Raw genomic sequence first — 72,089 nt, forward strand, 5'->3', positions numbered from 1 at the left:
TTGGCCAAGCACTCTGCCAAACAGGAACTCACCAAAAAGCGAAAAGTGAGATTTGACATCACCAACTATTCTCAACTGAGCATCAGCGAAGTACTCTCTCACTATCTCAACCAAGTACTCACTAGCCGCGATCTTGAAATTGACATGGTGAAACAAATGCATCAGAAATATGAGGTATGAACTCCTGCTTTATAAGTTATGCATACCCCCTCAGCCCCCAAGTCTACTGTGTATAATAGAATTGAATATGTTGTAGACTTATAGCCATGAATATAATGAACATCCTTGGTAGAATCCCTCAGGGGCCGGCTTCACCGTCAGGGTTAAACCGGATCTTCAACTTACTAATTATTAACAGTGCAGCTATAGTCCCCAAGGGCCGGTTTAATCAGCATGAATGTGAAGGAAATATGCCCTAGAGGCAATAATAAAGTTATTATTTATTTCCTTATATCATGATAAATGTTTATTATTCATGCTAGAATTGTATTAACCGGAAACTTAGTACATGTGTGAATACATAGACAAAACAGAGTGTCCCTAGTATGCCTCTACTTGACTAGCTTGTTTATCAAAGATGGTTATGTTTCCTGGCCATAGACATGTGTTGTCATTTGATTAACGGGATCACATCATTAGGAGAATGATGTGCTGGACAAGACCCATTCGTTAGCTTAGCATTATGATCGTTACAGTTTCATTGCTATTGCTTTCTTCACGACTTATACATGTTCCTCTGACTATGAGATTATGCAACTCCCAAATACCGGAGGAACACTTAGTGTGCTATCAAACATCACAACGTAACTGGGTGATTATAAAGATGCTCTACAGGTGTCTCCGATGGTGTTTGTTGGGTTGGCATAGATCGAGATTAGGATTTGTCACTCCGTGTTACGGAGAGGTATCTCTGGGCCCTCTCGGTAATGCACATCACTATAAGCCTTGCAAGCAACATGACTAATGAGTTAGTTGTGGGATGATGCATTACGGAACGAGTAAAGAAACTTTCCGGTAACGAGATTGAACTGGGTATGATGATACCGACGATCGAATCTCGGGCAAGTAACATACCGATGACAAAGGGAACAACGTATGTTGTTATGCGGTTTGACCGATAAAGATCTTCGTAGAATATGTAGGAAACAATATGAGCATCCAGGTTCCGCTATTGGTTATTGACCGGAGATGATTCTCGGTCATGTCTACATGGTTCTCGAACCCGTAGGGTCCGCACGCTTAACGTTCGGTGACGATCGGTATTACGAGTTTATGTGTTTTGATGTACCGAAGGTTGTTCGGAGTCCCGGATGTGATCACGGACATGACGAGGAGTCTCGAAATGGTCGAGACATAAAGATTGATATATTGGATGACTATATTCGGACACCGGAAGTGTTCCGGGAGGTTTCGGATAAAACCAGAGTGTCGGAGGGTTACCGGAACCCCCCACCCCCCCCCCCCCGGGAAGTTATTGGGCCCTTAGTGGGCTTTAGGGGAGAGAGAGGGCAGCAGCCAGGAGGTGGCGCGCCCCCTCCCCCAAGGGAGTCCGAATTGGACTAGGGGAAGGGGGCGCGGCCCCTCTTTCCCTCTCCCTCCCCCTCTCCTTCCTTCCCCCTCCTAGTAGGACTAGGAAAGGAGGAATCCTACTCCTACTAGGAGGAGGATTCCTCCCCTCCTTGGCGCGCCTATAGGGCCGGCCGGCCTCCCCCTTGCTCCTTTATATACGGGGGCAAGGGGGCACCCTAGAACACACAAGTTGACAGTTGTCTTAACCGTGTGCGGTGCCCCCCTCCACAGGTTTCCACCTCGGTCATATCATTGTAGTGCTTAGGCGAAGCCCTGCGTTGGTAACTTCATCATCACCGTCATCACGCCATCGTGCTGACGAAGCTCTCCCTCGACACTTAGCTAGATCTAGAGTTCGTGGGACATCACCGAGATGAACGTGTGCAGATCGCGGAGGTGTCGTACTTTCGGTACTAGGATCGGTCGGATCGTGAAGACGTACGACTTCATCAACCGCGTTGTCTTAACGCTTCCGCTTTCGGTCTACGAGGGTACGTGGACAACACTCTCCCCTCCCGTTGCTATGCATCACCTAGATGGATCTTGCGTGTGCGTAGGAAATTTTTGAAATTACTGCGTTCCCCAACAGTGGAGTCAAAGCCAGGTCTATGCGTAGATGTTATATGCACGAGTAGAACACAAAGAGTTGTGGGCGATAATAGTCATACTGCTTACCAGCAACGTCTTACTTTGATTCCGTGGTATTGTTGGATGAAGCGGCCCAGACCGACATTACATGATCGCGTTCATGAGACTGGTTCTACCGACGTGCTTCGCACACAGGTGGATGGCGGGTGTCTGTTTCTCCAACTTTAGTTGAATCGAGTTTGACTACGCCCGGTCCTTGTTGAAGGTTAAAACAGCACACTTGACGAAAAATCGTTTTGGTTTTGATGCGTAGGTAAGAGTGGTTCTTGCTAGAAGCCTGTAGCATCCACGTAAAACTTGCAACAACAAAGTAGAGGACGTCTAACTTGTTTTTGCAGGGCATGTTGTGATGTGATATGGTCAAGACGTGACGAGATATAAATTGTTGTATGAGATGATCATGTTTTGTAACCGTTATCGGCAACTGGCAGGAGCCTTATGGTTGTCGCTTTATTGTATGAAATGCAATCGCCATGTAATTGTTTTACTTTATCACTAAGCAGTAGTGATAGTCGTTGAAGCAATAGTTGGCGAGACGACAATGATGCTACGATGGAGATCAAGGTGTCAAGCCAGTGACGATGGTGATCATGACGGTGCTTTGGAGATGGAGATCAAAGGCACAAGATGATGATGGCCATATCATATCACTTATTTTGATTGCATGTGATGTTTATCCTTTATGCATCTTATTTTGCTTAGTACGGCGGTAGCATTATAAGATGATCCCTCACTAAATTTCAAGGTATAAGTGTTCTCCCTGAGTATACACCGTTGCTACAGTTCGTCGTGCCGAGACACCACGTGATGATCGGGTGTGATAAGCTCTATGTTCACATACAACGGGTGCAAGCTAGTTTTGCACACGCAGAATACTCGGGTTAAACTTGACGAGCCTAGGATATGCGGATATGGCCTCAGAACACTGAGACCGAAAGGTCGAGCGTGAATCATATAGTGTGATGTTGATCATATTGAAAACTACTCCATCTCACGTGATGATCGGACATGTCTTAGTTGATATGGATCACGTGATCTAGAGGGATGTCTATCTAAGTGGGAGTTCTTAAGTAATATGATTAATTGAACTTTAATTTATCATGAACTTAGTCCTGGTAGTATTAGCATATCTATGTTGTAGATCAATAGCTCGCGATGTAGCTCCCCGTTTATTTTTATATGTTCCTAGAGAAATATAAGTTGAAAGATGATAGTAGCAATGATGCGGAATTGGTCCGTGATCTGAGGATTTTCCTCATTGCTGCACAGAAGAATTATGTCCTTGATGCACCGCTAGGTGACAGACCTATTGCAGGAGCAGATGCAGACGTTATGAACATTTTGACAAAAGCTCGGTATGATGACTACTTGATAGTTTAGTGCACCATGCTTTACGTCTTAGAACCGGGACTTCAAAAATGTTTTGAACGCCACGGAGCATATAAGATGTTCCAAGAGTTGAAATTGGTATTTTATACTCATGCCCGTATCAAGAGGTATGAGACCTCTGACAGTACTTTGCCTACAAGATGGAGGAGAATAGCTCAAGCGGTGAGCATGTACTCATATTGTCTGGGTAATACAATTGCTTGAATCAAGTGGGAGTTAATCTTCCAGATAAGATAGTAATTGACAAAGTTCTCTAGTCACTATCTCCAAGTTACTAGAACTTCGTGATGAACTATAATATGCAAGGGATGACGAAAGTAATTCCCGAGCTCTTCGCGATGCTGAAATCGACAAAGGTAGAAATCAAGAAAGAGCATCAAGTGTTGATGGTTAACAAGACCACTAGTTTCAATAAAAGGGCAAAGGGATAGAAGGGGAACTTCAAGAAGAACGGCAAGCAAGTTGCTGCTCAAGTGAAGAAGCCCAAGTCTAGACCTAAGCCTGAGACTGAGTGCTTCTACTGCAAAGGAAATGGTCGCTGGAAGTGGAACTACCCTAGATACTTGGTGGATAAGAAGGATGGCAAAGTGAACAAAGCTATATTTGATATACATGTTATTGATGTGTACTTTACTAGTATTTATAGCAACCCCTCGGTATTTGATATTGGTTCAGTTGCTAAGAGTAGTAACTCGAAACGGGAGTTGTAGAATGAACAGAGACTAGTTAAGGGTGAAGTGACGATGTGTGTTGGAAGTGGTACCAAGAATGATATGATCATCATCGCACACTCCCTATACTTTCGGGATTAGTGTTGAACCTAAATAAAAGTTATTTGGTGTTTGCGTTGAGCATGAATATGATTTGATCATGTTTATTGCAATACGGTTATTCATTCAAGTTAGAGAATAATTGTTGTTCTGTTTACATGAATAAAACCTTCTATGGTTATACACCCAATGAAAATGGTTTGTTGGATCTCGATCGTAGTGATACACATATTCATAATATTGAAGCCAAAAGATGCAAAGTTAATAATGATAGTGCAACTTATTTGTGGCACTGCCGTTTAGGTCATATTGGTGTAAAGCGCATGAAGAAACTCCATGCTGATGGGCTTTTGGAATCACTTGATGCTTGCGAACCATGCCTCATGGGCAAGATGACTAAGACTCCGTTCTCTGAAACACTGGAGCGAGCAACAGACTTGTTGGAAATAATACATACTGATGTATGCAGTCCAATGAGTGTTGATGCTCGCGGCAGGTATCGTTATTTTCTAACCTTCACAGATGATTTGAGCAGATATGGGTATATCTACTTGATGAAACATAAGTCTGAAAAATTTGAAAAGTTCAAAGAATTTCAGAGTGAAGTGGAAAATCATCATAACAAGAAAATAAAGTTTCTACGATCTGATCATGGAGGAGAATATTTGAGTTACGAGTTTGGTCTTCATTTGAAACAAAGCGGAATAGTTTCGCAACTCACGCCACCTGGAACACCACAGCGTAATGGTGTGTCCGAACGTCGTAACCGCACTTTATTAGATATGGTGCGATCTATGATGCCTCTTACCGATTTACCACTGTCATTTTGGGGTTATGCATTAGAGACAGCTGCATTCACGTTAAATAGGGAACCATCTAAATCCGTTGAGACAACACCGTATGAACTGTGGTTTAGCAATAAACCTAAGCTGTCGTTTCGTAAAGTTTGGGGCTGCGGCGCTTATGTGAAAAAAGCTTCAACCTGATAAAGCTCGAACCCAAATCGGAGAAATGTGTCTTCATAGGATACCCAAAAGAAACTGTTGGGTACACCTTCTATCACATATCCGAAGGCAAGATCTTTGTTGCTAAGAGTGGATCCTTTCTAGAGAAGGAGTTTCTCTCGGAAGAAATGAGTGGGAGGAAAGTAGAACTTGATGAGGTAATAGTACCTACTCCCGAATTGGAAAGTAGTTCATCACAGAAATCAGTTCCATTGATTCCTACACCAATTAGTGAGGAAGTTAATGATAGTGATCATGAAACTTCAGATCAAGTTACTACCGAACCTCGTAGGTCAACCAAAGTAAGATCCGCACCAGAGTGGTACGGTAATCCTGTTCTGGAGGTCATGTTACTTGACCATGACAAACCTATGTGCTATGAGGAAGCGATGATGAACCCAGATTCCGCGAAATGGCTTGAGGCCATGAAATCTGAGATGGGATCCATGTATAAGAACAAAGTATGGACTTTGGTTGACTTGCCCGATGATCGGCAAGCCATTGAGAATAAATGGATCTTCAAGAGGAAGACGGACGCTGGTAGTAGTGTTACTATCTACAAAGCTAAAATTGTCGCAAAAAGGTTTTCAACAAGTTCAAAGTGTTGATTACGATGAGATTTTCTCACTCGTATCAATGCTTAAAGTCTGTCTGAATCATGTTAGCAATTGCCACATTTGATGAAATCTGGCAAATGGATGTCAAAACTGCATTCCTTAATGGATTTCTTAAAGAAGAGTTGTATATGATACAACAAGAAGTTTTTGTCAATCCTAAAGGTGCTAACAAAGTGTGCAAGCTCCAGCGATCCATCTATGGACTGGTGCAAGCCTCTCGGAGTTGGAATATACACTTTGATGAGTTGATCAAAGCATATAGTTTTATACAGACTTGCGGTGAAGCCTGTATTTACAAGAAAGTGAGTGCGAGCACTACAGCCTTTCTGATAAGTATATGTGAGTGACATATTGTTTATCGGAAATGATGTAGAATTTTCTGGAAAGCATAAAGGAGTGTTTGCAAGGAGTTTTTCAAATAAATACCTCGGTGAAGCTGCTTACACATTGAGCATCAAGATCTATAGAGATAGATCAAGACGCTTGATAAGATTTTTCAATGAGTACATACCTTGACAAAGATTTTGAAGTAGTTCAAAATGGAACAGTCAAAGAAGGAGTTTTTGCCTGTGTTGCTAGGTGTGAAGTTGAGTAAGACTCAAAGCCCTACCACGGCAGAAGATAGAGAGAGAATGAAAGTCATTGCCTGTGCCTCAGCCATAGGTTCTATAAAGTATGCCATGCTATGTACCAGACCTGTTGTATGCCCTGCCCTGAGTTTGGTAAGGGAGTACAATAGTGATCTAGGAGTAGATCACTGGACATTGGTCAAAATTATCCTTAGAGGACTAAGGAAATATTTCTCGGTTATGGAGGAGATAAAGAGTTCGTCGTAAAGAGTTACATCGATGCAAGCTTTGACACAGATCTGGATGACTCTGAGTCTCGATCTGGATACATATTGAAAGTGGGAGCATTTAGCTAGAGTAGCTCCGTGCAGAGCATTGTAGACATAGAAATTTGCAAAATACGTACGGATCTAGATGTGGCAGACCCATTGACTAAACCTCTCTCACAAGCAAAACATGATCACACCTTAGTACTCTTTGGGTGTTAATCACATGGCGATGTGAACTAGATTATTGACTCTAGTAAACCCTTTGGGTATTGGTCACATAGCAATGTGAACTATAGAGTGTTAAATCACATGACGATGTGAACTATTGGTGTTAAATCACATGGCGATGTGAACTAGATTATTGACTCTAGTGCAAGTGGGAGACTGAAGGAAATATGCCCTAGAGGCAATAATAAAGTTATTATTTATTTCCTTATATCATGATAAATGTTTATTATTCATGCTAGAATTGTATTAACCGGAAACTTAGTACATGTGTGAATACATAGACAAAACAGAGTGTCCCTAGTATGCCTCTACTTGACTAGCTTGTTTATCAAAGATGGTTATGTTTCCTGACCATAGAGATGTGTTGTCATTTGATGAACAGGATCACATCATTAGGAGAATGATGTGATGGACAAGACCCATTCGTTAGCTTAGCATTATGATCGTTACAGTTTCATTGCTACTGCTTTCTTCATGACTTATACATGTTCCTCTGATTATGAGATTATGCAACTCCCGAATACCGGAGGAACACTTAGTGTGCTATCAAACGTCACAATGTAACTGGGTGATTATAAAGATGCTCTACAGGTGTCTCCGATGGTGTTTGTTGGGTTGGCATAGATCGAGATTAGGATTTGTCACTCCGTGTTACGGAGAGGTATCACTGGGCCCTCTCGGTAATGCACATCACTATACGCCTTGCAAGCAATGTGACTAATGAGTTAGTTGCGGGATGATGCATTACGGAACGAGTAAAGAGAATTGCCGGTAATGAGATTGAACTGGGTATGATGATACCGACGATCGAATCTCGGGCAAGTAACATACCGATGACAAAGGGAACAACGTATGTTGTTATGCGGTTTGGCCGATAAAGATCTTTGTAGAATATGTAGGAAACAATATGAGCATCCAGGTTCCGCTATTGGTTATTGACCGGAGATGGGTCTCGGTCATGTCTACATAGTTCTCGAACCCGTAGGGTCCGCACGCTTAACGTTCGGTGACGATCGGTATTATGAGTTTATGTGTTTTGATGTACCGAAGGTTGTTCAGAGTCCCAGATGTGATCACGGACATGACGAGGAGTCTCGAAATGGTCGATACATAAAGATTGATATATTGGACGACTATATTCGGACACCGTAAGTGTTCCGGGAGGTTTCGGATAAAACCGGAGTGCCGGAGGGTTACCGACCCCCCCCCCCGGAAGTTATTGGGCCCTTAGTGGGCTTTAGGGGGGAGAGAGGGCAGCAGCCAGGAGGTGCCCCCCCCCAAGGGAGTACGAATTGGACTAGCTAGGGGAAGGGGGTGCGGCCCCTCTTTCCCTCTCCCTCCCCCTCTCCTTCCTTCCCCCTCCTAGTAGGACTAGGAAAGGAGGAATCCTACTCCTACTAGGAGGAGGATTTCTCCCCTCCTTGGCGCGCCTATAGGGCCGGCCGGCCTCCCCTTGCTCCTTTATATACGGGGGCAAGGGGGCACCCTAGAACACACAAGTTGATAGTTGTCTTAACCGTGTGCGGTGCCACCCTCCACAGATTCCACCTCAGTCATATCGTTCTAGTTCTTAGGCGAAGCCCTGCGTCGGTAACTTCATCATCGCCGTCGTGCTAACGAAGCTCTCCCTCAACACTCAGCTAGATCTAGAGTTCATGGGACGTCACCGAGCTAAATGTGTGCAGATCGCGGAGGTGCCATACTTTCGGTACTAGGATCGGTCGGATCGTGAAGACGTACGACTTCATCAACCGCGTTGTCATAATGCTTCTACTTTCGGCCTACGAGGGTACGTGGACAACACTCTCCCCTCTCGTTGCTACGCATCACCTAGATGGATCTTGCGTGTGCGTAGGAAAATTTTGAAATTACTGCGTTCCCCAACAGAATGAACCGGGACTGCTTATCATTGTTCATAAATCAAAACTCACTTGTGTAGCCCCCATGAACTGGCTGTGGTCATCTTTAGCATAGCCGGGTCATCATAGAATTGTAGTGAAACGCGAGCAATATGCATTAGCCCCCAAGTGCCAAGTGTTATTGCTTGCAAAGGACTTGGGACTTATTCATATCTACCGTTTGTATAAAGAATTTTTTTGCACCCATTAGCCCCCAAGTGGCAAGCATTGTTGCTTGCAAAAGGTTTGGGGCTTTTATTCCTGTGACCCGAATGTGAATATGTATTCAAATCTGTTCATATACAGGACGCCACTGCTCAACTTCAATCGCAATTGGCCGATGTGAAAACCCGACTGGAGCATCAAGAATCTGAGACCCGGAATGCCGACTCAAAATTCAAATTTAGACTGGATGAAACAGAAAAACTGAAGACTAGTTTCAACACTGAAAGAACCGCCTGGGCTAAAGAGAGAACCGCTCTTATACAGCAAGCTGAAAAAGCTGAAGCTTCCCTCCAAGAGATGACCACCGAGCTTACCAGCTTAAAATGCCATATATTCCAGATGGTCTCTGCTATCTTTGGTAAGTAACATTGCCAGTATCATAACCGAGTCTTATTTTTCATGTTGCAAACCATCTCTGATCGGCCCTCCATTGTTACACAGGCCCTAGGAGCAGTAACCTTGGTCAAGAGATGCTTGTGAAGCTCAAAGCCGTATACACGCTTGTTGAATAGCTATATACTGGAACTCAGCGCACGCTGGCCACTATCTCCCCAACCAATCAAGCGCCTACTCTTCTCAGTGATGTTTTGAAAAAACTCTCCGTTCTACCCGCCAGGATCGAAGAGATAAAGCGGTCGGCTGCAAGAGCCGGTACCGTGACGGCTTTAAGCTGGGCCAAGGCATGGCAAGCGGAGATAGACCCGGCCGAGCTAGCCACTGGGTGTCCAAGCTTTAAAGAAGATGGTAATCCCTTTGATTAAAAAAACTTTGCTGCCTGCGTGAAGGAGATACGTCCACTGGCCAGTATGATGGCCGATGAAACAGATCTTTCAAAATACCAGGCGGCTTATAATTGGGAGAATCAGAAGATGCCCACGCTGGCTTACAAAGTGATGGATCTGATCCCTCCAATCCGTAAGTATACTTTCGCCCCTAAAGTTGATCCGTCCGAACTTATAGATGACGAAGCTGAAGCCTTGTGTGGCATTGACTGGTCATCACCAAACTTGCAGATGACGAAGGAGGATGAAGAACTGGCGAGGGATGATCCAGAAGCTTCAAGCCATCAAGGCCAAGAAAATTGATCCGTTGGGCGGTTCATATTTCATATTTGATCTTCTGAAACACTTAATCATTTGGGCTCGCTGAGTCATGTAATAGTTTGGTGAAAACCATGATCTGTCGTGCCATCATGCATGTTTTATGCTTGCTTCTGGAACTTGGACGAGGGTTTATCCTTTTGTCAAAAAAGATTGTGTGCTAGAAATCATATCATCCCATAGTATCATGTGATGTTTTTGGTCATACCGCCGGCTCATCATATACCTAGCGTTTCAAACCAAGCAGGGGTTATAAAATCTATGTTCTGTGAATCAAGGAGCCCCCAAGGGATATATTTTGAACCATCAAGGCCGGGTACCTATGTTTGAGTTGTGCTTTTCCACAGACTCTCTTTGGTCCCTGTAACCCAGGCATTAAACCTCCAAGAAGGTCAGAGCTATGCTCATAGGAAGTTAGAATGTTGGCTTGATTGCCGGATTATTAAAGTAATCAGAGCTATGCTCATATAATGTTGGCTTGGTAGCCAGATTACCAAAGTAATCAGAGATGTGCTCGTATGAAATTATAATATTGGCTTGATAGCCAGATTACCGAGGTAATCAGAGCTATGCTCTTAGAATATGGGCTTGATAGCTGGATTACCGAAGTAATCTGAGCTATGCTCTTATGATATGGGCATGATAGCCGAATTACCGAAGTAATCAGAGCTATGCTCTTATGATATGGGCGTGGTAGCCGGATTACTGAAGTAATCAGAGCTATGCTCTTATGATATGGGCGTGATAGCCGGATTACCGAAGTAATCAGAGCTATGCTCTTATGATATGGGCGTGATAGCCGGCTTACCGAAGTAATTAGAGCTATGCTCTTATGATATGGGCGTGATAGCCGGATTACTGAGGTAATCAGAGCTATGCTCTTATAAGTTATATAAAAGACTCATATTCTTAAAAAGGAAACGACAGAGGCCCTGAATTATCAGGGATGCCGGCTTTATTATATTCATCATAATATATACATTGTCAAAATATGTACATCACAAGAGTCGATGGCTCAGGTGTAGTAAGGCCGAAGATGAGCAATATTCCACGGCCGGCGGGTCTCCTCCTCCGACATGTGTGAGGCCTTGTGGTCTCGAACATCGATAAGATAGTAGGACCCGTTGTTTAGATTTTTGCTGACCACGAAGGGCCCTTCCCAAGGTGGGGATAGCTTGTGCATATCAGTCTGATCCTGGATAAGCCGGTGGGCGTCAACTGTCGTGGAATTGTCACAGCAGATGTCCTAGCGGAAGGACTTAGTCGTGGAGCCATCGCAACTAGGTTAGCTTAAAGGGGTTAATCGGGACAAAGGACACAGGGAGTTTATACTGGTTCGGCCCCTTGCGGTGAAGTTAAAAGCCTAATCCATTTTGACGTGGTATTGCTAGGGTTTCGATTACCAAGGAGCGAATACGCTTGACTTAGTTCTTGACTTGTTGTTTCTTGTCCCTGAACCGCCGCCGGGTCGCCCCTTTATATACACAGGTTGACGCCCAGTGGTTTACAGAGTCCCGACCGGCTCATATACAATGTGTTCGGCTCGGTGACTAACTAATCTTTCCTTACAGCATAAGTCATACATACGGCGGTTCATCCTCTTGGGCCTTAAATCGCCTCTGAGTATTGGGCTGCCAATGGGCTTGCTATAACCCGCCGTCTTCACTCACAAGTCGCCAGTGGTATAACCCGGCCCCTCCTGGGCGGTTCATACCCAGCAGTTATATCTCCAACAGGCTTATAGAACTGCTTATAAGAATCCTATGGGTATGTCTCTGTATAAAATGGTTTATGGAAAAGCATGTCACTTACCTCTTGAACTAGAACATAAAGCTTATTAGGCTATTGAAGAGCTCAACTATTATTTCAAACTTGCCGGTGAAAAGAGGTTATTTGGCATAAGCTCGCTTGATGAACGGAGAACCCAAGCCTATGAGAATGCCAAGTTGTTTAAAGAAAAGGTTAAAAGATGGCATTACAAAAGCGTGAGTTTAATGTAGGTGATCATGTTTTACTATACAACTCACGTTTAAGATTTTTTGCAGGAAAGCTTCTCTCTAAAATTTTTTGCAGATCCTTACATTATCGAGGCGGTCTATCGTTCCGGTGCCATCAAAATCAACACCGCCGAGGGTACAAATCGGAAGGTGGTAAACGGTCAAAGAATCAAACATTATATCTCATGTACTCCCATAAATGTTGAGACAAGTATAATTAATATCATAACACCGGAGGAGTACATAAGGAATAATTTCCAGAATGTTTCAGACTCCGAAAAGGAATAGGTATGTGGTACGGTAAGTAAACCGACTCCAAAACTGTTCTAATGGCAATTTTTCTCTGTTTTGGAATATTTAAAAAATTAGGAAAATTAAAAGTAGTCGGAAGAGCGCACGAGGAAACCACAAGGGTGGAGAGCACACCCTACCCCCTGGGCGCGCCCCCTGCCTTGTGGCCACCTCGTGTGCCCTCTGGACTCCGTTTTCTTGCACAATACTTCTTTTGGTCGGTAAAAATTCATTATATAATTTCCTGAAGGTTTTGACCACCGTACCATGACAAAATCCTCTGTTCTTGTTTCGAGGTGTTTTTCTGACAGATCTAGATCACCATGACGTCTTCAAGCGCCCCCAAGGACAAGTTTTCCGAGAAGGTCATCAACCCCTACCTTGCGGAGGTGCTACGACACCCTCAAGCCATTGAGATGCGTGAGGGGGTGTTGCACATCCGCGATGTTGAGGGGCCGAAGAAGACCGAAAGCGTGGAGACAAGACTCGAAGCAATGGAGCAGCAAGTTTTCAAGTGCCAAGGGATGGTGGAACGTGGACTCAACGCCAATCACTTAATGATCGTGGAGTTCACCAACAATCACAAGCTGGATGCCAAGAACATTGGGAAGGCCATCTTCAAGCTTCATGAGAAAATCGAGCATCTCCAAGCCCAGATCTATGACCTGCAAAACCAAAACTGTGAGTATGAATACAGATTTAAAAGGATGAGTTTGGCTGCAGATTTGAGGATCCCGGAGACTCGATCATCTTTCTATGATGGTGAGCCTATGCTTTGGAAGATGGATGACAAGCCTACCACATCAACAACTCCATCATCACCACCTCCGAAGAAAGAGTTATAAATACATGGGTATGGGAGGTGCCCCGGTATCGTATCACCATCACACATTTACCTTTATCGTTTTTCTTGGTTTGATCCTTTTGGTATTATGTTGATCTAGTAGAAGAAAGTTTTAGTATGATCTAGCTTTGAGTTTTGCTTTATGTTCCCTCTATGTAATCGAGTCCGTAAGTTATATATAATTAAGAGTAGTTTTGATGTGAGGGCTTTGCTTTCTTGCTATGATCTTGAGGGAATAAAACAAGAGAAAGAATAAAAAGAAATAAAAAGATCATATGGAGAGTAATGACGTCACATATAAAGAGTATGATGAATAAAATTTGTTGAGAGTTGACAAACATAGTTTTGGTCATTGTTGCAATTAATAGGAAGTAATAAAGAAAGAGAGGCTTCACATACAAATACACTATCTTGGACATCCTTTGTAATTGTGAGCACTCATTAAAATATGACATGCTAAAAAGTTGATGTTGGACAAGGAAGACAACATAATGGGTTATGTTTTCTTATTTCCAAATAGAAGTTATATTGTCATGGATCCTCCAACATGTTGAGCTTGCTTTTCCCTCTTATGCTAGTCAAATTCTTTGCACCAAGTAGAGATACTACTTGTGCTTCCAAACATCCCTTAAACCAGTTTTGCCATGAGAGTCCACCATACCTACCTATGGATTGAGTAAGATCCTTCAAGTAAGTTGTCATCGGTGCAAGCAATAAAAATTGCTCTCTAAGTATGTATGATCTATTAGTGTGAAGAAAATAAGCTTTATACGAACTTGTGATATGGAAGAAATAAAAGCATCAAACTGCATAATAAAGTTCTTTATCACAAGCGGCAATATAAAGTGGCGTTCTTTTGCATTAAGATTTTGTGCATCCAACCATAAAAGCGCATGACAACCTCTACTTCCCTCTGCGAAGGGCCTATCTTTTACTTTTATCTTCTACCATTATACAAGAGTCATGGTGATCTTCACCTTTCCTTTTTACACTTTTTCTTTTGGCAAGCACTATATGTTGGATATATATATATATATATATATATATATATATATATATATATATATATATATCCATTCAGATGTAGGTTATCATAAAATATTATTGTTGACATTACCCTTGAGGTAAAAGCTTGGGAGGCGAAACTGCAAGCCCCTATCTTTCTGTGTGTCCGACTGAAACTTTGAATTCATAAGTATGCATGAGTGTTAGCAATTGTGAAAGATTAAATGATAGTTGAGTATGTGGACTTGCTAAAAAGCTCTTATAATTGACTCTTTCTGATGTTATGATAAATTGAAATTGCTTCAATGATTGAGATCATAGTTTTTTAGTTTTGAATGAAGTTTCTAATTCATACTTTACCTTGTGAACGAATCGTTACTTTGGCATAAGAAATTATATGACAATATATGTTGTTGTTCTAAAGATGATCATGATGCCTTCATGTCCGTGTTTTTCATTTTATCGACACCTCTATCTCTAAACATGTGGACATATATTTCGATTTTGGCTTTCGCTTGAGGACAAGTGAGGTCTAATCTTGGGGAGTTGATACGTCCATTTTGCATCATGCTTTTATATTGATATTTATTGCATTATGGGATGTTATTACACATTATAGTACAATACTTATGCCTTTTCTCTCTTATTTTACAATGTTTACATGAAGAGGGAGAATGCCGGCAGCTGGAATTCTGGACTGGAAAAGGAGCAAATTTGAGAGACCTATTCTCTAAAAGTCTTGAAACATCACGAAGAATTATTTTGGAATATATAAAAAATATTGGGCGAAGAAAGCATCCAGGGGGACCCACCAGGCAACCACAAGGGTGGGGGCGCACCCTACCCCCTGGGCGTGCCCCCCTACCTTGCCGCTAGCCTGGCAGGCCCCCGGTGCCCATCTTTTGCTATATGAAGGGTTTTTACCTGGAAAAAATCAAGAGGAAGCTTTCGGGATGAAGCGCCGCCGTCTCGAGGCGGAACTTGGGCAGAACCAATCTAGGGCTCTGGTGGAGCTGTTCTGCTGGGGAAACTTCCCTCCTCGAGGGGGAAATCAAAGCCATCGTCATGACCAATGATCCTCTCATCGAGAGGGGGTCAATCTCCATCAACATCTTCACCAGCACCATCTCCTCTCAAACCCTAGTTCATCTCTTGTATCCGATCTTTGTCTCAAAACCTCAGATTGGTACATGTGGGTTGCCAGTAGTGTTAATTACTCCTTGTAGTTGATGCTAGTTGGTTTATTTGGTGGAAGATCATATGTTAATATCCTTAATGCTATTTAATACTCCTCTGATTATGAACATGAATGTGCTTTGTGAGTAGTTCTGTTTGTTCCCGAGGACATGGGAGAAGTCTTGTTATAAGTAATCATGTGAATTTGGTATTCGTTTGATATTTTGATGAGATGTATGTTGTCTTTCCTCTAGTGGTGTTACGTGAACGTCGACTACATGACACTTCACTATTGTTTGGGCCTAGGGAAAGGCATTGGGAAGTAATAAGTAGATGATGGGTTGCTAGAGTGACAGAAGCTTAAACCCCTAGTTTATGCGTTGCTTCGTAAGGGGCTGATCTGGATCCATATGTTTCATGCTATGGTTAGATTTATCTTAATTCTTCTTGTGTAGTTGTGGATGCTTGCGAGAGGGGTTAATCATAAGTGGGAGGCTTGTCCAAGGAAGGGCAGCAACCAAGCACCGGTCCACCCACATATCAAATTATCAAAGTAACGAACGCAAATCATATGAGCATGATGAAAACTAGCTTGACAGTAATTCCCATGTGTCCTCGGGAGCGCTTTGCTTTATATAAGAGTTCGTCCAGGCTTGTCCTTTGCTACAAAAAGGATTGGGCCACCTTGCTGCACCTTAGTTACTTTTGTTACTTGTTACCCGTTACGAATTATCTTATCACACAACTATCTGTTACCGATAATTTCAATGTTTGCAGAGAATACCTTGCTGAAAACCGCTTGTCATTTTCTTCTGCTCCTCGTTGGGTTCGACACTCTTACTTATCGAAAGGACTACGATAGATCCCCTATACTTGTGGGTCATCACGGCGTCGATGGAACCCGAAATGGCGACTATTTAGGTTAGGGGTTGCCTTGGCGTCGACGAAAGCCTAAATGACATATATATAGGTTAGGGGTGCCTCGACGTCGACGGAACCCTGGATGACATATATTTCGGTGGCATCCTGTTGTAACTATTTAGTTAGGTTGATGGCAAAAACAATAATGATATGTTACTCATCTTTGGATTTAAATGTGCAGTTGTTTCATCGCTGCGAGGGTCTGGTGTTCGACGAGCTCCGCCCCTGTGTTTGTGGGTGAGCACAAATGACATCTCCTCCTCCCCCTTAATTATTTGCTCTATTTCGGTCTTCGTGCCGATGAAACTTGCTAGCTATATGTGTCTTCAATCATCAGTATGCGTGACCAGTATGTGTCTCCCGTCCGAAATGGTTATAGTTATAAATATGCATGCATTTGCATATTTATAACCGTGATTCTTTCGAATTGTCCAACGTTATCCATAGACAGCCCGAGTAGGTGTAGATTGGGTTCGTTTTCCCATATGCTCTGCTCTGGATCCGACGCATAAATTTCTTCAGTGCCTCCCTGTTGTTCTCCGGGTACACATCCTCTCTGTTTATTGCAGAGACGTGTATCAGGAGAACAGCGGGGTGGTGCTGCCAAAATTTTACGTCGGGTCCAGAGCAAAGCATGGAAAACGAACCCAATCTACACATACTCGGGCGGGATTAGGACCTATCTTTACCTATTAGAGTGTAGGTTGCATGGACGTAATAAAATTGACAAACTAGATTAACTGATGAATATATACATGCTGAATTATATATGCGTTTCTTGTGTGTCCAGTTGCTAGGCAAGATGAGTGATCGTGCGTGGATGTACACTGGTCACACTAGTCAGAAAGACATGACCAATGAATGGTTAACAAAAACCAAGGGGTTTGTGCCGCATTTGCAAATGGCCAGAAGAAAACCTGGTGCCCCCGTGTCCGGTGCGACAATTGACACAAGAGGGCACAGGAAGAAATGGGTAAACACCTGCAAAAGAGTGGTTTTACGCCCGGGTTAGACGGTGTGGACATTTCATGGTGAGTCTGCCCAACGTGCCAGTGCTGAGGTGGTTCGTCGTCGCACCGATGAGCATGGTACCGGGATGGAAGACATGGTGCAAGACTTTGATGATGCTCGGGATTCGGATGATGAGATGGAGGAATCTGCAATGGCCTTCAATGAAATGTTGGAGTCTTCAAAAAGTCCTTTCCATCAGCACACTGAGCTTTGTCAGCTGGATGCCATGTCACAAGTAATGGCTCTGAAGGCTCAATTCAACTTGGGCAGAGAATGCTACGACGCGATGATGACAGTATTTGGACGCTTTCTACCCAAAGGCCATGTAATGCCTGCAAACCTGTACCAGTCGGACAAAATCCTTCATGCACTTAAGATGCCCTATGAGAAGATACAATCCTGTGAGAAAGGATGCGCCTTATTTAGGCTTGAGTATGCGAACTTGAACTATTGTCCCATTTGCAAGTGTTCCCGGTATGTTGTGGTAGACAATGGTATGGGTGAGAAGAAACAGACCAAAATCCCCGTTAATGTTCTTCGGTATTTGCCAATCGTACCAAGACTTCAATGTCTTTTCATGGTTGAAGAGACGGCAAGACAGATGACATGGCACAAAATGGGCAAAAGAACCGAACTAGATGCAGATGGGAATGTGATGATGGTACACACATTGGATGGTTCTGCGTGGAAGCGCTTCGATGCATTACATGAGCAAAAAACGGCAGATCCAGTGCATCCCCGAGTCGCCATCAGCACGGATGGGTTCAATGTACCCAATACAGTTGTTGGCCCGTATTTGTCATTCCACTCAATCTCCCCCCCCCCTGAAACAGATTATGCAAAGAAAGAACATTTTCCTGACGTTGATAATTCCAGGGCCCAATTATCCAGGGGAAGAATATGAATGTGTACATGCAGCCGCTCAAGGATGAATTGCAATAAGCTTGGGATAATGGGTTCAAGACATACGATGCTGATAGCAAAAAGAACTTCATAATGTGTGTCTGGTACATATACTCTGATTTGTCGGCGTATGCGCTATTCGTTGGCTGGTGTGTGCATGGAAGGTTCCCATGCCCCACATGCGAGGCAGCTCTTGAGTTTCGTTGGTTGCATGCGGGTCGCAAATTTTCTTGCTTCGACTTGCATAGACAGTTCCTGGATCCTCGCCATAAGTTTAGGAAAGACAAGAAGAACTTCATCAAAGGTAGAGTTGTCAAAAACTCTGCACCACCTGCGTTGACAGGCCAAGAGACCCTGGATCAGTTAAACGCTCTCGAGCCAGATCCAGAGCGTCCAGGGTATTTCAAGGGGTATAATTCGGAACACGCCTGGACTCACAAGACATGCTTGTGGGATATGCCTTACTTCAAAGACCTCCTTTGCCCACACAACATCGACGTGATGCACACTAAAAAGAATATCGCCGAGGCCCTTTTTGGTACATTGTTCGTCATAGAGGGGAAGTCAAAGGATAATACTAAGGCCAGAGTCAATCAAGAGGCGCTATGTGATAGACTGTTACAAAACATGCAAGAACCAAAAGAAAAGCAAAATTGGACGAAGCCAAAGGCATGGTTCAATCTTGGAAGGCCAGCTATGAGAGAAATTATCTTGTGGGTGAAAATGCAGTTGATGTTCCCCGATGGGTATGCAGCGAATCTAAAGAGGGGAGCGAGTCTTGAAAAATTGAAAATATTTGGTCTCAAGAGTCATGATTGGCACATAAGGATTGAGCGGGTAATGCCGGTGATGTTGCGTGGCTTTATCCATGAGGATGAATGGCTAGTACTGGCAGAGCTGAGCTATTTCTTCCATGTTCTTTGTGCGAAAGAACTATCGCATGGCGTGCTAGAAGAAATGGAAGAGTTGGCACCAGAGTTGATCTGCAAGTTAGAGAAGATCTTTCCGCCGGGTTTCTTCAATCCAATGCAACACTTGATTTTGCATCTCCCAACCGAGGCAAGATTGGGGGGCGTTCAAAATCGTTGGTGCTACGCAACTGAGAGGATGCAGAAGATGCTCCAAGCAAAATGTAAAAATAAACATAGAATTGAAGCATCGATGGCCGAGGCATTCATTACTGAGGAGGCGGCAAACTTCGTGACAGCACACTACGAAGCCAAAAATCTTCATTTGCATAATCCGAAGCCTCAGTACAATGCTGGTGACCCTAAAAAGGTGGATCCAACCTTAGCCTATTCAAATGGAATCTCGCACCAGCCGGTGCTTCAAAACCAATATCATTGGATATCAAAGAATGGCGGACCATCTCATTGTATATCTTCAACAACCTAACAGAAGTGCGGCTGTACATCGAGTAAGTTCTCGCGGTACATTGTTTCGCAACTTCTAATTCCTTTGAACTGCTCATATTCCTGGATATTTGATACAGTCGATACGTTGCCAAATTCTCGGATGGAGCGGAGATCGAAAAGGAATCCATCAAAGAGTATGAGCTTTTGGCAAATCTTGGATGCGGCTTTCCTGGTTTCATCTCTTGGTTCAAACAAAAGATAATTTCCATTAGACCATTCTCATCTCTTCGTCTAATTTGCAGCTAATGCAACAATCCTTTCGTATTAAACTCGTAGGCTAATTCAGAGTCTATGGACGCCGAATTGAGACAAGTCGCTAATGGTTTTGATAGGCCCATTAATTTGACAAATACGACATCAACAGGTATCGCTTTTGTACCTTCGGCAAAGAGCTATCTATGGCCGACCGAAAGTCTACAAATTGTTGTGTCTCTGCTATCGGCGAAGGAGGTACCGAGTATTATGGGAGAGTTGAAGCAATTTATGAACTTCTATTCTATGGTGAAAACCCATCGAACGTCGTAGTCTTCAAATGCTATTGGTTCCAGCCAAAGGAGACTAGAAGGACTCGTGAACATATAGGGCTAGTCGAAATCAAACAAACCACCCATTTAGATGTTCCCGATGTCTATATTACGGCTCAACAGGCGAACCAAGTTTTCTATCTACCTGGGCCTACCAAACTGATCCAAATCTGAATGGTTGGGATGTCGTTTATGAAGTGTCGCCACGTGTTAGACCACCTCCCCCCAATGAAGAGGATTATGAACCTCACATTAACCCAGACACATATGAAGGTGGATTCTTCCAAGAAACACGTCTTTCTAAAAAAACGCTTCAAGAAACACCCTACTTCACCCCAGAACATTGAAGTAGACAGCGACAGTGAATCCGACTTCACCCCTGAGCCGGAACAAAAAGAGCCGGAACAGGAAGAGGTTACTGGTGCGGATGACCTGTCAATGCTTGACCGATTACATAAAGGTGGCCTTCCACATGTTGATGCCGCCGAACCCGATGAGCACGTCATTGATGATAGTGATGATGATGATGCATTTATTGATCCTGAAGCATTTATTGAACCCGGTGATCAAGATTATTATTAGTTCATGTCAAGTATTCAATTTGTATTATATACATATATATATATATATATATTGTTAGTTCATGTTAGGTATTCAATTTTTTTATGTTGTACTTGATTTATATAGTTACTTGCATGATTGTATGATTTATATAGTTACTTGTATAATTTTCTTACTTGTATGATTGTTTGTTATACATAGTGCCATGGTCTTGGTATCCGTCCTCGTTAGCCCTCATCCGGTTTATGATTCATGCGTGTTAGCCCTATTATGCCACATACTTAGCTTATTTTTTCCAAAAAAGATGTACTTAGCTAATTGTCCTCCAAAATGACATAATTAGCTTATTTAGTTCATTTATGACATAATTAGCTTATTCATTTCAAAAATGGCATAATAACCTTGGTTCTCTCATAAATGTCTTATACTTAGCTTATTTTCCTCCAAAATGGCATAATTATCTAAGTTAGATAAAAAAATGAGCTATACTTATCTAAGTTGGCTCAAAAATGGCATCATCACCTAGGTTAGCACAAAAATGACCTATACTTACCTTATTTTCCTCCAAATTGACATAATAAGCTTAGTTAGCTCAAAAATGGCATAATTAACTAAGTTAGCTCTAAAATGACACAAATAAGGAATAAGAAGAAGAAATACAAGGAAGAGGAGAAAAAGAAAGAATACAAGAAGAAAGAGAAGAAAAAGAAAGAATAAAAGAAGAAGAATGAGAATGAGAAGGAAAAGGATAAAAAGATAGAAGAGAAGAAGAAAGATGAGAAAAGAAGAAGAAGAAGAAGAAGAAGAAGAAGAAGAAGAAGAAAATATCTTCTTATTCTTCCTTTTTCTCTTCTTTCTTTTTCTCCATCTTCTACTCATTATTCTTATTCTTTCTTCTTCTTCTTCTTCTTCTAGTCTTCTTCCTCTTCTTCTAACTTTCTTACTCCCATTTTTGCAGGTTTGATTCACTTCATGGAAGCAACATTGATGGACTGCTAGTGTTTAGTTTTTGTTTTCATTTGTATTGATGAACAATGTGAAACTATGTATGTATATATGGATGAACTCCGCGAAACTATGTATGTTGCATTGATGGACTGCTAGTGTTCTATTGCATTGATGGACTGCTCGATGTTGGATACATGGGCTACGTTTGAGGTTGAAACTATATATATCATATATGTCTTTTGAAAATGCAGGGGTATAATAGAAAACAGAAAAAACAGCAACAATACACGCACTTTGCCGTCTGACACCGATGGTAAAGGGGTCTTTGCCGTTCGCCACAGACGACAAAGAGGCCACGTGGCAGCAACCTGGGAGCTGACCCATTTGGTCACTTTGCCGTCTGTGGCAGACGGCAAAGGCTGGAGAGGTTTGCCGTCAGTGGCAGACGGCAAAGAGCTAGGTGGAGTGACGCGTCTGCTGACGTCACAAGGCAGACGACAAAGTGGAGGGCATATTTGCCGTCAGCTGGCAGACGACAAAGCCTCCCGTTAGCCACCTAACGTGGCTAACGTCAGTTGTTTGCTGTCCACCTTCTTTGTCGTCTGCCACAGACGGCAAAGGGGTCTTTGCCGTCCGCTAGCAAATACCAGACGGGAAATCAATTGTTTACCGTTACTTACTGTGTCGGGCATGTTTGCCGTCCGCGGCCGACGGCAAAGACCTTTGCCGTCAGCTTTCCAGTCCTTTGTCGTCTGACATGGCAGACAGCAAATCAGCTGATTCCTGTAGTGTCAAGCTCAAATTCCATATTTTATGATGGCAATTCATGTAGTCATCGTGCACCAGAAAGGGGAGATTGAAAGAGCAACTCTCTTTCTAGGTGAGTTTTAGTGATAATGACAATATGAATTGAAGACTAATCTTGTGTGCTGAGTTTATAGAAGGTGGATTAGTCGAAAGAGTTGATGCAAAGCTGGATGTGGGTCCCTAGTTTACCAACTCAATTCATAGTTCTTCATATTTAGTTTTGTATAGGGAAGTCACACTATTAAGAGGGGTCCCTCAATGAAATTATGGTGGAACTCATTTATAATTGGTACTCCCTCTGTCCCATAATATAAGAATGTCAAAAATGCTCTTATATTATGGGACGGAGGGGGTACATTTCAAAATACACATCCCGAACTCCATCATATATGCCACCAAGATAACCAAAATACACACTTCCATATATTCATTTTTGGGCTACTTTGAGTAGTTGCCGAAACCTTCAGCGGCAACTTCCGGGAGCTCCTAAAAAATGGGGCACCCTCTGGCGCAGAATCCGACCGACATCATTGGCTTCTGTTGTCAGGCGGAGTATGCCCTGAATCCGGAGCCCCGGGAGTCTGCCTCGGTTTTCAGCGGCATCGGAATCCGGCGCCACCTCCAGCATATGTTTTGGATGACATCAGAGGCGTCTGATGTCCGTTGAAGGCTATGTTCTGGAGTAGACGCTGGATTCCTGGACACCATATGTGTCACTGTGTTGCATGCCGGTCTAGTTAGATGTGTGTCCACATATTATTTTCTAACCACAGACTGTTTGGAACGTATCATACAATGTAATATCTTACAAACAAGTCACGTACTTGTCAACATGCATCATTGATATCGTCCAAGGAACTGTTTTGATCCATAAACACATAGAAAATACCATCGGACATGATTGTCTCTAGGTATATCTCCAACAGGGTTGGCATCATATTTGTGAAAACACCCCCAGATTTGCAACGTTGTCGATCAGATAGTACGCCACGTCGGTGGGTACCTAACCAACACTGTGACTTTCGTGACCATAATCTCGTATTTCTAAGTCCAGTGACGATAGTGAATTTTATGGACGAGTCCTTGTGACCACGGATGAATTTCACTCCTATCATAGATGATTCGGCTTACTGATCACTTCGTGAATCACGCATTGTGTAACTAATGTATCAGTAAGGCTTCTCCTCCGCGACTTTCAGAATATAAAAATGCCGCTCATGGGTTGGGTTGTAAGTCATATGGAAAGCACACTGCACATCCAACTGTCAATTGTTTTTTCTTTTCTTTTGTGAAAAAAACTGTAAGCTGTTTTCGCCGCCTATGAAGAACACACTCAGCCACTCACGTCTCAGTGTCTCATTTTCAAAACTGAAAAGGGGTGAAGTTGGTGCCCAAACGGCCAAACCAATGGAGCGGGAAAACACCCCAGAGGCGGCACAAAAGAGTTCAGCGACTGAGACTAATTGTGATGCCCTGCGTTCGACTTTTATGTGCGCATATATACAACAAAAAGGAGCAATTGATTGGTAGCTGTCGTGGAGGAGGAAAGCATCACAGGCACACTGTCGCCGCTGCTGCCGGTCTGCCGTTGAGACTTGAGAATTGGTAGAATGCAAGTGTCGGCCATTGGGTTCTACTCTCTTCTCTCTCCCCTGTGCCTATGTCTCGCTTAAAGCGAGAAATAGGGTGCGCTCATGTCAGGCGCCTCCCTAAATCGGCCGGCCCATCGAGTGGGAGGCCACAGACCGCTGCCTTGTTTTTTTATACCTCCAAATATTATATGTTAACCAAGTATTTAAAAAATGTTAAATGTTTATAGAAAAAAAATTCTCATATATACGAAATATATATATATATATATAATGTGTATGAAAAAAGTTGATCATGTATTTAGAAAATGTTAATCAAGTATTTTTAAAAAATTTAAATGTATATAAAAAATGTTTGTCATGTATAAAAAACACAATGTCTATGGAAAATGATGAACATTTATTAAAATTATATTAAATGTTTATAATAAAATATTCCTGATATATATACGAAAAATAAACAACCTACATTAAATAAAAGTATACTCCCTCCGTCCGAAGAAGCTTGTCCCAAGCTTGTCCCGCAAATGAATGTATCTAGCACTAACTTGGTTTTAGATACACCCATTTGAGGGACAAACTTTTCCGGACGGAGGGAGTACATAAAAACATATATATCATAAAAGTTGATTATGTATTTTAAATTTTTTAAACATTTATATAAAAATGTTCCTGTTGTATATAAAAAATGTACATTGTGTGTGAAAATATGTTTATTTTCATTACAGAAATGTTTAGTGTGTATTGAAAAATGTTGTCCATGTATTTAAAAAATGCTAATCTTGTATTTGAAAGAGTTAAACGTGTATTAAAATGTAGTAGATATGTACAAAAAATGTACAATGTTGGGAAAAAGTAGACTAAAAAATATAAGTTTTCAGAAAACATGACATCAAAGTAGAATCCAAAAGAGCTAGTTAAACATTGAGCCCGGTCTGTACCGAACGGCCAGAAATATTATTGGACATCCGTGCTCAATTGGGCTACATCGTCACACCTAACCCTAACCCTAAACCCGCACACACATGATCTCAACCCTGGCTTTCCTTAAAAAAAAGCATGATCTCAACCCTGACAAGACAATGGGAACATACATAGTGCACACACTTCTGACGAAAGAAACATAGCGATACACACCGCGATGCGATCGATGTTCTTGCACATACATTCGAAACCAAACACACTCAACTAATTAAATGGACACCTGCTTTTGTTTACACTTTGTGGCACATACCCTACACCATTCCACCCAGCCATTCATGCACGCACCCACGGCCAGCCTCCCGGCCCCAGGGCGCCAGTGGACAGTGTACAATGCTGCCTCCCACCAACCTGGGCCTAGCCAGCTTCCGGACGGACCCTGAGATCGGTCGGGATCGACCACCAGATCAAACGCCACACATGCCGCTGTCGATGGGTCCCTTCGTCCCGCGGGCGCGGCAGGCAGGCAGCTTGCGGAGGCCGGCGTTAGGCGCCTGCCACCTTGCTCGCCGGCACACGTCCTGCCGGCCCCCGGCCACCCCACCTGTACATGCCACCGGCCGGCGGTCCCCGGCCCGGCATGTCCATTACGCCGCGCGGCGCGCACCGGTAGATCGCTGCCGCCGAGGACAGCAGTGCGTGCGTGGCGGGCGCGCTGGCTCCTGGACTCCCGGAGGCATGCATGCATGCATGGCACGGACGCAGGCTCGGCCCGCCCGAGCTCTGCAACAGCAGACAGCGTATGTATTGCTGCCAGGCCCTATGCCAATTAATCAGCAGGTGGATAGGGTCTCAAAAGTTCTGTCTGCGATCTACTCCTATGCTATCGGTAGTTGGATGAGCATGAGCTCGTTGGATATGATCGGGAGCATGCAATAAAGTTTCTGGTTGCGCACGGTATTGATGTCCAAATAAACGGGAGGATTATTATGGCGTGTGTTTTCTCGGTGCACAGGGACCAACCGAAATTGGATATGTGGGTGGACACATTCAGGTTCGGGACCGATACCTGGGGGGTTTTGCTGGTCCTGCCGTCGAAAAGGTTCATATTTGATTATGAACTTGTACGTGTCTGTCTCTGTACAGGACCACGGTCTGTAGCCTCGTGATTATTTCTGAATCTTGTATTGCAATTCTGTATATAGATCACTTAGAGAAATTACATTCCCTTATGAAAAAAAATTACATCTACGTATTGTCGTAACTATAGTTAGCTGATGAAGCCATTCCAATCATGCACGCTGACGTCACTAGAGGTTCAGCGACGCCCCTACTACTACCTGAAATGTTTCTGAACATCCAGCTAGCTAGCCGATCGATTGTCATGCAGCAGTCAGAGTTCCAGGCCGGCAATGCATGCTGCATGCGGAGATTATTGGAAGAGCAGCGTGCTGCCCGGTCGGCCTGTTTCGCAGCAAGACGAGACTTCAGATGCATGCATGCGGCTGGAGCGAGCACAGTAGCCGTCCATGCGTGCATGCACGGCGTGACTGCCGTGCCGACTAAATAAGGCCCGGACCCATCAGGCACCGTCGACGACGACGAGTTGGGTGGACCTGCGTTGATCAGCCGGTCGGACTCACATGATCTGATGAATCGGTTACCACTGCCTCCACTCTCCAGTCGTGACTTGGGAGTGTGGAACAATTGCACGCGCCCGGCCGGCCAGTTGGCCACCATGTGTCGGGTAGCTGCGGGCTGAGCGGGAGCCGCGACACGCAGGGTGGGCGTCGCCGCCGGGGCCGGGATGGTTGTGAAAATTAATGAAACTCGCCTTTTTTCAAAACTTCAACACAAATTGACCTTAATCTAAAAATATTTTACAAACTGGCCTTTTTTCGCACGATGCCCGAGGCTAGGGCGTCATGCTCCTAGCCTCAGGCGTCATGCAAAAAGGGCCAATTTCGGAAATATTTTCATATTAGAGTCATTTTGTGTTGAAGTTTCGAAAAGAGATAAACACACCATTGGTCATTGAACTCTCACGAGATGAGCACATTGATCATTCTTCTCTCAAAATGTGATGAACCGGTCACAATACTCATTTTTATGAGCAAACTGGTCATTCTGCCGTTTCCCGCCGTAACGGGTGTTGAGGTGGCATGCTGACTTGGCGTTGGGCCCATGCACACAGCACATGCGCATATCAGATGGCGGGATTTTTTGCAAGAAGGGCCCTGGGAAGATGTGGAGCATAGTTTGGACCCTTGTAGTATTTTTTGCTCCGCTGGTGCTTGTTCCAGAGTCCAGACAGGTACTCGACGCAAAGCTACCAAGCCATGGGCTCTCGTCCGCCGACCGCCGCCGCGCCATGACCGTTGCCGAGGCCGCTCACACTGAGATGCACCACGCCATGCCATGCCCCGACGCCACTACCACCACACAAGACGATCTGCAGTATTGCTACCATCGTCGTCGCGCGCAATGTGCGCCGGCCGTTGCTACTGCCCCCGACAAGCGTGATGGCGAGCCCATTGTGTCTTTCTCTCGGTGACCACTCCTGGTGTGGCATGGTGTTCCCTCAATTGGGGTGGAGGTTCCTTCATCCGCTAGCCCGCTGCACCACGCTCCCCCGTGCACTCCGTGGCCACCTATTACGTCCGAATGAGCCACCTAGAGAAAAAGGACATAGAATTGATGGAGCTTGGACGTAGTAGCCTCGATCCGCAACCGCTATGTATTTGTCTGAACTTGTGTCGCTTCCGTTGTATGTAGTTCTTACTGTTTGTGAGTCCGTACTATGCTCAGATTCAGGATATGCATTATCTCACACGTACGTCTCCCCTTCTTGATTGTGGCCAAGCCAGTCCCCATATCCATCTCCGGCATGCTAGCACTTGCTTCATCTCCGGCATGCTAGCACTCGCGTTGTTACCAACACTATGGACCAGCACATGCGCGTCCTCCCTCATGACATCTCATCGGAATAACCGAAACATCACCGCCTAGGCAGCTACACTCACGCTCGCGGAGTCCACGGCGCTCGTGGTCGGCATCCAGTGTGCACCGTCTCCTACGTCCTTTGTCGCACGCACAAACAATAACCTCGCCGTCTTATCCAAGGCTTCGCAGAGATTCCCTATAAATTTCTGCCATAGGAATCGAACCCCGAGTCCCTGTAGCACCTGCGCCGCACTCTTCTTCTCCCACTCGGGCGGAAGATTGCCGCATATTAATCCATCCCTGGAGACCCCAGCTTCTTATTCTCAGCTTGGTAGCCCCCATGGGAATCGTCTGTAGCTTATGACGACATCCCATCCATGTCACGCATCCTCGAGAAGGCCTCACCACGCAACCCTGCTCTGCCGCCGCCTCTGGCAGCCATGGCCTCACCTCCAAGATTCACTGTCATCTCCTTCCGCTCACGCATGATCTAGCCCGCATGCGCCCTTCGGTGTTGGTGCACCTCTTCTCTCTCTCTTATGTCCTCTCTAGCCCGCATGCGCCCTAGTGCCGCTGGAGCTCACTATCGGCGTGCCTGTGGCCAACCCGCACACTCGCACCACCCCAGGCCGGTGCGACCTCACTCCCGCATAGCCCCTACGCCAATCTCACCTCCCGTAGCTCCTGTCGCGCTTGTAACTGGCGTTTAAGTTGCTCATGCATGGTCCATAAGAGGCTGACAGGTGGGCCCAATTTAGTGTGAAACTGGTGTAGCCATGACAAGTTCCTAGTCAATATTTCTAGGGTCTTTTTTGCAAAGTATCCCAACCTCTAATATGTGCAGGTGCCGTAGTTGTGGGCCCAACGTCGAGTCAGCATGCCACCTCAGCACCCGTTATGGCCGGATACGGTAGAGTGACCAATTTGCTCATCAAAATGAGTGTTGTGACCGGTTCATCACATTTTGAGAGAAGAGTGACCAATGTGCTCATCTCGTGAGAGTTCAATGACCAATGGTGCGTTTATCTCTTTCGAAAAAGGGCCAGTTTCATCCATTTTCATGGGATGGTCGACCACAAGCTGGCCTAGGGCACTGCCGTGAATGCATGCATGTTACTATATATCACTTGACCCCATGAATGAAAGGTTTCAATTCGAAAATCCAATTTATGAAACCTGGCAGGCATGCATGACAGGAGTGTCTATACAGTTAGTTCTCCGTAATCCAATTTATGTACCTGTATTAGAAGCACCAAGAAACTATAGCACGGCACGACCGTTGCTTTTTGGCCGTGCGTTTTCTTCTAGACGTTTACGTGGGGCCGGGGGCGGGGATGCATGCACGCATCGTGCATGACCCCAACGAACTAACCGCCGCCCGGCCGCGAGCGCGCGCGCGATGATGCCGATCGCTGCAGGCAGGCAGGGACCGACCAGATTCCGGGCGGGCGCGTACGTCGGGCGTGGCACGCACATGGCGCTGTACCTGCGTGCGCGCGCGCGCGCGGTGGAGCTCGTCTCGACCGCGGCAGCGGCACGGCGTGTGGGATCCCACCGGCGGCTCCAGGCAATAAACGCCGCGACGGCGACCTCACCGGCAGCGCAACTTTGGGGTCGGGTGATCTGATCATGCGTATATCTCGCTTCGCCACAAACGTGGCCTTCGTCGGCCCCGGGCCCCGCGTTCACGAAAGAGCCATGGCGTACCATGCAGGATGCAGCCAAGCCGGGGCTGCTCATTCGCTCGTCCATATGGCTGTGTAAAAGTAGCTATCTTATCCGTTTGAAAAAAGCTTCGTCAAATCGAATTCTACCGACAGTCCATGACTGTGTTTGTGAAAGCAGACTTCCTCTTTTCCTCCCCTAGCCAACCCTAGACGGCTAGGACAAACTCTTCCCTCTAGTCTTCATTGCCGAGCCTGTGGGTCGCCTGCCCTTTGTCGCCGCTCCGGCGGCCGGTAGTGGGGAGAGGAATGTCGTTGCCTTCGCTCCGGTTAGTAGTTTAGGATAGTGTTTTTTAGTCATCGCATGTATGGTGCTTGGGTGGATGACAACGCTTCTTCTTTGAGTTTGTTTTTCAGGCTCTGATCCTTTTCGAGTTTGTATGTCGACGTAGCCGACGGAGCTCCAGCATAGATTCCTGCCATCTTCTTGGGACGGTGAGGTTAGAATTTCTCGTTATGTGGCGAGATTTAGTGTCAGGTGCTTCAAATCTAAGGAAGGTTTCAACGGCGACGACCCCGACTCCATGGCGTTGGTCTTTAGGGGCACGTGCACAAAGACTTCACAGCTATCATCGACAATGTGAAGCCGACTCCAGTAGGAAAGCGCCGACAGCGGCGTGTCGGCGGCTCGTTCTGGCAGAAGTAGTGATCGTTCGGTGTTCTTGTAATCTTGATGTAACTTTTTTATTATGCTTGAGATGCTTCGTACCAGGTGAACTTTCATAATAAATCTGATGTTTTTTGAAAAAAAAAACATTTGGGTGAGTGGCTCGGTTGTAAATGTGCGCAAAGGATCGGCACTGTACTAGACGAGCGCTGATTTGTGATCGACACGTGTCTGGCGCATTTATCCTCAACAGTTATGCCCCAGCCGATCAGGGGGGCGTTAGGCCGCTGTAGGTGGCTAGCCCCCGATGGATGGACCGATCGAGATGGATGTCGCTGCCTCGATCTCACTCACGCCATACATGAATCTCGCTCATCTCCGGCACCCATAAACCCGTGGATGGAGCCAACCAATTAAGGCGCATATGCGAGTGTCCCAGATACCTGCGCCCCCCGCGATGGCGACCCCGTCCGCGCCGCGCCGGAGCGTCGTCCGTCCGAGCAGAATACGTGCCGTGTGGTGTAGCAGCAGTGGTGATCGTAGCCCCTCGCCGTGCGCACCGCCCCGTCGCCGTCGCCCCGCCCGTCCTGCTCACATGGGCGGCCCTCTACCCGTTGGAGCGCGCTCCCTTTTCCCACTTTGGCACGGGCGGCGAGCCAAAAGGAGCCGGACCGCGGCCCAGGACGAGGCGTGAGCGTGGGGGTGCCCCCCGCGCGACAGGCGCTGTGGCCGGACCCGACCGCCCGCGCGCCCCCGGCCAGTCGCGCCTGGTCGATCGATCGAGGCGTGCGTTTCGCCTGTTCCCACTTGCCGCGCGCGCGGCATGCGTGCATGGGCACATGCACGTACGTTCCGACGAAACGAAAGGTTACGAGCTAGCTAGCCCACGCGCCCGTCACGTGGACGTACGCGTCCGGTCACTTGTCTTGTCCGGGCGCCGGGCCCCGTCGAGAAAAGCGAATACATGTACGTCGTACGTACGCGTCAGGACACCTGGCCGGCGAGCGACGCCCACTTTGGCAGCTGATAAATGCGGCCAAAAGCGTCGGCTCGTACGTACGTATTGAATTCATGCTCCAGTCAACTCATCCAAAAGTCCGAACTGATGGAGGGAAGCGGCAATGTAGCCACAGAATCGTTTTATTTAATACTGCGTTGGCAGGATCTTGAACTCAAGACCTTTTGGCTCGGATACCATATTGAATTCATGCTCCAGCCAACTCATCCAAAAGTCTGAACTGATGGAGAAAGGCGGGCAATATATTTCAACGCTACGACATGCAACGACCGGGAATACGACCATGTCGGTAGCGTCGTCCGCCGTTCCGTCCTCGCTGCGACGTGACGTTTTAAAAAGTTGATCCTGTCATTAAGCATCCACTGTTAACTGTTAAGCATGTGGTTATACTATGCGAGATCCACTGTTTTTTTTTTGTCGAATCTTAAGCATCCAAAGCGTACTCCTCCTACCACACAGGACAAGCTAGCAATGAGATCGGTCCGCCGCTGCGTGCAGGACCCGACCGGCCGCTAGGTCGAGGCGAGTTGTTTGCTCCGGCACCGGGACATCGGGGGACAATGGCATCTTCCGGGTCTGCTACTCGGGTCGCTCCGCGATGGGGACGTGCCCTGCCCTGCCTTGCCCTGGTAAAATATTGTTCTCCCACCCATTGACCAGAGCTGCTGGATCGATCTGGCGGCATCTGCATGCTCTAGACTCCAGAGTTTCTCGAACACTTGCTACGCAAACCGTATATATTGATTGCGAGCAGTCGAGAGCATTTCCCGCGGTCGGAGGAGGACGACGTGAACAGCATCTCCTCTCCTGGCCATTTTGCTACGTTACCGGCCGGGAGACTGATGATACCAACACAAATCGACAGGGGGGCTGTGGGCACGTGGCAAGTGGAGGGGGAAGGTTGGTGCGTGGCCGTAGCTCATAACTAGGCGGACATCCACAGTGAGGGAGAGGGACACGCGGGCCCGGTACCCCTTAACCTTTTCCTTTTGTTCATCTGTGTAAGAAACGGCACCATGCATGCAGATCGAGCTGGCTAATTAAGCTGGATGAAACGACCGCTAACTCCTTTCCTTAAGAGAGAGATCTCCTTTTCCTAATCTGCATTTCTCTTGGCCTACGTACGTCATCGACCCTGTCTTAATTTTTTGCTCTCCCCGTCTTCTGGGCTTCTGGCCAACCGGCCGGCCGGTGCCTCCCTAGCTAGCTATAAAAGCCCCCAGTCGTCTCCCATCCTTCTTCCCCATCGCACTTCGCAGCTAGCCGCGCGCCCACTCTACTTCCGACCACACAGCCTCTCAGTCGACCGACCTTCGCTCGCCCTGCATTGTTCTGTGAAGACGATGTCTGGCAGGAGGTCGCGCGGCTCCGTGTCGGAGGAGGAGATCAACGAGCTCATCTCCAGGCTCCAGACCCTGCTCCCCACCGCGCGCCGCCGCGGCAGCAGCAGCAGCCAGGTACGACGACCGACACGACTAGTTTCATCAGTTTGCAGCTAGCACATGCGCTTGCATGTCAGCATGTGTGCAGCCAAGCCACGGTGCAAGCTTAGTGTGTTTATGGGAGGTTTATGGAAGCTTGGTAATGAATCGGTGGATGAATGCATGCAGGCGTCGACGACGAAAATGCTCAAGGAGACGTGCAGCTACATCAAGAGCCTGCACAGGGAAGTGGACGACCTCAGCGACCGCCTCTCCGACCTCATGTCCACCATGGACAACAACAGCCCCGCCGCCGAGATCATCCGCAGCCTCCTCCGCTAGCTAGATACCTGCTCATCATCATCATCATCATCATGGATCACCTCCTGCTGATTGTCCTAAGCTAGCTCATCATCTACGTACAGCTCCTGCATGCCTAGCTAATTAAGCGCATATGGTCTACACATACAGTACATGGTATATATGCCGTCCGTCGATCTCTGCAAGCATACATATGCAGATCGATCGATACCTAAGGACTGCATGGTAAGGCTGGTCTAATTTACTTGGTAGGGCATCCATCATTAGCTAGGGCCGCCACCTAAGTTCTATAGCTGCTTAATTAGCTCACCCTTGCATGTGGTTTCCTCCCGGTTTCCATCCCTCCGATCCCCCTCTCTCATGTTCTCATCTGCCTGTGTAAACTTGGTTACTTATTTGCAGTCTGGATCGAGTTGTTTCCCCTAGAGACAACCGGCCGACCGCTAGCTACCCATCCGGTGGTGGTACTGCTAATATACTGCTCCTACTCGGTATCAATCACCCATGAATGTATGTACTATGTACTGTCGTGGCTTCGGCTGAATGACTATTATAATTAATCCAAACTGATTATGTTATCTGTTAAAGCTCCACGAGATCTGCTGTTGTACTGATTATGTTATTATTAGCAATACGTACACTCTTGGTTCATGTGCTCGTTGATTACTCAAGACAGTAACGGACGCGCACACGATGGCGAACCCACCGGGCGGCCGTCGATCGTCTCTATCTCGCGTAGTACTGTTGATACTTCAAGTCGCTGCTGGTAGGCACAGCACAGGATTACCGGCCGCTCTTTCGTGGAAGCTTCGGCCTCTCTGCAGTTGCACTCATCTCCATCCACCGGTGGTCGCGGGTGTGAGAAAGGGATGCCAGACGGTTCATTGCTTACGCCGATCCGGGAGGAGGAATTGACAGGCCGCCGCTCGCTAGCCGACGACGGATCAACAGTGCGCCAGTCGGCCACTACTCTGGCAGCCCGTCTCCTCTCGTGCATGGCATGGAACGTACGTGCCCGGCCATGCCGTCGTCGTTTCGTTCCGTGCATGCATGGGCCACTCGATCGTACCGCGCGAGAGTCGCGCGTGTCGTGTTAGCCAGTACGTACGTAGCCAAGCTAGCCTAGCCTAGCACGTACGGCCGGCGATGTGTACATGGCGCGCCGGCCGGCCGGGGAAAGAAGGCAGCGGCGCATGTGTGCGGTGCGGTCACCTGGGCCTGTCGTGCCGCCCGGGTGAAAGAGGGGAGAGCGACGGGTCGGAGGAGAAAGGGCGCGCAACGACCGCCCTCTTTCCGTCGGTTGGTTGTTGGTGGACTCTACGGCGCGCCTCGCGTTTCCGGCGTCCGTCAGCCGGCGTACGACGCAAGGACGGTGCGCACGCTGCGCACGGTACCCCGGCCGTGTCTTTTAGCCGAGCCAGGGCGACTGCAGGGCGCGCACGGCTTCGGCGGCCTTTCACTCGCCGGTGATCACACGTACTACTACGGTTTAGTACGTAGTGGTCGGCATGGTGCTAGAGCTGTGTAGGCACGGCTGGGTTGGGCTCGTACGATGGATCGGTCGATTTTGTGCAGTGGCGTACGACTACTTTTTTGTTTCTTCTCGAGCCACGGTGCTCCCCTTTCCTTTAAAAAAAAATACTCCCTCCGTTCCAAAACATAATGCTTCCTCTATTTTCGTGTTTTAACTTTGACCATAAATTTAATCAACGAGACCGACTATGACGGGAGCAAAAGTTATACCAGTGAATTCGTATTCAAAAAAGTTTTCAATTATATAATTTTTTTTTCTTCCGTCGCAGTCGGTCTCGTTGATCAAATTTATGGTCAAAGTTGGACTTCAGGAGGCACGGACGCACTATATTTTGAAATTGAGGGAGTACCAAACTCTTCATACGGCTAAGAAGGAGCGCTGTGAGAAAGCCACTGCTTAATTATGCCACGGGATAAAAACCCGGTAGCATGCACGTAGAAAAAAAAACCCTGGTAGCACCAGAATAATGCTACGGACTGATGTGGCCTCACTTCAAAGGCTAGAGTGAAGAGCATGAGATGCAGATACATATACAGTGGGTCACTGAAAACTGGCATTCCAATGGCATTGCTGTATACTCCCTCTGTTTCCACAATATAAGGTGCATCTATTTTCATGCAAGTCAAACTTGTTTATGTTTGACCATGATTATGAATAGAATATTGACATCTATAGTACAAAATAAATCAAATACGAAAATAATTTTCATGACGGATCTAATGATACAAATTTAGGTATTGTAGATATTGGTATTCTTTTTCCTTCTAAAAACTTGACCAAGCATGCACATGTTAGACTTTTAAAAAAATACACATTATATTTTGGAACGAAGGAAGTATGATGCAACGGGGGCTGAGTTGGTAGCCACACACGAGTGGCGCCAAAGTTATTGAGTTATGGGTGCCCTAGGTACGGCGAGGTCAACGACCGTGCATGTGCGAAGAAGAGGAACAAAAGACAAACAACTACCGAGTTTGTCTTTATTTAGCTCATTCTAGCCACAAAAACAGTGGAGTCACGCATACTCGGCATAAATCTCACCATTACCTGAACAAATCATGACACGCAATATTGAATTGCCCAGAGAACCTGAAACTAAGCATTTCGGTCCAAGCGCAGAGCAGTAATACTTCCTCCGTCTAGGTGTGTAAGTCACCTTACAAAAACCAAATAATCTCAAAACACTTAGGCACGGTACATTAACTCCCTTCTCGTTTCTTGTTTCGTGACATATCAACCAATAAGAGATGTGAAACGTGCATGTTTTTAATGACTTGAGACTAACAAACAGGACATGCAGTAGTAAGTTCATTGCATGCAATGCTATTAATTAGCAAAAAGACATTAAGTTCTCTCGTTTTTCCCTTCGCCTTGGTCGCAGTGCACAAGCTAAGATGACTTATACCATTTTTCAACCTGAAACCCAGGCAATTTACTTTCAAGTCCAGCAAGTCCGATCCATTTGAGTATCTCACATGGATATTTCAGCCAACTACGTACATGAGTGCCACTAAACCAAAGAGAAAAAGGAAATATTGCCTGAAACTATTTATGTCGTACAGAGAGAAGCCACGATTAACAAAACTGACTTCGTCGGGCAGGAAAGCTCTAGCTCTATACAGCATACATGCATCTGTTGGGCGGACCACCCTAAAAACTGGTCGCTCACAGAATCCACCAGGCATGTAAAAAAAAATCGATGAACAGAGACCAGACAAGTAAAGATGTACATTTGCCAGAAGAAGTTATGCTTTACACACCAGTTAGCTGATGATAAAATCCTATCCCTTTGCTTGGGATGTTCACGACGGGATGATACTGTCTCCAGTCAGGATACCATACTGCTCGTGTAGAGTTGGCCGGTGCTCGGCCCACCATCGCTCTGCTTGTTGTTCCGTGAAATGCCTCTTGCTTCGGGTGAGCAAAAGAAGCGATCAATAGGCAAATCCACGAACGGAAAAAGGCATATAAGTAGAGTTTATGAGAACAAGATAAGATATCCATACCTGAAACGGACACGCCTGAGGTATTTATGACCCGCTGGTGAGCGAAATATCGTGATGTATACACCATGTTCAACCTGTTCAGTCCATTCCACGTCTGCTACAATGCTGTTCTCTTTGCAAGGCGACTGATGAGCCAGGTGGGCGCTGGAAGCAGGTGCCCTTGAAACATCGTTCAAATGGTTCTCGCAGAAATGACTTCCTAACAACTTAGATACTTGACTGGTCCAGGTGTCGTTGACAGGACACTCTTCAGGTGTTCTTTCGGTTATACTTCTGATCTGAAAAAACAAAATAATTTTAAGTTAAACGACGAAGTAACCATGAAGTCTATTACATCGATTGCAACAGGGTTGGCGACCAGGAGTTCTTCAGATCACAAGTGGTGGAACTCCTCTGCGAAACCTTGTTGCTGTTAGTTCTACTTGAGGGAGAAGTTCCTGGATGCCTTGGTTCCTTTTGCTGTTTTCTCTTATTTCGCTTTGTCAGTTTGTCAGTTGTTGAGGCCTGTCGATCTAACCTGCCTCTGATAAGAGGCTTGGGTATTTTCTACTTTTGCTTATAGCTTATATGTTGCTAGTCATGTAATGATCGATCAGGGGATGTTTGATACTTGTAGTGCCTAGGAATGCTTGTGAACCAGATGGGTTGCTTTAATAGAAATCAGAGAGGGTGGCATCTCTTTCACTCAAAAAAAAAAAACATCGATTGCAACAGGGACACGAAATTAGCTGAATTTAAGGTTATCAGCATCGATTCATAAGCCAAAGCTTATTGTGATACCATCTGATGGTTTGAAAACAGTAATACCATGTGCTTCCACTTCTCATCACATTGCACTAGCTGGGACCTACTAGTTGTAAGCACAAAAACAAAATTTGTATCCGTGATGTGCTGCGTCTATGGTTCAATGTTCTCTGGTCTCCCCAGTTATTGTTTTCAGTACGTCAGCATTTCAACTTGCAGGTATAGAACCTAAAGCAAATGTATACAAGCTGATAAAGAAACTTCAAGTAAATAATGCACTGGCCCAATGTGGAACAAGACAGCTTTAGATTCTGTCCTAGGATTATGCAACTGATATGTTTGCACTCCAAGAATTGACAGTATAAGAAAAAGAAAACTACCTGAGTAGTAAGGGAACTGATAACTTCTTTTGCTGCTTTGCACTTCAAGTTCTCCTCAGCAGCAGTAGTCCTGGCCTCTCTTAACTGATTATTAGTTCTGTCAAGTTCTGCTTCAAGTAATTCAGACTTACGTGTCAGCTCTTTCACCTACGAGAATCGATCAGGTTAGGTCACTGTGTGAGAAATTTTTAGTCAATATTGTTTCCAAGGTAAAGATCGAGCAGTACATATATTAACTCCCAAGCAAACGATTGGAAATCTAATTCTAATTTTCTGAATGATCATATATGCTGCCTAGAGAACTGTCATCCTACGAAAACATCAATCTTTAGAAGAAACGAGGATCGCAGGACAACACTTGGAATCTTGATGAAATTGCAAAATTGTATACGATGATGATGGTTACCTGTGATTGCAATCTAGCAACTTCTTCAGTCATATTTTTGTTTGACGGATATGCACAGGCAGAGTCTGGTGATGTTAGGACAGATGTAGTTAATCTATTAGTAGGATGTGGTGAAATCGGACCACAGGACAGGGGTAATGCCGTCGAGGTAGGAATGCACAAAGAAGTCAACTCCTTGGAATGGCCTATACTACCAAAGCTTAAGTTTCCTGAATGATGAAGAGGAAACCGGCTGTTATTCCTTGAGTGTTTACCTTCAGGCTTGAATGATTCCATGGTCAAAAACCTAGATATACGCACTCGCAAACTCTTAACTGTGTTTTCTCTATCAGTTGCTTCACTGGATAAAGGATGTGGGTTTCCATCAAGAGGCTTTGAGTTCTGCAGTTTTTTAGCATCCCCGGCCGTATTAAGTTTGGTGCAGCACTCATCACATACCCGATATGGTTTGTTCGAATTTGGAGCCAAAGAAGCTTTTGTTGATTTTCTCATGCTGCATGCTTTGCAATATACTAAGCCACAGTTATAACAGTTATGCCTCTTTCTTATAAAACTAAATTGCAAACGACAGCCAGAGCATAGTGACTGATCCAAACCAGATGTGCACCTATGGAAACATATAACAGCAGTGAAATCTGTACCACATGCCACACTCTTCACTTGCTTATCTTTCAAAGCCTCAACAGGAGTTGGAGTATTCCGATCAAAATTATTGCCATGCCCTAAACGACCATTCGCACCCTTGCCCCAAGTATAAACTCTAGCTTTAGAAGTCAGCAGAGCAACATGATGAGAACCACAGGCTATCTCTTCAACACAACTGCTGGAGATGCTCCCTTTAACAACAGTGGGGAGCTTCCCATCAATCGTCGGATTTCCAAGTTGTCCAAAAGCATTACTGCCCATTGTGTACACTTGCCCAGAAGTTGACAAGGCTGCCGTAAAGTCATAGCCACAAGCTACTTGGCAAAAACTAAGCTTACGAAGTGATTCCACATAGGCTGGGATGAGTCTGGTTTCCCTGTCAGCATGTCCAAGCTGACCTTTATTGCCATCTCCCCATGTGAATAGTTTACAAGATGTGGCAGAATTTAGAGAATCTACAACCTCAACTATCGCAACTGTATGCCAAGCACCACAAGCTGCAAGTACAGTTCGTAAGCCTCTTAGAGAGCTCACTTCCCTTGCAACATTTGTGCTTTGGCGATCTCCATGGCCCAATGCACCAAATACTCCATCGCCAAAAGTGAACAACTGGCCAGCTGAAGTCACTACGGCTGTATGCGAAGGTCCACATGATACCGATGAGATATGCAATCCTTCCAATGGACCACAGACCTTTTTTGGAATCCAATGAGCAGTATCATTCCCATGACCAAGAAGACCAAAATTGTGCATTCCATCACCCCAGGTGTAGAGATCCCCACAAAAAGAAACAGCACAAGTATGAAATTCCCCGCATGCAACGGATTCAATATTAATTCCACTCAAGGTACTAATAAGCTTAGGGTGGGTAAGATTGGTATCAACTCCATGCCCGAGCCTACCACCTGACTCTTCACCCCAACTATACATTTCTCCTTGTTTAGTAACCAGAACCGAATGCTTACTCCCACAAGCTATATTGTGAATATCCAGCAAAACTGTTGATTCCAGTGCCTTTGGTAAAGATGCATCAATTCTAGGTCCATACAAGTTTCCAGATAAATGTGAAGAATAAGCAAGCGTGCCATCACCTACTCCCTTGCCCCAAAGGAGAACATCCCCCATTGCATCAAAATCATCACCTGATCCATAGCTGCATGAACTTACTGCACTTGAATAGCTAACTCTGAGGTTATTATCAACAGCTATTCCCCCATCTGAGGTATCTGCACTTCCAGATATACTGGAGTTAGAAGAACTAACTGAACCTGTACTAACTCTACTCCTCTCCTGCCCGGCGTATAATATCACGTCAGAAAAAATATTCCCAAAATTGGCAAATGGACGAGCATCATGATTTGTGGCGCACTGTTGGACACCTTTCGATACCTACAAAGATTGTAAGTGTGATATAAATATACATAGGTAACTAATGAATGTGCATAGTGAAATCACTCCTTAGTGCTTACCAACCTTTTTTCCAACATCAGTACTATAACAAGAAGATGCCAATGGTAAATCTCCATGCATCTGGTTAATTGGGCAATAAGATGGTTTATCATTTTTTGTTTCTGTTGTTGTCAACTTCTTACAGTTTCGTCGTGAAATAATTGCCTTTAAAGCAACAAACCAGGCTTCTGCTTCGTCCTTATCTTTGCAGATCTGCAACAAATTGCCTACTGAGGGTTATTAAACTAATGGAAGGTTCATAACAGGATCATTAGAGTTGTGTTCTAAATATTTATCTTTGATCAGTATGTACAAAAGTAATGGGATTACAAATTTAAGCATGACTACAGATAAAGAGATGAATTTCACACACCAGATCCAGTGATCTCTGCCCATATATAAGGGAGAATGATTGATGCTCTTTATCAGGTCTTGGATGTCTCAGGAAGATAGCCTGTCAAAGAAAGCAACACAGGAAACACTTTATTCATCTTGCCAGATATTTCTTGATTATCACGAAAGTAGCTGAACAGAGCTGGCAAGTGCCCTAATTTCGAAATAAAAAGAGGAGTTGACAAGTGAGCACGACGATGTGACAAGTAAAATAAAAAGGAAGAACAAGAAAAAAGAGTATAGTAGCGAGTGCTACCATATCATGGCAACTGCTTATTCTGTCTTAGAACATGGGGATTTAATATATTTTTTTCCATTGTCTTTCATGAATCCCATGTGGGAAGCAGCTTTAGAAAGCTTGGCTGTAGTACAATCAACAAGGAGAACGGTGCAGACCTCCTAAACATGGTAACTGTTCATACTGTCTTCAACAAATGGAGACAGCTGAGCACATCTTCATGGCCTACCCTGCCACTAGGGAAGTCTTGTTCAGAATGCTAAGGAGTAGCATTGAATCAAATTTAGCACGACTGCAATTTTCAATGCTGGAGACCTGGTGGCTAACAAGCCGGAATAGGTTACCGAAGATCAGCAGAAAGTTCCACACTATTGTAACTTTGTGGTTTGGCAGTAGGGTAAGTAAGCCAATGATTTACAAAAACTGGCAAAACAAACAGAGAGAGCTTACCCAGTCCATCAGAGAGGAAGGGACTCAGTGGCACTTGGTTGGAAAGCTTTGATTGACTTTGACTGTACTCTTAATTTTCCTATTTTAGTTCAACAGATGAACTATGACTATGAAGTTTATCCCAACCCTTTAGGCAAATGATTTGTAAGTTTATAGCATCATTGTCTTATATTTGGCCTTGACACGGTTTATCTTAATGAAAATATACACATACCGTATACATGTTCATGAGCACTAACATTAATCCGAGTTACAGTTGATCACAGAAAACCCTTCCAGGACTGATGAGGTGAATCGCATAATCATAAAACAGCAAAATATCCAAGTACGGACATACCGTACGCTGTCCAGGAATTATTTTCGATACTTGAATAAGGTTTAGCTTCTTCTCCATTCGCCCGGAGTGCCAGATGAGCATAGCCTCATCCTAGGAACAGTAAAAAAATGATAAAGTCATAGGCACAAGATTTACCAATGAAATATTTCTTTACATAAAACATTAGGACACGGTGTTTATTCTTTTGGCATATGCATGTTTTTCTCAGAAGATCCTATGATGCAGAATGTACATGGCACTTGCACATTATGTATGTCTCCTCAGCCCGCATTATCTATCTGAGAATCAATAGATGGAGGACTTGCATGCCAAATGTAAGAGATTTAGTCTCAGGAAAATGCTAAACACAATGGTTAGAATTTACAAGTAAATGGTAGAGAAACAACCAAAAACTATCTCATCTAGTTGATTTAATAATACAACAAAATAGGCTAACACTTTTTATTCACAGAAGAAGATACTATGGTACGTACATTGGAAAGTCTGAATGGGCAGAATTTTGGTTTTCCCCGCCGCCCATATTTCAACAAGTGTGTTCCTTTCTTCAGGGTTGTTATTGCCTAGCAATTCAAAAGGTCCCCGTTGAGTGATAGAAGATGAAAAGGACCATTCCATTACACACTATGAGAGCAAAATAAAAGTACAATTTTGAGAATAAAGCAAAGTTAATCCTCTTATGTTAATGCTGCTTCACATACACTGCCTTCATAAGTTTGAATTGTATCATTAGAATGCTATTAATTTACATGCTCTCAGTACTCTGAGATAAGACATTATATGATTGATGCTCCCAGCTTCCCACCACCAAAATGTTGTTAAACCGGTAACTTTGCAATTTGCACCAGGTGCTAAACCTGTAAACTACCTGCTTGTGTTTTCTGTTTTCCATGGCATAGGATTCAGACAATAATAGGTCAAGCCATGTTACACTGCTTGAAGGTTATTGCCAGAAAATACGCAAGTAAACATGGGTGCATACACGTGAGTTGCAAAAGGAAAGCCTTTCAAAAATATTTAAAAATTCTCACAAATGTGTATTAAATAGAAGTGTGAGCACTAACAAAAAATTGTTCAATACACTCACTAAGTGCTCATACTATACAGCACAACATCGTGATTAAAAAAAAAATCGAAATTCAGTATAGTTGCAAATTCGGCAAAATGAGAATACTGAGGAAGCAGATATTTTCTTTGAAAAACAAGAAATGAACCAAAATTCTAGTCCAGGTGGACTTGAACTTGGATCGTGGAGTTGCACATCTAAATGGGCCACATCAGTTTACCCACTCCACCTAGCTGATAAACAGTTACCTGTTCGACATTCCTCTCAAAGGGATCGTTCTTCAAATAATCTGCAGCCATGCAATACCCAGAGTCATATGCCGCAAACTGAGTTCACTCCAACACCACATGTCTGTCGCAGCCACATAACTTCCTCCAAACCAATACCACAAAAGGCAAACCCTGTAGCAAGGGATCTGCAGAATTATAAAATCTGAATCACTAATTCAAACACAGCACTACAGCTAGATTCTTCATTTCTTCCAATTTCTACAGCATGCAAGCATATGGAAGAGATAAACCATGGGAACTTTTAGGTACACACGCCAAGTATGCCTGACGTTAGCTTCAGATCAACTGTAAACACTATGCCTACCGACATGGCATCTGGGATCAAAAAATGCGGAGGTAAAGTGGGAGCACAATAGCTTAGACATTTTGCCTTCAAAAAACATAATTCAATCAAGATAGTGGTAGTCTGGTAGACCTACAGTACTGCAACTTTCTTTGGTAAAAAACACAACCGAACCTTCAGCATAACTCTAACATAGACTCCAATCACTCTTAGCAGGAGATTATCTCTAGATAAAAGATAAAGCATGCCCCCATTATCAGCATTGCACAAGTGGATACAAGATGTAAGGATAAATGTGGCACCCAGCATCAGCATTGCACAAGTTGATACAAAGAGGTAAGGACGAATGTTCCCTGAACTAACGGCTGGAACAGATTCGCATCGAGGCAACACTAGTGGTCCAACGCCCAAAAAATTCACAAAAATGTGAGCAAAATAATGGGGAAAACATCCCCAGAACGTGGACGCGGGATTCAGGGCATAAAAAATACAGCCTAATGACTAAAATTCAATCCTGAAACCGCTCCAGCATAGATACATTTCGGCCGCAATCCAGGCCGCCCTCGCAAATCGCCCCCAAAAAACATGGGATTACCTCAAAGCTCGGCCCCGAATCATGGCTGGATTTGACGGAGCCGAGGCGATCCTTGTCGGCGCGGCAAGGGCGCCGGCGAGGTGATTCGGCGGCCGGACTCCTCCGGCCGGTCCGGGGCGGGGGGGCGATCGGCGAGGGTTTTGCTCGACGCGTGTGCGGTGGGCGAGAAAGACGGGCGGAGCGGCGGAGGAGAGAGAGGAGGAGGGCCAACGAGCTCTGGCGTCGCGCGTCGCGGAAGAAGGGCGCCGGCCTCCGGGAGGTTGCCGTGGGCCGGGTGCATGGACCAGGGAGGGTAGACCGTTGGGATGCGGTGTGTGGAGTGAATGGACGGCGGGGATTGAGCGTTGTCGTTCACTTGTAGGAGGATTAGCGCGCGTGTCGAGGAAACAAAACGTTTGTAATCTGACGATGACTGTCTACAAGAAAATGGAGGAAACTACTGTACACAAGAACGTTTCTTGGCTTTTTTTAATTGATTGAATTGCTTACCATATATGTCACGTGATAAACCCGTTTCTGGCCTATATGCACACGAGACTCGAATCCAGCAGCATAGAAGCGCTGGCCAAATGCATTCGATGGAGCGTGTCGGCAGTAAATCAGCCGCAGTTTTGTCATTCACATAGCATCATTCCAAGAAAATTACTGTAATCTCTTACTATAAAAATTCTGTAATGTGATGTGCAGGACCACGTCATTTTGATCAAAGCTGGAGCTGTTTGGTTTCGAACAGGCAGGCTGATTATTTATTTATTTTTGCAAATTTCTTGCAGTTTTCAAAAGAAGTACTAGTAGAAAAAAAAAACATGATTACAAGGTCATGCACACTCTAATCCCACTAGATTTTTTCCCACCAAAGTTTGTTTAATCGCACTATAGATTTGAGGCAGAGAATAATATAATAAAATGATTGTATGCAGAGATCAGGGGTCATTCTCCGTTTCACACAAAAAATTTGAGGCAGAGCAAACCACAACAGTGAAAAGTGCTTAGGAATATAAACCTCAATTTTTCTTAAGCAGCGGCTAAACACATATTTGGAGTCACAAATGCTTAATTTTGTTAGGATTTAATTAATACACTTAATTGAAGGGAAATCTCCCCTTGTCCTAACCGTCCCTCCGCAACAACCGCATCCCTCGATGCGCTGCTTGGGAACGGACGGAAAAAGAATTCTATGAGACCAGGTCTCTTTTCTAATAGCATGAGACCCCTTTTAGGTTGTGCCACGTGTCATCGTCAATCTTAAAGCACCTCCATCTTCCCGAAACCATTTCTTCCCTGGTCGTCTTCCTCAAACAGAAGAGGCGCCAGTTGATCAATTAGTAATTTGCTTAGTGTTCATCCGACTAACTAATTAACTCCAGCTGTATATACTTGCAAGATTGCATCTTCTATCTTCTTAATAAATCTATTAGTATTCAGCTTTGCTCTGCTAATTACACAATCGCGAACTCATTAATAACAGAAGTCAACAAATCAGTGATGTGCTGATCCGCTGATGGCTACTGGCTTGAAATCTCAAAGCAGATCTATTGTCCATTTGTCCTACGACAATACAGCACCGAATAGTTCATAGCTCGTTACCTCGTTCTTGTATAATGAGTCACCGACCGTCGCCGTCCAACCAAAAACAGTCGGTTTGCCGGCCACCGAGGGTCCGATGCCACTGTCAGCTCGCCGCTTAATCAATGATATGACGGAGATGACAGCCCCAGTAGCCGCAGGTGTAACATGGCTGTGTTCCAGTAAGACCAACTCAAGGCGGAACGGCAGGATTAGGAAGCCAGTAGAACCGCAAAGGAGACGGCGGTGACGGGCCGTCCGCCGGCCGACCTTGCTACATCTATCAGATCAGATCCGAACGGAGGTGGAGTAAGGAAAGGGACGAAGATGCTTTGAGATCGGTGTTGCCACGTGGCTTCTTCTAAGAGGGGTCTCATGTGATGAGAAATGAGACCCGGTCTCATAGAATTTTTTTCCCATGTCCTATTAGTACAACGATATTGTTTTGCGATTGAGATTAAGTTTTCTCGCATAACATTTGCGATTGAGAAATTTTCTTTTTCTCGCAAAATAATTCATTGCGGTTGAGATCAATTTTCTCTCGCAAAATATTAATTCACTCCGCTGAATTATCTTGCAACTTGATACAAGATCATCTCATTCAATTTGAGGTCTATACAATTCAAGTTTTACATTTGAGCATCAAGTTTGCAACATCATTATTATTCATTACAATAGTAGTGGTTTTCTGTAGAGTACCTTGTATTCCAGAACGTGATGTAATATATTTCCATGTTTCTTACATGTTTAGATTCATCACATCTATTATTTGCAATTGAGATTGTTTATCTCTCGCAAAGATAAATTCAGTACCTCTGCAGTACTGTTTCTTCGTTGAGTACTATTATTAACAATATTTGGATTTTATGTGCACTACAAGTGACACAGGGAAGCTAATTTTAAGGCTCGCACACCTTAAAGTCTACGCTGAACCACTCAGACTCCTTGAATGCATCAAGTCGAGGCAAGTGGCTCTTCCCAGCCATTGGGTAGACTATTCAAGTATTCCATGATTCCAAAAGACATATCTACATGATGGTCTTAAGTGTGTGCTTTATTCACACGAAACCATTGGCTCATTATCTTGACATCGATTTCAAGCAAATCGAATGGATAACATTGCAGAATTCTCCTTGAGGGCCTTCTCTATGGCTTTTGGATTGAAGTTTAGCAATTTGCCCTAATGTCTAGACTCAAAATGGTTTGGTAGAATCCTATCCAAAGAGTTAAGCTCATTGCATTATCTTTACTTTGGAATTGCAACTTACCAACTTTACGTTGGAGTCATGCAGTTTTACACGCTCATGACAGAACTGCATAATCTTATACCCCTCTATCTTTGATATGTGGATATCTACCAAGTATTTCCTATATGCGGTAATTTGGTTGCATACCGATATCACCACCCGGCATACATCATTGGCCCCTCAACATATAGTTGGGATCTATGTGAGGAATAATTGTATTTCCGTCAATACCTCGAGCCCCTCGCATGGGGAGTTATTCAAGGCCAGTATGCTGATTCAATGAGGAACATTTCCAGGCATTAGGGGGAGATTTCAAGTACCATAAAGAATGCCAGGAAATTAGTGGAATGTTCAACACATTTCTGCCTCAAATCCACGTACTCAAAGATCTGAACCATGCGTTCAGAAGATTTGTAACACATTGCAAATAACCTGCCAGATTCATTTACTGACTATAAAGGTGTCATACAATCCTACAATCCTGGAAAATATGTCGGAAAGAGTGGAGGTACCAACTAAAACCACTCAACTCCCCGTTCAAAGCAACAGGGGGAGAAGTACGGCAATAGTACATCAGGATTCAGCTTCTCGCAAGCAAGGATATCAAGGCCAGTGAATCGGTAAATGCAAGTCAACTTCACGTTGACAGACACCTGATGGGTAGTATACACCCAGTGGACAGGAAACCTCCACCAACCCAGGTCATAGTGCACACAATGATCGGGACATCGGAATACCCGACTCAATCGCATTGGGAAATCACGAGCAGTCACCATGGGTAACGATATTTCCATCAACTATATATTGATATATAGATTCTGGAGAATCATATAACCTGAAGTCTACAATTGTCGACATACATTTCTCAACTAGATTGCAAAAACCTTTCAAATGATTCAGATCCAAAGACCATGGCCATGGCAAAGTGTGAACAACACTCGGACTGAACTCAAGCAAAGGGTATAATCTAGGTAGAAATGATCTTGCTCAATAATGGGAAGGTATTCATAAGCAATACCTACACCAGTTTTCTTCTGAAAACGGAATTGAGAACAACGAGGTGGTGAAACAAAGAGCAAGTATTGTAGCACAAGGGTTCTCGCAGATACCCAACTATTCTCCAGAGGTGGAATCTCTTTCCGATAACTTATATCATTGGCAGTACAAAATCGTCTATCTTTGCAGTTGATAGATGTAGTGATTACATATCCATGTGGATCACTAGATTCAGACATATATGATTGATTCCCGATGGAATCTCAATTCTGAATCGAAATACAAAATGCAACATACATTGTGTAAATTCAGTAAGTCACCATACGACTTATTATTGTTAGTACATATGATACAACTGACGTAGTGAGATACTTATACACAAGGATTACTCCTACAATGATGATTATCCATGTTTGTGTGTGCAATGACGACACATGTAATCATCTAAATGACGGAGTTTAAAATGAAGGATTTGGGTAAACCAAAATACCGCTCGTTACTACAAATTGAGCACCTTCATTCATACATTATGGTATACTATGTTGTCTATATCCATAATATATTGGAGAAATTCATTGTGGACAAATCTTATCCATCCATAACTCTCATGCTAGTTCATTCTCTAGATGTAGAGAAAGATCTATTTAGACCAAGAGATGGTGGAAATGAGATATTGGGACTCAATGTTCCATAATGCCATTGGATCCACCAAACACAATTGGTTGGTACTCAAGAATATTTTTCGATATCTCCAAGGCATCAAACATCTTGTCCTGGTTTTTCAGTCTCACAGAAATGTGAACACCGATCTCATTGGATACATCGATCAGATCACCACTATGTCAGGTCGTAGACAAGCTTAGTGTTCCTACTATGTGTGGTAGCCCTCTCATGGAGAGTCTTCGAAACAGACCTCATGGCTACATCCACCAACCATTATCTCAACGATAATGTTTCTTGTGTTGCCCGGATGCAAACAGGTTACATAATAAGCAATATCGCTATATTGCATATCTTGCAAGTCAAATCATATGACTGGTTTGTTCACGAAGTCTCTACCAACTTCTACATTCCAGATATATGTTCTTGGAATTGGTATGTGATGGCTTCAAAATTTGCAAGAATCAGGGGAAGTATCTTCCTGAATCGTTCATGTTCAATGCATCATATTATACTCTTTTTCCCTTCATGAGTTTACTATACAGGTTCTCATAAAGGTTTTTAATGAGGTAATATCAACATAAGATCATATGTCATACTTTCAGTTTTCCCCACCGGGGTTTTTAGGAAAGTATATACGACATATTTATTGTTCTCTTGATTCTACGAGTTTTCTCGTATTGAGTTAAAGGAGACAATAACCATTATATGTTGCATAATTTTCTCCTTATTTTTCCAACTGGGTTTGAGCGAGTTTTGGCAACATATTATACTCCTCACATTTTTCCCACAGGGTTTTCAGAGAAGGCTCTTTTCAACATGATGATATGGCATGTTCAAGAATAAATTAGGGGGAGTGTTAGGATTTAATTAATACACTTAATTGAAGGGAAATCTCCCCTTGTCCTAACCGTCCCTCCGCAACAACTGCATCCCTCGATGCGCTGTTTGGGAACGAACGCGTCCCTCTGTTGCGTCCTTTCAGATTGTATATAAGCCTAATCATTAATGGAAGAGATGAACAGTTCAATTCATTTTGTCTCTCGCTTTAGAAATTGACTCGCAACAAATTGACACATTTCCTAAAATCGGCTCAATCTGACAGTGTTATAATAAACGCTAAAGTTGAAAACACCAGTTTCCTTTTTTCTAAGTACCCCTCTCTACACGCTTTGTATTGTGGTCTGTTGATGACCTAATAGGCTCGGTTAAAATTTCATGACCCAAATATTGCACACACAGAATTCTTAAGTCCGACTTCTAATTGTTTTTAATGCTTAAGTCAATTTCCTCAGTATGCAATATGAATTTAGTTAAAAGTAAACTACAGCTTGGTAAAGAGTACAAAGCTGCATTTTTCATAACTTAGACATAACAAAAATAAATAGAACTTTGCGCCCATTTGAAGTTCTTAATTCTAGAAAAGTCTTCGGAATGTTTGAAACGCACAACTTCCCCGCACTAACACACAGGAAATCGCTATGTTCGAAGCAGGCAATGTCTAGTAGAGGCACATAATCAGTTTGTCTAGCCAAATCTGTTACTAATATGCAAGACAACATTACATCATCTGGGAACATGTCAATGATGGCACCTATTTACAAGAATTCCGCCGTCACATAGTTCTTGTGGTACCAATTACGATTTGGTAGACGCATCATGCAATCCTCAAGCGCATGCGTGGAAAGCTCTTCATCAGGCAGAATCCAAGAAGACTGCATGAAAAGTAGAATTGCATCTTTGTAAGGAAGAGCCTTCGCTACTGATCATAACACAAATCTAGTTTGGCGTTAACATCCAGCTTGTAAGTACACTCCAGGCTAACCTGATTTAGTGTCGGTAATTTTTATCGTAGAATGGATTTTCACCCCATGAATCTCTCTCAGCCTTGCCCATCTTTTCAGCCTCCGCCTCCTGCAAGATTGACCGCCTCGTGCTCCTAAACTTTGAAGGCTTTGTACTTGTAGACTGAAAAGAGTTGATAAATTAATTGCACTAGCTAGAAGGAAGATAAAACATATAGAGGGGAAAGTACAATCTATGGAAGTGTAGCAATTGAACCATCGAGCACGCTGGTGCAAGAAAACCTGCATGTCAATGCTATGCAATGCAAGCATTCAAAAGAGTGAGTCAATCATCCTGTTATGTTACTTCACTACAGTAAAAATGGCTTGATTCACAAACCAGTAAAAATGATGTCACAGTACTACGCAGACTGCATGAAAGAAGGACAAATATCACATAAATGACATAAGCAGGAATATAGCAACACTCCAATAGATAAACATATGATACTAAAGTAATGCATTTGCAAGTATTTTAGCCGACAACAGGAATACCTTGCTAATTAGCTTCTCAAATGCTTCCGGTCCATTTAGTTCAATATATTTCTCAGCGGCTGAGAGTACGTCATCAGATTTACTCAACTTCTCCTTCCTTGGGACGTACCAGATGTTGACTATTTGGCGATTCACAAACATTGGTCGCGCAAAATGCTCGTAAACATAAGCAGCACCATTGAAGCAAGGAAAGACTAGCCAGCAGTTGAAGAACAGTTTTCCATAGGGCCAGAATGGAAGCCTTCAAAAAACAATGTTAAGAAGGTAAGAGGAATATTTAATCTAGTATATTAAGAAACTCCAGCTTGCAGAGGTAAGAGGAAAATTTAACCAAAGCCGTCAAATGATCAAGGGTAATTCTGGTTACAGGATTTTTTTTTTACTTATGCAAGTTATTTCTGATGCGTTGAAAACGAAATGTTTTGTCTTTTAATGTAAAAAACACACCTATGTTTCTTTTGTTCATACTATAAGAATGGATTACAAATTATACCACATACACAATGATCAATATAGCAAAATTTCTGTTTCAAGTTGTTAATATTTGTTGGCGAGGACATTCTTATTCTTCTGTGCCATACATGTAGATCATGAATTAAATCAAAGATGCAAGTAGCACTAGCACGTGTAACATCCGTCCAGGTTGTATTTTGAACTTGAAGCATAGCACATCTAGCCCATTATATCAACAATGCATAGCATTCGGTTCTTATTTAAATTCAGAGTGTATACTACCTACCTAAGTGCTTTCAAAGTTTCGTAAGTATCAAATGGTTGTGTTAGTGATGCCATGTAAACTAAATTGTAAATAGTATGCACTGGAGGACACTAGCAAGGAAACGAAAACTAATATAGAATTAATACAACAAATTACCTCCTTATTTCCTTATTAACCATGGTGCTTTAGTTATGTATCGTTTCCCTCCAGAGTTATATTGAGTGCAAAGCCTACGACAACCTTATGCAGGCATTGATAGACTTTTACCTACTATTACGAGGTAATAGTAGGTATGAACCATTAGGTTACATAGGATTAACGGCTCATATTGGTTCGATTGTAGTGCTATAATTTCTCTCTCAGGAAAGCATATCTGAACATCAATTCGCCTTGTAATAGGATTGACGGCTCATATTAGTTTGACTCTAGTAAAGGACAGCCCGGTGCACGTAGCTCCCGCTTGCGCAGGGTCCGGGGAAGGGTCCGACCACTTTGGGTCTTTTGTCGCAGTCTTTCCCTACATTCTGCAAGAGGCTGTTTCCAGTACTCGAACCCATGACCTCATGGTCACAAGGCAACAGCTTTACTGCTGCACCAAGGCTCCCCTTCCGTTAGTTTGATTGCAGTCTTATAAAAGAAGACATCATTGCAGTCCTATAATTTCTCTCATGAAAAGATATGTGATCATCTATCCGCCTCTTGGTGCATCAAATAGTTATATTCAGGTATCTCTAATGATTTTAGCAACAAATAATGAATAACACAAAAAAAACCAAGAAAAGCATAAAAGGGAGCACATTGAATCAGGGCCAATTCTTCTCTTGGTCTTTTAGTGTTACAGCTTTCACTACTGGAAAGTAGAAATTACGAGGAGTGCCAACAACACTGAACATTTTGGGATATTTAAGGTCTAAATACAGTGTATCTGAAGAGCCAGAAAAGTGATGTTTACCATTCAAGTATCGGAGCAAAAGTGAGCTCAAACAAAGTGATAAACGAGTACAGCACCCAGTAAGTAAGCCATTGCTGATCATCTACTTGAGATTTTGTTTCAATTGCTCTCACAGAAGCATATCTGCAAACAGTGTTAACAGAAAAAATGTGGAAATTACAACAGTGGAAATCAGTAGCAAGATGAAACGAGTCAAGTGAATCATGAAACTGAGGATAATGGTAATACTTACAGAGGATAAGCAAGCGAAACTAATGGCCTGCAAAGAGGAACAAAATTAAAATTGGAACTAAAAGCACTTAAGTATAGCATTTAGAATCCCTAAAAAAAGTATAGCATTTAGAAAAGTATCCTAGTCCTGAAGGTAAAGGCATCACACAGAGATAGAGCCAGCTCTATCTCTCGGAGAATACATGATAAGATGGCATTATCTTTTGTAAGATGAAATATTTTTGTTCTTAACAGTTAACCCCATTCTCCGTACTGCCATGAGAACAATGCAGACAAGCTACTGCACCAACAAAAGGCATTTAGCTCCCCAAGATTGTAACAGCACATCACAGTAGATCCAGTAGTCAAATTGAGCAGAGTTTGTAGAACACTGAATTCAAGCTATATCCTGAACACCAACCACTCTCTTCAAATACATCCGCAGCATTGCTTCCTCCTCTAGGCACGACAACCATTTGCACTGAGCATATAAATGTGTCCCGGACAGAAGAATCGGTATATATGTCCTTAACTTCGTATTATCCCCACAGCACTGGGGCATACAGATCAGCAAGACCAGCATTTAGTTGCACAACACAAACTGCTGTCAGCAGTCGGCCCCACGTGATTGGCAATCTCTGTGGAAGCATCAAGCATACAGCTAGTCCAAGATGCAAACATAAACAAGTACTCCAGTTGATGCTCTCAGAGAAAGCGCCAACATAGCACACAGGAAAACCCCAACTTCGAAACTAGGGCTTTGAGGTATTTTCCATTCCCACTCTCAGGGAAATAATCAATATAAGGACACACACAAAAAATTCCTAACTTTGACACTAGGGCTTTGAAGTTTTTTTCCATCGCCACTCTCAGAGAAAGCATCAATACAAGCAAACAGGGAAAGAAATCCTAACTTTGACACTAGGGCTTTGAAGCAGGGCATTTTCCGCCGCCAGCAAGATCCACATGACCCAAACGCATGCGCTTACCCTTACCCCGGGACAGCAGCCTACGAATCGACCGCTACAAGATTCTCGCACATCTTCGCCCACAAGCCCCAAGCGCAGCCTACCAGGCTAACGACATGAGCAGCAGATCCATAACATGAGGAAACCGCAGCAGCGATGAATCCCCCAAACTAATCGACCAGTGAACCAATCGCCGGGCGAGGATGCAGCCTTGAACCAGAGCAAGAAAGGGGAAGGGAAGGGGAAGGGGAGGAGCCCGTACCCGGCGAGGACGTCGAAGTTCTTGGCCAGCACCTTGAGGAAAGATCCGGACCCCATCTCTCTCGCACCCCTCCCCCTCCTCCTACGCTCCTCCTGCTACCCCTGCTGCTTCCTCGACTCCACTCGCTCTTCCCTCGCAGCACCTACTACCCTAGTGCGGCGCCGACGGGGCGTGCGCACAGTAATGGGAGCAGATTCTCCTCCTTTGCGAGCCGTTGGTGTTTGGTACACGCGCTTTCCTTTTCACTCGTCTTTTCTCTAGTTTTCTCTCCACAGCTCTCGTTTTCTTTTCTTTATTTACGCCAGATACTCTTCAGCCTCTTTTCTGAGACGTTTATCGCTCCTTGCGTATGGCCGACCGCCCTGTGCCGGGACGCCGACGGGGCCACCACACAAGGTTCTAGGGTTCTATTGCATTCTCTCTAGCAGGTAAGGTGGGCCCTTTCAGTTCGGCCCATCAGTGAAAAACGAGTGGATTTCAGTGCAGTTTTGGCCCGTTAAGTCTTGGGAAAGCAGAACATCTAAAGGAGATCAGAATTTTTACTTTTCCCTCCCCCTAGGGTTACTTTTCCCTCTCCCTAGGGTTACTTTTCCTCTCAGGGGCGCTAGCACCAACGTTGAGAAACTTTCTTCCCTGCCTCTCGCTTGCTGTCGGAACTGCTCGGGTTGACGAATGGGCGATCTAAGGATCGCTACCCGACTTTGGTTGGTAAGCAGGGAGGACGGAAGAGCCGATTAGGGGTTCTATGCCCGGCGACCAATCTGTTTTCGAGCTAGGGTTGCAATGGAAACGGATGCTTCGGGCTCATGCTCAGGCTCGGATGAGGTCGAGGCAATTATGAAGGCATTGGGGGTCTTTGAGGAGGATCTAGATGATTTCATGGTGGAGGAAGAAGAGACAATTCCGGCAAAGTCAGTGTGCCGCTTCAGCAGGCGCGGTAAAATACAGTGCGCGCACCCAGCCGGCGCATAAGCAACACATACAAGATGATCTCAAACATTCAAAATATGCAAATATCACATAAACAAGATGATCCCAAACATCAATGAGAAATATAGCATAGTTCAAATTCATAGCATAGTTCAAAATATGCAAAGTTCGCACAAACAAGATGATCACAAGCAAGTTCATGACAAACAAGTTCACACAAACGAATTAAACATGAACAATCATTCCTCATCTTCTTCCTCCTCGTTTGCCTCTTCCAATTCTCCATCCTCTTGTCTGTCCTCTCCTTCATTGGAAAGTCAAATAGTGTTTGCACTATCAACAAAGGCATCATGCGAAGGCATGTGAGGCACACCGAAAGCTCCCATGCCTCCCGTAGGTGCTCCCATGCCTCCCATGAGAGACGCAAAGCTCATGTCTCTCATGGTAGCTCCCGTGGAAGCTCACATGCCTCCGATGCCACCCATGGTAGCTCTCAAGCCTCCCATGGAAGCTCCCATGCCTCCCATGAAAGCTTCCATGCCTCCCATGAGAGACGCAAAACTCATGTCTCTCATGGTAGCTCCCATGGAAGCTCACATGCCTCCGATGCCACCCATGGTAGCTCCCAAGCCTCCCATGGAAGCTCCCATGCCTCCCATGGAAGCTCCCATGCCCCCCATAGGTGCTCCCATGCCTCCCAAGCCTCTCATACCTCCCATGCACATCATTCTTTTTTGCATCAAGATTTGATCACAGAAAAGGTTGATGTACTCCTTTTGCCTCTCATCGAAGTTGGATGTGTCCATGAAGAACTGTTGGAAATATGAGCAATTTACCGAATGATTTTATTAACAGAAATACTAGATAAAGCATGACCAGAATAGTAGTGATAAAACAAGCCATGCGATTTGACAAAGAGAAGGTAAACAGCATCTTCATATATGAACTGTAACTAAACATATCTAGAGCAGATAGTATAGCAAGTTGCATATATGAAATAGAGTCTAACCTATCTAGGGCAAATACTAGAACAAGGAACTGTAGCAGGACCTCTAATAGAAAGGAGAAGAACACGTACGGGACAGCAGCAGCAGAAGCGCTGGACTTGGGGTCGGTGTCCTCGCCTGCCATGTCGTCGAGGAGGTCGTGGACGTCGGGGAAGAAGTCGTCGTCGCGGAAGTAGTCGTCGGCGACCGGATCGTCCGTGATGAAGCAGCCAGTAGTCGCGCTAAGCGCTCCCCAAAACCTTATCACCCTTCTCCCGTACAGGACTCAAAAGGTGCGGTTTCGGAGGCCTACTGTCCCGACGTGCGGTGCACGCCGCAAGCCGGGATGAGGAAGACAGCAGCAGCTCAGAGATGGAACCGATGGCGAGAGGAAGGAGAAGTTCTGGTGCGTCTCTCTGGGAGGAGCGACCTCCCTTTTATAGGCGCAAGAGAAGGAGGCGAGAGGGCAGCAACGGGAGGCGAAACGAAGAGACGGAGATGAAGCGAACAGCCAGTAGCCGAAGGGCTGCGCCGTTCGCATTCGAACTCCACTTTCGCAAAAATCTTTTCAGCTTCCGTGTGACCTTTCGTATACCCGTAGTGCGTGGCAAAAATTTAGACATCGGCTTGGCTCATTCCCGCAACCCGCGTCGCGTCGTGACGAGGCGTGGCATGGCAAGGCGGGCGGCGGAGGAGGAGCGCGCGTGGATGTCCCTCTTGTTCTCATGCTCATACAAGTGGGGAAAGAACCTCCCTTATAAAGAGGTCCAACTCCATCTAAACTAGCAATGTGGGACTAAACTTTAGTTCCACCTCTTGCCTTGCACGAATGGGCTGCGTGGGCCTCTAGAATTTATTAAGAATTTCTGAAACTACTATTGGGCTAGGCCCAAAATAGACAAAATTCCGGCAATCCCCCACCAGATCCCAGAGGCACACACAAATTGCCTTTGGGTCCAAAACACTGTTTTATATACCGGTACTGCAGTGGAGACTGTTAAGTTGAACTTCCACCTAGAACTCTATGCTACACTAGTAAGCAACTTGAACAGTGGACTGGGCCTTGAACTGCAAGTTTTCTGCGAATCTAGCTTCACATAAAGCCTTGACCGATACGTGGCTACCGTGGGTCTTCCCCGCGGGTGGAGCTTATGCGTCATACTCCGTGACCTTTCATGAGTTTACTAGAGAGAACCCTACTCTCATAGATTGCGACGTTTGACAATCAGACTCATATAGGTGTGTTCTTCAAAAGATGTTCTGCAGGATAACATCTCTGCTTAAATGAGCCACTTAGAACACATTAAGATATACATCAACCTGCCATGCAGATTAGGAGAGTATTGCATCAAATGGAGTGGTATTGTGAATAGTAAGGATACTCTCCTCTCAGTTGACCAACAGCTTGTCTTCCACATCTAATTCACGGGATCTCCGATCACAAAGAATAGGTTACCATTGTGAACAACTCATATTGTGGGTCTCATACCCATCTCCCTCGATGCATTATCTATCACATTACGTGATAGACCCTTAGTAAAAGGATCTGCCAGATTTTTAGACGTTTGGATATAATCCAATGCAATAACTCCGGAGTTTCTCATTTTCCTGACAGACTTTAACCTTCTCTGAACGTGTCTTGATGACTTCATGTTATCCTTTGAGCTGCTCACTTTCGTGATCACAGTTTGATTGTCGCAGTTCATACGGATACCCGGTACAGGTTTCTCAACAACTGGCAAGTCATTCAAGAGTCGGCGAAGCCAATCTGCTTCGACCGTAGCTATATCTAGTGTTTTGAGTTCTGCTTCCATTGTTGACCTCGTTAAGATGGTCTGCTTGCAAGACTTCCAAGAAACAGCGCCACCTCCATGAGTGAATACATAACTGCTCGTGGCCTTTATCTCATCAGCATCTGAGATCCAGTTTGAGTCACTATACCCTTCAAGCACCTTTGGGTGCCCGGTGTAGTGAATTCCATAATTCGCAGTGCCTTTCAAATAACGCAAAACTCTCTCTAGAGCTTTCCAATGCACATCTCCTGGTTTTGAGACAAACCGACTCAGTTTGCTAACAGCAAAAGAGATGTCAGGTCTTGTAGCACTGGCTAAGTACATAAGCGAGCCAATAATCTGAGAATACTTCAATTGGTCTCTAGCAATTCTTCGATTCTTTCGAAGCAACACACTAGCATCATATGGTGTTGGAGAGGGCTTGCAGTCACTATAGCCAAAGCGACTCAAGATCTTTTCCACATAGTGAGATTGAAGCAATGTGATCCCACCATCATCGTCTCTCAACAACTTGATGTTCAGAATGACATCAGCCACTCCTAAATCTTTCATCTCAAAACAGCGATATAGAAAATCCTTGATCTCCTTAATAACATTCAGATTTGTTTCGAAAATCAGTATGTCGTCAACATACAAGCAAAGGATAACTCCCTCGCCCCCACCATGGCGATAGTACACACATTTGTCAGCTTCGTTTACAACAAAGCCTGCAACTGTTAAAGTTCTTCCAAACTTCTCATGCCACTGTTTGGGTGCTTGCTAGAGTCCATACAAAGACTTCAGCAACTTGCACACTTTTCTTTCCTGACCATCTAGTACAAACCCATCTGGTTGTTCCATATAAATTTCCTCGTCCAACTCTCCATTTAGGAAAGCAGTCTTAACATCCATTTGATGAACGAGAAGACCATGCGAGGCAGCTAGTGAAAGTAGAACTCGAATAGTGGTCAGTCGAGCCACAGGTGAGTAAGTATCAAAGAAGTCTTCACCTTCCTTTTGGGTATAACCCTTAGCCACGAGCCGAGCCTTGTACTTTTCAATAGTACCGTCGGGCCTAAGCTTCTTCTTGAATACCCATTTACATCCTATAGGTTTGCATCCATAAGGACGATCAGTTATCTCCCAAGTTTCATTCGCCAAGATGGAATCCATCTCGCTACGAACCGCTTCCTTCCAGTAGTCAGCATCTTCAGATGCATAGGCCTCTGAAATAGAACTGGGAGTGTCATCTATGAGATACACAAGAAAATCATCACCAAAGGACTTTGCAGTCCTCTGTCTCTTCCTCCTAGTAGGAACTTCATTGTTCTCCTCCACAGGACTTTCAAAGTGTTCCATCGAAATGACAGGTTCGGTAATTGTAATTGGTTCCTGATTCGATGAACTAGGCATCTCCTGATTAGATGAGGTAGCCATATCCTTCATGGGAAAGATATCTTCAAAGAAAGTCGCATCATTTGACTCCATGATCGTACCGACATGCATGTCAGGTACCTCAGATTTTACAACCAAGAATCTATAGCCAATGCTATGAAAAGCATATCCCAGGAAAACACAATCCACAGTCTTTGGTCCAAGCTTCCGCTTCTTTGGAATTGGAACATTGACTTTTGCCAAACAACCCCATGTTCGTAGATAAGAGAGTTTTAACCTTTTCTTCTCCCATTCCTCGAATGGAGTTATCTCTTTGTTCTTTGTGGGAACTCGGTTTAGGACATGACATGCCGTCAACATCGCCTCCCCCCACCATGCCTTGGAGAGACCCGATGTGTCTAACATGGCGTTAACCAAATCAGTTAGAGTACGGTTCTTTCTTTCGGCCACCCCATTTGACTGAGGTGAATAGGGAGGCGTCCTCTCATGGATTATACCATGTTCCGCACAAAAAGCATCAAATTCATTGAAAAAATACTCTCCACCACGGTCGGACCTAAGCCTCTTGATTTTTCGATCAAGTTGGTTTTCCACTTCAGTTTTATAGATCTTGAAAAAGTTCAAAGCCTCATCCTTAGATTTCAGAAGATACACACGACAGTATCTAGTGGAGTCGTCAATTAACGTCATGAAATATTTCTTCCCACCTTTTGTCAAAACACCATTCATTTCACATAGATCTGAATGTATGAGCTCTAGTGGTGCAAGATTTCTCGTTTCCGCAGTCGTGTGAGACTTACGAGGTTGCTTAGCTTGCACACACACTTGACACCTAGATCCCTTGACAGTGGTGAAACTAGGGATTAAGTTCAACTTCGCTAGTCACGACATGCACCCAAAGTTAACATGACAAAGACGTGAATGCCACATATTTGATTCACTATTGTTGCAAATATGATTAACAACTTTATTGCAAACGTCTGATAAGGATAAACGAAACAGGCCTCCTGACTCATAACCTTTACCAACAAAGGTTCCATACTTGGATATTACAAATTTATTCGACTCAAAGACAAGCTTGTAGCCATCTCTACACAGAAGAGATCCGCTAACAAGATTTTTATTGATGGAGGGGACATAATGCACGTTCTTCAGCCGCACGATCTTCCCCGAAGTAAACTTCAGATCAACCGTGCCAACACCACGAACAGAGGCACTTGAACCGTTGCCCATCAGCACGGTTGAAGTCCATGCGGTCTGGTAAGACGAAAACATGGAAATATCACCGCATACATGCACAATAGCACCCGTGTCAATCAACCAGTCAGGAGAATGACATACTGAAAGAATGGTGGGAAATATACCATACCCAACATCCTTCATGTCAGTGTCTCCAATGACAACATTAGCGGTCTTGCCGCCTTTCCCAGGATGACGCTTGTCATATCGATTAGGGCAACTAGGAGCCCAATGATCAGGATCCCCACACAAATGACAAGCACCTTTCTTCTTGTCATTCTTCTTCTTGAAGTTCGTGTGTTGCACAGCCTTGTTCTTCCCATCAAACTTTGCTTTACCATCAAACTTGCCCTTGTTCTTGAACTTGTGGGGCTGGAAGTTCTGCTTCTGTACCACATTGGCACTAGATCCTCCCTCAATACCTCGAGCACGTGTGTCCTTTGCTCTCGCCTTTTCTTCCACATCAAGAGTACCAATGAGATCCGGGGCGGAAAGCTCCTGTCTCTTATGCTTCAGTAAGGTAGCAAAGTTCCTCCATGAAGAAGGAAGCTTAGTGATAATACCTCCGGCAACAAACTTGTCCGGTAGCATACAATTGAAGTGCTCAAGTTCTCTAGCAAATGACTGTATCTCATGAGCTTGCTTAACCACGGAGCGCTCTTCAGTCATCCTGTAATCATAGAATTGCTCCATGATGTACAGCTCAGTGCCAGCATCCGAGACCCCAAACTTGGCCTCGAGTGCATCCCACATATCTTTTCCATTATCAATTGACGCATAAGCATCGACTATGTTCTCACCAAGAACACTCAAGAGAGCAGCCTTAAACAGAGTATCCATTTTCTGAAAAGCTTGTGCCTGTTGAGCATCAAGCTCTCCTTCAGGTTTGCCAAGAGTGGCGTCATAGCAACTCATGGTTTGAAACCATAAGACTGCTCTCACGCGCCACCTCTTATAGTGGATACCCTCAAACATAGGAGGTTTCATGGAAGCAGCAAAACCACTCGGGGTAAATTGCCTATAATAAGGTTTTTGGATTGTTGGAAATATGAGCAATTTACCGAATGATTTTATTAACAGAAATACTAGATAAAGCATGACCAGAATAGTAGTGATAAAGTCATAAAACAAGCCATGCGATTTGACAAAGAGAAGTAAACAACATCTTCATATATGAACTGTAACTAAACATATCTAGAGCAGATAGTATAGCAAGTTGCATATATGAAATAGAGTCTAACCTATCTAGGGAAAATACTAGAACAAGGAACTGTAGCAGGACCTCTAATAGAAAGGAGAAGAACACGTACGGGACAGTAGCAGCAGAAGCGCTGGACTTGGGGTCGGTGTCCTCGCCTGCCATGTTGTCGAGGAGGTCGTGGACGTCGGGGAAGTAGTCGTCGGCGACCGGATCGTCCGTGATGAAGCAGCCAGTAGTCGCGCTGAGCGCTCCCCAAAAACCTTATCACCCTTCTCCCGTACAGGACTCAAAAGGTGCGGTTTCGAAGGCCTACTGTCCCGACGTGCGGTGCACGCTGCAAGCCGGGATGAGGAAGACAGCAGCAGCTCAGAGATGGAACCAATGGCGAGAGGAAGGAGAAGTTCTGGTGCGTCTCTCTGGGAGGAGCGACCTCCCTTTTATAGGCGCAAGAGAAGGAGGCGAGAGGGCAGCGACGGGAGGCAAAACGAAGAGACGGAGATGAAGCGAACAGCCAGCAGCCGAAGGGCTGCACCGTTCGCATTCGAACTCCACTTTCGCAAAAATCTTTTCAGCTTCCGTGTGACCTTTCGTATACCCGTAGTGCGTGGCAAAAATTTAGGCATCGGCTCATTCCCGCAACCCGCGGCACGTCGTGACGAGGCGTGGCGTGGCGAGACGGGCGGCGGAGGAGGAGCGCGCGTGGATGTCCCTCTTGTTCTCATGCTCATACAAGTGGGGAAAGAACCTCCCTTATAAAGAGGTCCAACTCCCTCTAAACTAGCAATGTGGGACTAAACTTTAGTTCCACCTCTTGCCTTGCACGAACGGGCTGCGTGGGCCTCTAGGATTTATTAAGAATTTTTGAAACTGCTATTGGGCTAGGCCCAAAATAGACAAAATTCCAGCAAGAACAAGTACTTCTCCCATTCCAATAATCTTGCTTGCTCCTCCATGGCCAATTTTTCTCTTCCAATGCCAGTTTCCTCTCCTTGGCCGCCACCCTCCTCTCCTCGTTTGCTTCCTTTCTTGCCTTCACAATTGCCTCCATAGCACTCTTTATCTCTTCATATCCTCCCTTCTTCTTCTTCTTCTTCTTCTTCTTCTTCTTCTTCTTTTCTTTTCCTAGTTTCTCTCCTTGTGGTCTTTTTGGCTTCGAGTAGGCAACCGAGTTTGGTGTAGGGCTCCTCTCGCCGCCATCACTTGATGCCTGATTGTCATCATCATCCAAATCAATAGTTGCATTGTGTTTGTCTTCACATTTTTTTCATTTCTCTTCATCCTTCAACACCTCGTAGCAATGGGGCAACACAATGCTCTCCCTTTCTTCACCTTGCCTTTCTTGGTCTTCTTCTTTTCTCCTCAAAACAAGTTTTGTGCAATGTTGAGCTACAAACAAAATAACAAGTTATCACTAGAAACACAAAAGATGAAGCATGAACATAGAAGAAATGATGAGCATGGGATGCATGGGAGGCATGGGAAATGGCACTCACCCTATCTCTATCATTAGTGCCACTTGGGTTTATCTTGTCAACCGCCGTCATTGCCAACGCCCACTTTTGACAATCTTTGTTGATCTTCGACCACCGGGAACAAAGAGATCTTTCGGTGCGCTCAATTCCACTCTTGTTGTATGTGTCAAAGAACTCCTTCATCTGAAGCGAATATGTATCTCTAGTTTGGTCCGTTCCAACGGTGGCATCCATAGACACATTCAACCATGTGTTGCAAAGCAAGACGTCTTCGACGACGGTGTAGTTGGAAGCCCCTCATTTCGGTGCAAAGATCAATCACCCTCATCATCCACTTCATATTCGTCTTCATCAACTTTATTGGTTTGAGACCAATTGTTGGAGCCAACACCCATAGTCGACATATATGCCTCATCATCGAAACTACAAAGTAGCATGACAAAGGAAAACTAATCAATCTAACATATGTGCACATTTGTCAACAACAACAAAACAGAAACAAAAATTATATCTTGTGGGCATTTCATCAAGCACTATGTGTGCATCGGCCGTCGGCGCAACAAATTGTGAGGTTTCAGGCGCTTCGGGCGGCGGAGGCGCGGCCGGCCTCACTCCTGCCTTCTTCATTATCACCGCTTTCCTCTTCTTTTGGGACGTTGTAGCCGTCGCCGTCGCCGTTGCCGTAGCCGTCGCGGTGGCCGCCATGGTTCGTTTGGAGGCGGAGCTCCGTGGCTTCACCGCGGGCGGCGACGCGACGCCACCTTGCGCGCTCATCCGGGGCGGCATGAAGAGCCCGCGTGCGAGGCCGGCGTTGGGAGCCACAACGGCGCCGACGGCGGAGGTCAAGCCCGCGCTAGGGTTTGCGGCAACGGCGGAGAGGTCGCGTGTGTATGGAGGGGTTAGGGGGATGTCGGAGCGCCCGTCCATGGCTGGAGGTCGCCGGCGGCGGCGCGGGGCAGGGCAAAAGTGGGCGCGGGCGAAGAGTTCAGCGGCGGTTGCTCGCTTCGCGCATGATTTCTTTCTGTCGCGCGCGGGGTAGCGGACGTCCGGAAAAAGAAGCGTGCGATGCCGTTCTGTTCGGCGCGCGGAGTGGTTTTAGCGCGCGCGCGATTTTTTGCGCGTCTGCTAGAGATGCCGATTCAGTCGCACGCGCTAAAAATCTGTTTTTGTAGACGCACGACTTATTTAGCGCCTCTGTTGGAGATGCTCTAAGGAGGTAAACATCAGACCTCTTAATGACAATCTATATACCTTGCAATTCTAGTGTCTAGGCAACTGGGAAAGAGTTATGGAGGAGGGGCCTTGGACTATTCGCGGCAACGTGATGATGCTGTTGCCTTATGATGGATTCTCCAAACCATATTCTTATGCGTTTGACACAATGGAGATTCGGATTCAAATCCACGATTTGCCAAATGGGTATTATCCGCTTCTCAAATCTCACGGGGAAGCGACAAAATTTTAAGGGTAGTTTCTTCCGTGTGCGAGTCAAGGTTAATGTCAACAAACCGCTCAAGAATGCAGTGACTTTGTTTTGAAAGAAACGTGAAATTTGAAAACACTCAATGGGTTTGATTGTCCGGGCAACACTTATGGGCTGCCGACAGACATCCGAGTTGGATCCCGAGCAATCTGTTTCCGGGGTAAACCTACTGTTGTTTCGTCGTAACCAAGCTGGACGTCCGGAATGCAACCCGGATGATCCGGCAATAGCCGGACATCTGGGTAGGAACCCAGACAATGCGATAGTAAAAGTGGAAGTGGCTATTTGACAAGATTGATTTTGTAGATAGGTTGATCAAGGACTTTTTGGTAGACATGTGAGTGCAATGATGCTGAGAAGATGTTGGCTTGAGCAAATATTTCACGAACCCCTTTCACCTTTTAATAATGTGGGATCCCTATAACTCATATTTAACCAAAAAAGCTACGCTTCTTTTCTCTCGTTTTCACCAGTCATATTCACTTTGGTGGGTCCTCGATCCACGCACATAGATGTCAGGAGGCTAACTTAATAGTGTGTATTCACTACTTAACATACATGATTAATTTAGTCCCCTATATATACTAGATCATGATGGCATGTGTTGCCACGCCCGTGTATTTTGACAAAAAGATGATAGGAATATTACAAAGATGTAGGCGCCAAAAATCTCTCTCTTTTTTTCCGACAATTCACACTATGGCCCCTCAATATAGGCAAGAAATATAAGAACAAACTCAAAGAAATTGAATTGTCAAAAATGGAATTAGATCAAATCACAGCCAGCCAAAGGAACATCATGCAAGTAAACGCTTGTTCTCCCGTCTAGAAATTAGTAAGGTTGATTATTAGGAAAAAAAAGTTGGCCACATAAACATGTTTATACAGAACAATCAATACACTATTTCCTCAAGAAATGTGCAAACTCTAAATAAACATCAAATTTTGAATCATGCTTTATTTATTTATTTGAAGCATTTAAACATCAAATTCATGTGAAGACAGTACATTTCCTACCATGTTGCTCAAGGCTTGTTTCGGTTTTATCACTACTACTAGTGTTAGATTCCCCGTTTTCTCGTGTTACTCCCTCCATCCGGGTTTATTGTGCCCCATTCGTATTTTGAGTCAAACTTTGACCATTTGTAATACTAACAAAATATAAATTATATGATACAAAAAATATATTATTGGATTTGTATTTGAAAGATATTTTCCATAGTATAACTTTTGTGGCATATAATTTGCAATTTATTAGTTAAATTTTTGGGTCAAACTTTAGTCCAACTGAGAGGGGCCTAATAAACCCGGACAGTGGTAGTAGCAAACAAGCATAGCGTCCAAAATAAGGGCATTAAAAAAGTTGAAGGTTTAACCTAAGTGTGGTTAGCAGTAGGATGTTTTAGCTGGACTCTAAGAATAAATTGCACTCTAGTTACAAGGTACGAAACGATGTACGAATTGCCCCTTTAGGAGTAGAGATGTAGGCGCCATAAGTCTCTAGTTATTTTTTCTGACGGTTCACACTATGGTCCCTCAATATAGGCAAGAAATATAAGCGAACAAACTCAGGGAAATTGAATTGTCAAAATGGAATCAGATCAAATCAAAGCCAGCCAAAGGACCATCATGCAAGTAAAGTCTTGCTCTTCCATCTAGAAATTAATAAATTGATTATTGGAAGAAAAAAAACAGGTGACACATAAACATGTTTTATACATAACAATCGATACACTATTTCCTCAAGAAATGCGCAACTCTGAATAAACATCAAATTTCGAAGCATGCTTTATTTATTTTTGTGAAATATAAACATCAAATTCATGTGAAGACGATACATTTCCTACCATGTCGCTCGAGCCTTGCTTCGGCTTTATCATTACTACTAGTAGCAAACAAGCATAGGGTCCAAATAAGGGGCACTAAAAAAGTTGAAGGTTTAGCCTAAGAGTAAGTACAATAGGGTGACATAAGCAGGCTATAAGAAATAGAATAATATATCTTTGCTTAGTTGGAAGAGTGAGAAGAGGAGAGAGAAGAGAAGCAGACTCTTGGTTAGTAGCTAGCTGCAACACGAGACCCAAGACGCTTTGTGAGGATGTAAGGTGGGCCAACTATTGATAAACTAGTCATATTTAAAACTTACTATTGTACATGCCGGCTAAGAGGTTGGCTGTAGATGACATGACAACTTTTTATAGCCGACCGTTGGCTGTATTATTAACCATGCTCTAAGTGTGGTTAGAAGTTGGACTCCAAGAATAAATTGCACTCTAGTTACAAGGTAGGAAGTGGGCAGTGAACGTACATGACAAAGGAGTGCGGGTTAACTCGAGGAGAGAAAGTATCCTTGTTTTGTCTACTTACTGCTAAGACAACCGTAAAACTGTAAACACATCCACGTACGGTTCCATTCCACCCCATCCTTGGTATAATCTTCGAGCCCACACCACACCACGGTTGGAATTAGGAGGCATTAGATGGCCATTTTCATTTTTCGTGATTGTTCAATCCGTCCCACTTAGATTCCTGTACATGTGGTTGGTGTATAAATTTGGGCGTCCTAGCTAGACTGGGTTAAACAAGCCCAGGTGTATACTACTGTAACTTCCAATGGCTTATCCTCCCTTGTTCTTGTACATCCTCCTGGTCGTATTTGGCAGCTACCTTTCCACCATTTCTGCTGCAGGCGACGGTGAGCAAAGCTTCGTTGTGGTGTCAACCAGGTCATTTCAGACACAAGATGTCTGCTCCACCTCCACATCCACAGGTACGTACACGTGCATGAATTGAGCGTGGCATAATTTTCGACGTTAATCGATCTGCATGTATGACGCTCGGATATATGTTTCAGTGGCGCCACGGCCAAACGGCGCCGCTGTGCCGCTGGTGCACAGGCACGGACCCTGCGCCAAGTCGCCGTCGACCGACAAGCCATCATCTTTCGCCGAGACGCTTCGCAGAAGCCGCGTCCGCGCAGACTACGTCATGAGCACCATGCAGATGCAGGACCAGGAGGAGGGCAAGGTGAGCATCCCGGCGCACCTGGGCACCTTCGTGGACTCGCAGGAATACGTGGTGACGTTGGGCCTGGGCACGCCGGCCGTGGAGCAGGTCCTCCTCCTGGACACCGGCAGCGACCTGTCGTGGGTGCAGTGCGCGCCATGCAACTCCACCGACTGCTACCCTCAGAAGGATCCCTTGTTCGACCCGCGCAAGTCCTCCACCTACGCTCCCATCCCCTGCGGCTCCGACGTGTGCAAGATCCTCCAGTCCGACGACCACTTGAACAATGGCTGCAGCATGAACGGCAATGGCACCCAGTCCCAGTGCGGGTATCGAGTCGAGTACGGAGGAGGGTCAAAGACCAGCGGCGTGTACAGCAACGAGGCGCTCACGCTGGCGCCCGGCGTCATCATCAAGGACTTCCATTTCGGATGTGGGTACAAGCAGGGTGGCCCCAACGACAAGTTCGACGGCCTGCTCGGGCTTGGCCGCGCGCCCGAGTCGCTCCCGGTTCAGACCTCCGCGCTCTACGGCGGCTCTTTCTCCCACTGCCTCCCGTCGGTGAGCAGCGGCACCGGGTTCCTCGCCCTTGGCGCGCCCAGCAACACCTCGGGCTTCTCATTCACGCCCATGACCCAGTTTGTGGATTCCGTCACCGACTACGTGGTGAAGCTCACCGGCATCAGCGTCGGCGGTAAGCAGCTCCGCATCCCAGGGAAGGTGTTCGAGGGGGGCCTGATCGTGGACTGCGGCAATATCATCTCACATCTGCCGTCGACGCCCTACGCGAAACTGCGGTCCGCGTTCCGGGCGGCCATGGCGGCTTACCCGCTCATCCCGAGCGACGACCACGACACATGCTACAACTTCACAGGATACAGCAACGTCACCGTGCCCAAGGTCGCTCTCACATTCACCGGCGGCGTCACGATCGACCTCGACGTCCCCAATGGGCTTCTGTTGGACGGCTGTCTGGCCTTCACCGACTCCGGGTCAGATGGTTACGTCGGGTTCCTCGGCAATGTCCAAATGAGAACGTTGGAGATGTTGTACGACGTTAGGGGTGGTAGACTCGGATTCCGGGCAGGTGCCTGCTGACCTCTCAATCGGGAGCTAGCTTACCAAAAAACCAAAAATGCTAGATGTACGGAGTCCTACAGGCTTTTACAGGCTTCTTTCTAACCAACTAAACATCCCCCCCCCCCCCCCCCCCCCCAATTTTCAGGAGGGTGGGGCCCCAATCTCTCCTTAATCCAATCACAATTTAACAGCTTAAACACATCCTGTAAAACCCTGTAAAGTTCCGTCGATGTAGCATTGCTGCCAAAAAAATAAGGTCGGTTTGCTGTTAACTGCTCGACTACTCCACAGTGGGTGGCCATCCGATCATCTTATTTTTTCGTTTTTGTCCCCTTCTATCCCGTCGTCATTTGTGATAAGAGTATATATAATATAATAACTGCTCTACATTTTTAAACTCTGCAACTAAGAAAGTACTATCATATGCAATACCTTGAGTCTACCTTAATGGTGCATATACTGAACGGTACAACCCTATACTATGTTAATGCAAGTATATCATATCCAAATCATCTATTATTATATGTAGAAAGTACTTGATGGGAATACTGAAAAAAGATAAACACCCTAAAAGATACCACAATAATTATTAGTATATGTGAAAAGTACCTGATCCCCCCCCCCCCCCCCCCCCTCTCCCCAAAAAGAAAAGAGAAGAAAAGTACCCGATGGGCTCACTACAAGAAAGATAAACAGCCTAAAAAATACCACAATGATTAGAAACATCCTTCCTTTAATCCGATGGGCCTATTTTTGTGAACGTACTAGATCCTTTAGATCTTTATAATCCAGGTGGACCCATACCGTATGCATCAAAATCACAATCAATCTCATAAACCACGTGGACCCATACCCTCCAACCTACGCACAAAAATCACAACCAATATCTTGATCCTAATCCATGCAAAAAAAAATCTCTTGATCCTAATAGGTTGGACCATCCCACGTACATCTACACTTGAACTCCCGATCCAAACAGGTTGGACCATCCTAGGATTGAAAAAAACATCACACAGCTGAAGAAAAGTATAACTCTAATAATCCAAAAACTCAAAAAAAAAATGTATACAATCTGTGGAGAGCGAGCTTATGGTGCTCGTTTTTTCAAAAAAAATAAATAAATCAAAAACCACATTTACAAGTCTAAAACAAATTCAAACATTTTTTTTGCGGAAACTTGTATATGTTCACTATCGATCCCATGAAATTTTGTTTTGAAAAAACACAATTTGTAAGCTGTAAAAAAATAACAAAATTCTGGCCCAAACACAAACAAAAGTGTCCCATTTGAAAATACGTATTTGTCTCTTTTTGTATGCCACATGTGAAAGTACAATGTTATGAATTTTTGCACATATGCAGTATACATATGTATATGTTTGCAAAAAATATCAACTTTTTTTGCTTTGTAGAAAATGTTATGTTTAATGGGCACCAAGGTGCCCGAGCGCCATTTGTTTTCCAGCAATCTGTGGTGTTTTCTTCTTTAACGATCCCAGAAAAAAATATAACTCTAGTGTTCCCAATTTTTTTAGTGTTTTCTATTTTAGCATTCACGTATTTTAGAGATTTCATGAATTTGAAAAATGTTCATAAAATTGTAAAAATAGCTTGAATTTCAAAAAAGAAGGTTCAGAAATTTTATATAAAGAATTCATGTTATTAAATGAAAAATAAAAGGGAAAACTAAAAGTAGAAAAAGGGAAATAATAGAAAATCCGAACAAAAAAACTGCTAAAAAACCTAGAGAAACTGGACGAACCTTCTATAAGTTTACCACTTAAGATCTATCACTATGGGCCATGTACGGGGATATTTTTTCTAAAATTAGTACGGGGATATGCTATACAGTGGAGGATCCTATTCCCCACGGTAATGCACCGGCCCGCTAGTCTGTTTTTGCAATTATTTTGTCTGTTTTATTTCGAAATCACTAGTTAAGGAGTACTCATTTCAAATATCACTCCCATCTTCCAAATTGCGACAAGTGGTGTGCTGCATGTGCGCCACTTATCGCAACCTGGGAGTTTTTCCTTTTTTCGTAGATTCGTTTATTCAAAACGTTTTATATCTTAAACCGTGCGTCAAAATCTCGAACCGTTTTCACCGTTAGATTCCTCGCGTCGAGATCTTCAATACTAGATCCCATATTGATTGGTTTTGATGAACTTTTTTTCATGAAAAAACCGAACGAAAAACCAAACCGGGAGCACGAATTTTTTCCTTTTTCGAAAGAGGCACGACCGTGCCTCTCGCGAAATCACATCCGTGTCTCCCGCGGAAGCAAAACCATGCCTCTCACGAAAGAAAAAAAAGAAGAAAAAACACATTTTTTTCTGTTTTCGAGGAGGCACAACTGTGCCTCTCGCGAAAGCACAACCATGCCTCTCGCGGAAGCAAAATTGTGCCTCTTGCGAAAGAAAACAAAATAGAAAACACATTTTTTTTTTCATTTCTGAGAGGCATGGCCGTGCACCTCGTGAAAGCACAATCGTGCCTCTCGCAGAAGCAAAACCGTGCCTCTCTTGGATCGAAAAAAAACAAAAACGTGTTTTTTCCCGTTTCCGAGAGGCAAGGCCGTGCCTCTCGCGAAAGCACAATCGTGCCTCTCTCGGAAGCAAAACCGTGCCTCTCACAGAAGGAAAAAAAATAGAAAACATGTTTTTCCGTTTTCGAGAGGCACGACCGTGACTCTCGCGAAAGCAAAACCGTGCCTCTCGCGGAAGCAAAACCGTGCCTCTCGCGGAAGCAAAACCGTGACTCTCCCGAAAGAAAAAAACGCGTTTTTTCACGCAAATAAATTTTCTTTTCGAAAACTTTTTTGGTCCAAAAGTTAAGGAAGACCAGTGGAAAACCGAAACGTAAAAAACCCCGGAAAAACCATTTAAAAAGCCGAAAACGTGTGCGAAAAAAATATCCGGAGGGAGCGCCTAGAGCGCGACATGTGGCGGGCGGCTGAGAGCGCGCCAAGTGGCGCTGATCGTTGTGAGGCTCCCGAAGGAGCGCTCGTTAACTAGTTGCTCTCGTTTTCTTTCATTTTCCCCCTTTTCCGTTTCCAGTTTTTTTGTTTTCTTTCCCTTTTTTCTTGTAGGTTTCTTCATTTTTACTTTCTTTCTCCTTTTATTTCCTTTTTTCCCTTTTTAAAATCGGTAAACTTTTAAAAAATTCTTGATCTTCATTCAAAGTTACAATGTTTTCCAAATTCGATAGATTTTTTTTGAAAATCTTGAAATATTTCGAAATTCATGAACCATTTTCAAATTTGCAAACATTTTAAAATCAAGAGCAACTGACAAATTCAGTATTTATGTTTCCAATATGCGCACATTTTCATATTCATTAATATTTTGAACTTTGATCATTTTAGAAAATTTTAGACATCTTTTGAAATTTCTAAACCTTTTCAATGTCGCGAAAAAATTCAAGAAAAGTGTAGAAGCGTATATTCTATGGTTTTTTTCTTTAATGATGCCAGAAAAAAGAACTCTAATGATCCCAGAAATTAATGGTGTTTTCTTTTTATTTTCCCCAATTTTTCTAAAAAAAATCACGTATTTAAGT

General features: G+C 44.5%; 3 protein-coding genes and 1 non-coding gene across 5 annotated transcripts; 2 read left to right on the top strand and 2 right to left on the bottom strand.

Annotated features, from left to right (window-relative positions):
* The first annotated feature begins 32,685 nt into the window (after nt 1-32,685).
* LOC109754197 (transcription factor ILI5) lies at nt 32,686-33,731 on the top strand. The gene is made up of 2 exons (XM_020313112.4): nt 32,686-32,948; nt 33,102-33,731. Exons 1-2 carry the CDS (start codon nt 32,835-32,837, stop codon nt 33,252-33,254), a joined length of 267 nt encoding a protein of 88 aa, XP_020168701.1. The 5' UTR covers nt 32,686-32,834; the 3' UTR covers nt 33,255-33,731.
* A 2,443-nt stretch (nt 33,732-36,174) lies between these two features.
* On the bottom strand, nt 36,175-44,290 carry LOC109754210 (PH, RCC1 and FYVE domains-containing protein 1). Of its 2 annotated transcripts, none has more exons than XR_012189995.1 (10): nt 44,047-44,290; nt 43,127-43,279; nt 42,289-42,375; nt 41,816-41,905; nt 40,771-40,851; nt 40,422-40,610; nt 38,304-40,337; nt 37,898-38,044; nt 36,774-37,051; nt 36,175-36,678 (listed from the first exon to the last, which is right to left on the bottom strand). It is a non-coding gene; the product is annotated as a PH, RCC1 and FYVE domains-containing protein 1 (transcript). The 2 variants fall into 2 exon arrangements; XR_005764184.3 differs by having other exon boundaries at nt 43,127-43,293.
* Nucleotides 44,291-49,896: 5,606 nt separating this feature from the next.
* On the bottom strand, nt 49,897-54,326 carry LOC109754184 (HVA22-like protein a). Its single transcript, XM_020313103.4, has 6 exons — nt 53,965-54,326; nt 52,757-52,783; nt 52,525-52,647; nt 50,855-51,095; nt 50,341-50,483; nt 49,897-50,230 (listed from the first exon to the last, which is right to left on the bottom strand). Exons 1-5 carry the CDS (start codon nt 54,018-54,020, stop codon nt 50,346-50,348), a joined length of 585 nt encoding a protein of 194 aa, XP_020168692.1. The 5' UTR covers nt 54,021-54,326; the 3' UTR covers nt 49,897-50,230; nt 50,341-50,345.
* A 12,942-nt stretch (nt 54,327-67,268) lies between these two features.
* Nucleotides 67,269-68,546, top strand: LOC109754137 (aspartyl protease family protein At5g10770-like). Its single transcript, XM_020313065.2, has one exon. The coding sequence runs from the start codon at nt 67,269-67,271 to the stop codon at nt 68,544-68,546; it is 1,278 nt and encodes a 425-aa protein (XP_020168654.2).
* Nucleotides 68,547-72,089: the final 3,543 nt, after the last annotated feature.

Source organism: Aegilops tauschii, chromosome 7, assembly GCF_002575655.3.
Source record: "Aegilops tauschii subsp. strangulata cultivar AL8/78 chromosome 7, Aet v6.0, whole genome shotgun sequence".
NCBI classification, from domain to species: Eukaryota; Viridiplantae; Streptophyta; class Magnoliopsida; order Poales; family Poaceae; genus Aegilops; species Aegilops tauschii.

Bases quoted from the DNA above. Each gene is read 5' to 3' on its own strand.
- LOC109754197 (XM_020313112.4), top strand. From the start codon at position 32,835: ATGTCTGGCAGGAGGTCGCGCGGCTCCGTGTCGGAGGAGGAGATCAAC. The intron at 32,949-33,101 runs GTACGACGACCG...GAATGCATGCAG, and splicing joins GCGGCAGCAGCAGCAGCCAG to GCGTCGACGACGAAAATGCT.
- LOC109754184 (XM_020313103.4), bottom strand. From the start codon at position 54,020: ATGGGGTCCGGATCTTTCCTCAAGGTGCTGGCCAAGAACTTCGACGTC. The intron at 52,648-52,756 runs GTAAGTATTACC...CACTGTTTGCAG, and splicing joins GTTTCGCTTGCTTATCCTCT to ATATGCTTCTGTGAGAGCAA. The intron at 50,484-50,854 runs GTATTCCTGTTG...AACTCTTTTCAG, and splicing joins TTGAGAAGCTAATTAGCAAG to TCTACAAGTACAAAGCCTTC.
- LOC109754137 (XM_020313065.2), top strand. From the start codon at position 67,269: ATGTATGACGCTCGGATATATGTTTCAGTGGCGCCACGGCCAAACGGC.